Here is a 70,073-nt window from a genome sequence, read left to right on the forward strand (position 1 = left end):
AGCCAAGTGTGGCAGGTGAAAGCATCTCGACTAGACAGCTGTCAAAGCCACTCTGAATACAAGGGCAGCGCAGGAGAGCGCCATCACCAGCGGAGGCCTCACCGCTCTGACTGGTGAGGAGCAGGTACAGTCAGCGTATAGCAAACACACATTTGAGAAGCCATACTAACACACACACACACACCTGCATGGGTGGTTTCATCGCCATGGTAACCAGTGATTGATCCCCTGAGTTATGCTGTGAGAGAGGGAATATTAATGATGAAGAAGAAGAAGAAGAAGAAGAAGAAGAAGAAGGAGAAAGAGAAGAAGCAGCGGAGGATGGAAAGTGACAGTGTAGTGGGGGAGAAAACAGCTAATACACACAGAGAGGCTCACACTAATACACCGAGGGAAGGATCAAAGAAAACAGCATGTAGAATGATTTGTGTTGGGCCGAGTCTGCAAGGCGACACTGTCACACTGCAGCTTTTCATGCTCGATTTCAAACTGCTGCTCTCTGCTGATTGTGTGGATGACTGTTTGTACTGTATGTAACCCACAGAGGCATAATTTAAACAAAATCCATCCATCTTAAAATTCTGACTTTGACACAAAGCATTTTTACTATTAAAAAAGGGCCCCTCCATAAAGACTTTATTCTGGCTGCTTTGAAGGAGTCTGCAAATTTATTCTGCTGATGGCTGCTCTCTGTCACAGTCACTAGAAAGCACATCATGCCTTATTGAAAGAGTTGGCTACGTACCCTGAGAAGGTCCATGTTATGTAAATGTCATCACCAGGGTAAAGACTAGACTCTTGTATCTGTAAAATATAGTGGAAGAAAAAAAACATACAATTCAAACACAGCATTTCTAAAGCTAGCTAAGGCTACATAGAGTGTGAGGGTCAGAGTTGATATTTGATTTGACAGCCTCCGATGACCTTATATTAAACATACAAAAGATGTGTATGCTGTTATTTAATTGCTTCATTTCACACAGCAAACAAAGTAACAACAGTTAAGCATTCAGATGAACAGATGTGAACACACACATTTTCTGAATTTACAGCATTAATTTACAACATTCAGAAACTCTGTGACTGTGATAATTGAGTTATTGACACTACCGTGAAGGTGAGATCTGATCATATATGGCAGGTCTGGTTTAAGACCAGCAGTAGACGAAGACTGTTATAAGTGGGAGTCATTTAGTGCTGATCTCAAGCAGGTCTAAAGATCGGCACTGATCTCAGCCCTGTGCAAATATTTATGCAATGTTTGCACAGGTTTACAGTGCATGCGAACGAGACATAATGACATGCTTTACGACAGATGCGTATTGAAAGACAGCAGAGTGCTTTTAGGAGAAGTGCCTTGTCTCATACACTGTGTACAGTTGGCAGTTTAACAAAGATGGACGGGTCATTGCTACACCAATAAAAATTCTGCTCACATGAATGGAGCCAAACAAGTTCATGTTTTCTTTGCAAATGTTCCCATTTCTGGAAAGTTGCAGAGAACGTCACTTGTACAGAATAGACACTTTCTGATAGCAGGTTGTGTGAATATGCACATTTGGTCTCATGGTGAATTGTTGTCGAAGTGCTGAACCGGTGTTGTGCACCTTTAGAGCCCTCTGCGTTGCTGTAACTAATGTCCAAGCCCAGCTTTACTGGGTACAGGAGAAGTTTCTCAAACAAGCTTCACTGCCATTTTCCTGGCTTCCATGGTGTCCCACCATGACGGACGGATATCAGTCACTTTAAAATTTGAACTTGTTTTTTTTCTGGCATAGGGACATTGAAATCTACAAATATAGGTCATGTATAGTTAAAGGTTGACAGACCATATATAGGAAAACATATTGCATATTAAAATACATTTCATCAGGAGTCTACAGCTTACTTTCCATTTTTAATCTACCTTTATTCAGTTCAGTATGGAGCCTCTGAGCATGCATGGAAATGAAACAGAATACAATGATTACAGACTCAAATGCACAGAATCAAAGGTGCAGCCCTCCGGCCATCAAAAGTCATTACTGTAATGATGGTTATTGCACCAACATAATGGCTGGTTGCATGAGAATCATTACTATTGTACTATATGTCCTATACTACTTTTTTTATACTGTTATATTTATTGCAATCATTAAAATCATAATAGCATCATAAAGTTTCATGACAGTTTCCTACATCTACACTGTCTCTGCAGTCTCCTCCCACACATACACATTTACCAGTACAAGATATTTACAGTTACCAATTAACCCTTCTTTAGGAGAAAACTGTGAAAATGCAAAGTCACTTTAGACTAAAGAAGACAAGACAGAGAGAGTGACTGTGCTGCCCATGTTTTAAGACTTATTAAAATCAATTTGTTGATCACTTTGAACTGGTGCTTGGTTATTTTTCTGAAACAAAACAAATACCCCAAACCCACCAGCGCTCTTAGGTGAAGGAAGTATTTGAAAAGTGGAAAAGATGAAAGTATAATTTGTCTGTTAAATCAAACATCAGAAATCGTATTTGCAATGCCTGGCAGTGCAGCACACTTATAAGCAGAGAAGAAAGCTGCAGGTGAAATGTGAATACTGTTACCCACATTTGGGTAACAGTATTCACATTTGGATGTAAGAGAATATCAATACACCTGGATAATGTGCTTTTTTTCCTCCAACATGTCCTTAAACACACAAAAAAACATCACATTTAGTCATTTCTGCTAACGGAACACATGGGACATATGGGCGTATTTCCCAACATTCGACATTATGTTACACACGTCAGCAGAACATATGATTGTCATCTCATTGAAGGACCAATAAAACTGCAAAAGTCAAAGTCAGGTGGGTGTAGGGTAAGAATAGACACTTTTCAAATACATCCAACCATCTGTTACAGATCAATACGATCAATAAATCACTGCAAGCAAGCCACTGAGGATCAGTTAGCATGTCAGTAGACACATTTTGGCATCTTTGTATAGCATATGAGAGTTTGTGATCTCACAGAGAATCCAGCTTTCTTGCAATACCATACCTTGTTTTTTGTACTTTCTCAGCCTTTAGAGCTGACTACCTTGGTCATACTTCCACGTATATCTGTTTTGGATTCAATGAAAAACAACACCATTCTGTCCTTTCTGTGTAAGGGCTGATATGTTTTGGATCGCCAGACGCAGCCCTATAAAATGGTGCCACAGAGCAATAAGACACAGAGCCTGCAGATAAGATACGTATCAGCCAATGAAGAAGAAAGTGAGAAGTGTGGGTTGTTATTCCAATAGGGACTTGGGAGGATTGTCTCAAAGATCCACCAGGGAGCAGCTTATTATCAGAGAGGACTTATAAAGACTGAAGAATCTGTCAATCATCGGCTTGTGCAGGAACAAACACTCAGGTCTAATCACTCTGATCAAATGCTTGTGATGAAGATGCAGAAGATCATCCTCATATATAAAAATAACTCTGTGGCAACACGTGGTGATTCACTGTCACTCACATACTGATTTCCTACGTACGTTGCTAATAACAGAATGATTTCCACATTCTACATTCTGAAAGAAAAAACATGCACCTAGTTTTTTTCCTTTCTTACTTTCCTTCAGTGTGCTAACACCTTGATGTCTTTGACTCAGGGCCAAGCCGTCCTATAACCCCACAGTGCCAACCTGAAGACCCTACTGCCTGCAACTCATTTATTTTCCTTCTGCTGATGCACCTTACCGAGAAGGAGATTATTGTGCTCCTGATAAAGTGTTTAAGTTGCTGCAAGGTCAACATTTATTCCTGCTCCAGATAAAGCAACACATAGAGACCTGGCGCTCTGCTTTGGGGACTTTGAAGGCAGCTGATAAAACTGCACTGGGGGAAGGATTCCTAAAAAAGATAAAAAGAGAAAGGAGAAAGAGGAAGAAGAAGAAGAAGAAGAAGAAGAAGAGAGAGTTTGGGGGAGAAAGATGGATCGCCAGCTCCCACAGCCAAGAGGGCATCATCTGTGATTGCTGCAGGCCACCCACACAGAAACAGCAGCAGCGACAGGCCGTTTACTTATCTACCTTGGCCTACTGAGCTTCAGGGGTCAAGGATTATCAGAGATAAATGCTGCATTTTCCTTCCCTGTGCTATACTCTACATTGCTGTTTTGGTAATTGTCCAGATGCTCACTGCATAGTGTGTTGCAAGCAATATTAAGGCATTACAGTGTGTGTGTGTGTGTGTGAGCAGAGCAAATCTCCACAAGTGTAGTCAGAGGTGTTGTTTCTGCTGCAAACAGTTTTTCACCTCTCAGCTGATTAGACCCTCATAACAGTTAAATATTCAGTGGAAGTCTGTGTGAGTGTACAGCAAAACAACTCTGCCCTCTACAGGATAAAACCGGAACTGCACAGCTTGTGGTTGATTAATAATAAAGCCAGATAATAATAATACTTTTGTTGGCATGTTAAAATTTAAACAGAAAAGACTGAGGCCCTGCAATGGACTGGCAACCTGTCCAAGGAGTACCACACCTATTGCTCCTGTACAAGGACAAGCATGTTAAGAAAATGGATGGACTGATTAAAGGCTCAAAACCTCTTTATTTAACATAAAACCAAACTGCCAACATCCACCCGGACTAGTTCTTATTCATAAATCAATAAATATCCTTTATTTAAAGAATGCCAGGGATTTTTTTTACCACTATCATCTTCCAGATGGAAACCATCTGGAAAGTTGTCTCATGAATCTGGTGTGGTGTTGTTAAAATAACACTCACCAGGTGATTTGATGAACTATTTGCCAGTCACTTTTAAAAAGTTAACATCTATTATTTTGATAGATGAGAAGGGAATTATAGACATCAAGGCAGGCAGATGCTTCTCTTCTTTGGTGTGGGTATAAACACATAGATTGGAGCCTGGCAAGGTGGATTTGTGAGTTTGTGTCCGTTAAAAAAAAAAGAAATCCTGCCAGAATCCAGCAGCTGTGCAAAATAACTTGTTTACTGCAGCTGAACAGGATATAAGATGATGATACAGTTTGTTTATCTGATGGGTCAAATGAAATATATAGCTATATATCATCAGCATAGCTGTGGGAAGGATGCTTCTCCCTTGAGCAACACTGACAGTGAACTCATATTTTCCTGACAAACACAGAAGTGTGTTATTATTAAGTGTTATTTTTTTAAGTTGATTTATCAAATATACAGATCTAAACAGTTTGTAATTTTGACTTTTTATAATTATATATATATGAGATGGTGAAAAAATAGTATGAATGTTATTCTATTTTGACTCCTTTTTGATTAAAATGTCAATCAAATATAAAGAGGTGAAAAATAACAATATCACATTTAGCACCTTTAATTAATGTAGCATGCATTACCATGTTAATGTGATGCCTGAATGACAGTCTGATAAATGTATTTAATCCATTCAGAGAAAATAACATGGTGCAATGAGGTGTTGTTGACCTTATTTGTAGGGGACGAGAGCAGAGCGTTGCAAAGCGATACAGATCAGGGGAAGTAGGGTTCAGTAAGTGTTTTCGGTGTCTTCCAGGGGGCCGTTTTATTTGCCATCTTGTATCAAGAGCTCCAGGATTACTGTGCTCAAGGAGCTGTGAAATCTCTTCCGACACCTCGAGCCACTGAAACAACTGGTGTCTGCCTCTCCTATCACAGAAACACACACTGGCCAGCGTCCATCCTGAATAACAAGGAGACAACCTCTCCCCCTCCTCTGTTCTCCACACACACACACACACACACACAACCTCTATCTCTGTCCGCCACACACACACACATACACAGTCAAAAGAATTGGGACCTGTCCTTTTTAGACTCTTAAACACTAACCTGACATGCCACCAATCCAATTTGTGTCAACTGTGGTCCCTCCACTCATCCCCTCCACAACAATAAAAACAGCAATTCATGTTGACAGCAGTCAGGAGAATACTTACTTGACACATTTGTCGTGACCTTCCCTAAAACAAATGTCACTGTTGGTAGCACGGCCCAACTCAGCTGACACAAGCCATGTCCAGCACTTCAGTTAAAAAAAAAAAAAAAAAAAAAAAAAAAAAAACAGATGACACACAAACATGGAGAGGAGAGCCGAATTCATTTAAAGCCCACAAATAGAATTGTGGGTGTAATATTCTTCAGTGTAATCCTTTATATATATGACAACCTGCTGGGTTTTGTTCTTTTTTTCTGGGTTTTAGACTTCCTGATAATGTATAATTGAAAAACTAAGAAGCCCAGTGCCCAACCCCAGAAAATGCTCTGGATACATAACAACAATAAAAAAACAACATTCTGCTGTAAAGACTCATGTTTCCATTAAAGAGAGTCACAGAGAGCCTGGAAACATGCACACACACACACACACATGGTGTTTGCTGTGCCTGTGCAGTTTCACATATAGTTTTCCTCTGTGGTTTGGTGAATTGAAGTTTTAAGTCTTGTCTTGAAACTGTATTTTAATTATTCTTTTTTTATCCCTAAGAGTAGACCTGCTGTCAACTCATGATGCAAGCCAGAAATATTGACCATAATACTGAATAGTAGCCAAGGGCTACTTCTTCAAACCATTACAATGTTTTTTTTTTTTTTATGGTGCCTATGACGGCCACAGGCCCTACTGCTTGTTGTGTGTGTTTGTTCCACTCTGGTTGCAGGTTTCCATCAGGGTGGAGCTTCGTTGATTGCAGAGGCAGAACACCTGGCCAGTGTTCTGAATGATATTTAGCTCCACCTGATCCTGCACTGCAGTCTCTTCTCCTGCATTCATCACCTGCCTGTTGCGTCCTGTGTGCCAGTGTTCGTTTGGGTTGTTTTCATCACCATTTCTTGTTTGTTTTGCTTTAATACAATAAATTGATAATTGTTTTCTTTAACTTAGTAGTGTGTCTTCGACTAGTGTTGTGATCATAACGAGTGGGTCATAACAGTGCCATTAACCAAGAACGTTATAACCCGTAATCTTTGTTGATGTAATCATCTCTCACACCTATTCAGGACCACGGACAGCGTTTGCCTTAACCTTTGGTTTAAAGTGTATAATGTATGCATGGTGTAAGATAAAAACTATGTTTTCCTCTATATGACAGTATGAACTACACTCAACAAAAATATAAACGCAACACTTTTGTTTTTGCTCCCATGTTTCATGAGATGGACTTGAAGATCTAAACTTCATTCCAGATACACAATATTACCATTCCTCTCAAACATTGTTCACAAATCTGTCTAAATGTGTGATAGTGAGCACTTCTGCTTTGCTGAGATAATCCATCCCACCTCACAGGTGTGCCACATCAAGATGCTGATCTGACATCATGATTAGTGCACAGGTGTACCTCAAACTGCCCACAATAAAAGGCCACCCTGAAATGTGCAGTTTTGTCTCACAGCAAAATGCCACAGATGCCACAAGCATTGAGGGAGCGTGCAATTGGCATGCTGACAGGAATGTCAACCAGATCTGTTGCTCGTGCATTGAATGTTCATTTCTCCACCATAAGCCGTCTCCAAAGGCGTTTCAGAGAATATGGCAGTACATCCAACCGGCCTCACAACCGCAGACCACGAGTAACCACACCAGCCCAGGACCTCCACATCCAGCAGGTTCACCTCCGAGATCGTCTGAGACCAGCCACTCAGACAGCTGCTGAAACAACTGGTTTGCATAACCAAACAATTTCTGCACAAACTGTCAGAAACCGTCTCAGGGAAGCTCAACTGCACGCTCGTCGTCCTCATCGGGGTCTTAACCTGACTCCAGATCGTCACCGTAACAGACTTGAGTGGGCAAATGCTCACATTCGATGGCGTCTAGCACGTTGGAGAGGTGTTCTCTTCACGGATGAATCTCGGTTTACATTGTTCAGGGCAGATGGCAGACAGCGTGTGTGGCGTCGTGTGGGTGAGCGCTTTGCTGATGTCAATGTTGTGGATCGAGTGGCCCATGGTGGTGGTGGGGTCATGGTATGGGCAGGCATCTGTTATGGACGAAGAACACAGGTGCATTTTATTGATGGCATTTTGAATGCACAGAGATACCGTGATGAGATCCTGAGGCCCATTGTTGTGCCATACATCCATGAACATCACCTCATGTTTCAGCAAGATAATGCACGGCCCCATGTTGCAAGGATCTGTACACAATTCTTGGAAGCTGAAAATGTCCCAGTTCTTGCATGGCCAGCATACTCCGGCGTATACGACAGCGTGCACCAGTTCCCACTAATATCCAGCAACTTCGCACAGCCATTGAAGAGGAGTGGACCAACATTCCACAGGCCACAATAGACAATCTGATAAACTCTATGCGAAGAAGATGTGTTGCACTGCATGAGGCAAATGGTGGTCACACCAGATACTGACTGGTTCTGAGTCCCCAGACCGCCAATAAAGCAGAAACAAAATGCACATTTCAGGGTGGCCTTTTATTGTGGGCAGTTTGAGGTACACCTGTACAATCTGTCACACCTGTGACAGATTTGTGAACAATGTTTGAGAGGAATGGTAATATTGTGTATCTGGAATGAAGTTTAGATCTTCAAGTCCATCTCATGAAACATGGGAGCAAAAACAAAAGTGTTGCGTTTATATTTTTGTTGAGTGTAGTTACAGTTATAATGTAGCTAGTTCATACTGTCTCCCTTCCGGATGACCCTGTGTCTGCCTTCAGCTGGCACAGGGTGTGGATGCATTCCTGGGTAAAGCACAAAAAGCCCCTGTGTTGCAGCAGCTTGTTTGGAGAGGTGCATGTCTGCTTGAATAGATGTAGTTTAATACAAAGTATATAAAACACTGTGATGACTCTATGGTGAATGAACAGAACACGACGAAAAGCATGTGGCTCATCTTAAAACTAGTTTGTGCACTGACAGCTGAAAGACACCTGAAGGGCAGAGAGTAATAGAAGAAAGAGTGAAATATCACCTGCAGGAGATGAATTCTGTAGTCTCTGATCACATTATGAGTGTGTGTAATCTTCCAGTCTACATAGCAGTGAATACATCCGTGATGTGTGCATCCTTTTTTTGTTTAGTATCCTTGTCTCCTCTTTGCATCCCATCCACTGTATGTATTATTAATTGTTAACTGGTGAAGTAGGTGAAGCTTCATATAGGGGCCCTACTGTGTTTTCCTGTCTGCTGTAGTGATTGATTCGATTATGCTGGAGAGATACACCAAAGGGTTGAAAAACAGCTTTTAATTCTTCTTGAGTATGCCTTCGATGGACGTTTTTGGACATTTCATGTTGTAGTTTCAATTGTTTCTACCACCTGATCACAACAAATGTCATTATTTCAACATCCTTCCTCTCTCCCTTCTTTTTTGTATTTTATCTGCCTTTAGAAATACCATATTTTCTCACTAAAGAAACAGAAACAATGCAGCACTAAAGCATGAAAACACAAGACCAGAAAACAAACCGTATATTATGCGTGATTGCACCCTGACAGCCAATCGGGGCCCTAAGAATGTAATCAGGAATGACTGCTGGATCTGCCATGTGCTGCTGAAGAGTTGCTGATTGTCCACTGGAGGAGCTATATGGATTGGATTGGGGGAGGGGACTGGGCAACCAATGAGATTCATGACAGCCTCTTATAGAACCTTGTGGACTGATTACATGTCAAAGAAAATGCATGCGGCAAAACGGATATTAAATCAACACAGCTTATTGCCATGCCAGTGTAGGGCCGAGGCCAAGCGTGGGCAAAATGCATCTGCAGCTAACCCCAATAAACACTTGAGGCAGTGGGAGAATTACATTTCTGTGGGGGGCTCTGGATGAGTTAGGCAATCTTCCTTTGCTTGGCAATGATTAATAGTGATGGTATCGTAAATTGTTCCGTCTCAGAATCTGTTGTTTTGCACTGGAAAGCCTATCTGCTTTTGAGGGCAGCGGGTAGAAAAGCAGTTGGTGCTGGAATGCAGATCCAAACGTACGGGCAAACCGGAGCTGATCCATCAAAACCGATTGGGATTTGCCACATACAGATAAGTAAGTGCCTTTTGCTGTAAAAACTAGGCTCCCTGAGACCAATACAGACAAAAATCTGGCAGCATTATTTCATTTTATCTCTAACCCTGCATGCTCATACAGTGGATTTTCTGTCATCAGTAAAAAGGAGTCTCTATTTTTAGCTGACTGCAGGGCTGAGTCTGGTCCCCTGACCATTTTCTGATGTCTTTCACTTTTAACTGTGTTCTGTTTATTTGAGCATTACACGTCACAGTCAATGTCTGTTGAAAGTTGACCCCTTCCTTCCTTTGTTACTTTGCACAATTGCAAAAAATAACCTACTGCTCTGCTGGAACAATAAACATAGTGGGTCATCTCGGGAGAACTTTGTGCCACCAGATTTTATACAGTAAGACAGTTCAGCAGCTAGTCTGCTACAGTCTGTCCTAAGTGCCTGGTGAAGAACAGGATTAACAGCCGAGGTATTTGGACTTTAGCCTATGACATCCCCTCATCCAGTCTCATCAGTTGACACAGAACACTGAAGGCCTGGTTTGACATCACAGAACTTAACAAGCACATTATTGTGTAGGTTGTGTAGGCTGGTGATGGAAGACTCTCGAGTGAACGAACTTACCTCATGTATAACTTAACGTGTGCTTATTTTGTCCATTAATGACTTTGAATTAAGGTATTTTAATGTGTTGTTTTTGGCCTCTATTCATTTTTGACATATGTGGCATATACCATCCAAACTTCTGAAAGCTGCTCATATCAATTCTTGACCACTAGGGGGCAGAAAAACACAAAGACTTCAGTGGAGTTAGTCTACCTGATAAATGTTAATCCAATGCTGGCTTTTTTTAAAAAGTCTGTTAATGGGAGACTACATTCTGCTTGTTCAGTTCAGTTTACCAGCTAGCTGTTGACATTCCGTTCATATCATTGGATACAGGAAGAAATTTGTTTGACTATTTGTGAAATTGTATCCATAAGTGCACTAAAGATTTACCATATCATTAATTATTCTTGGTTCTTGGTTCTTAGTGGGCCTTAGTGTGACTTCTCTGTCAGTTCTATCAACACATAAAAATCAAGAATCTAACTGCAGTTAAGTGCACACAGTGAAAAATCACACACACACACAGACACGTCACTTATCTGCATGATAAGTGTTATAGATTTTAGTGTTAGCTTATTGATGAACTGACTAAAAATGAGTTATTATGCACTTTGCCAATTGCCTGTTAAGCAGAAACTCCACAGCACTCAATCAAGCTGTGGCTGAGAGCTATATATGCTTTGATCAATGGAGACTACAGTGGAGATTTTTTTCTCTAGCGTCAGGCTGCTTTGGCCTGAAGCAACTGCGAACTGTAGAGAAAGTATAATTGTGTGAAGAGAAGCTTACAAAGCAAGCATCTGAAAGCGCAGCGCTCAAACGCTGCAGTGACAGAAACAAAATGTTAAAAATAGAACTGAAGGCTGTTTGTTTGCACTTTTCTGTCTGTGTATGAACCGTAACGTTCAGTCTTTTACATCAAATTACACAAAATGTGATTAAAATACTTCTTCGGCATCAAAGAATCTGTGACTCCCTGAACCAAACATGTGACTTTTTATTTTGTCATATGGTGTGTGATTTGTGCACTCTTTCTATTTTCTCTTTTTTTTGTTGTTGTTCTCTACAGGAATGAAGAGGAGCAGCCGTCTGTGTCAGACAGTCTGACTCATCAATCTCACTTTTCACACATAAAATGTGTCCTTAAAGCTGCCGGTGTGTGTGCCTCTTCAGAAGTGTGTGTGTGTGTGTTGGATGATTGAAGCTGCTGAACGTCTCCCAGAGGACACTGTGTGAAAATGTGTGCTGTTATCCCTATATTTAAATGATAATGTGTCTCTTTCCTCTGTACGATGGCCAGCTTTTCACTCAAGTGTAGCTCTTTTGAACAATCATAAACCCTTTTGATTTCCGTCACGGTCACACAGCGCCGTGTGTAACTTATTTATATGGACATAACTCAGCCTTATACCTCTGTGTTTACCTACCTGTGCAGAATTCACCACACCTCCTCACACATAAATGACACGTTGGGTTGATTTTCAGATGGTTACATCATTGGCACGAGGACAGGTAGATATACCTTGTTGAGAGAGTTGATTTTATCTATAAAAGCCAAACATGAAGAAGAGGATGGTGCATACAACTTTGCCTCATATGTATCATCTATCAGATGAATATACATATTAATGTCTGGATCTATCTTTGCATGCAGGAATAGAGGCTCTAACCCTGCACAAACCCAACAGGGAGGAGGTGATAAATGAAAGTCCCCCACAGATTTGAAAAATCGCAAAAACCAGAAGCAGCCGTGTCAACAACTTGCCCCATGTTGACTCTAATTTGTCACAATGAAGTATCAAAGAACTAATGACAATGAGATGTGTGATACAGATCACACTAATGGTGGCTCGTTCTTTTTTCCAAAGACAAATCATCCACAGAGAACGGAGTCAATTTTCTGACTAATGTAGCAGATGTTTAAGCTTCTCCTCAAGCGATAATACTGACCATGTAGCCTATGCGATTGTGTGTTATTTACATATTTAATTTGCTGTATAAATAGACACCATGGTGGCCTTTCCATCACAAATTAGATGTTTATGGTGTCTGCCGGTGCGAGGACGTCTACCGTCGATTTGTCAACAAATGCCTGTTTCACATGTCAGCGTTTCATTGCAGTTTGAAATGTTTCTGCATGCCTCATTACCGAGCTGTCTCACATGATGAGGGGTGGGGTGCACACATTTTCCTCTCTGTGCCTGAAATAGTATACTTTTTGTTTACACTTAAACACAATCCAATTATATGACATGAATGCATTAGGAGCTATACGTGCTTCTTTTTTTAGTGGGTGTTGCCATGGCAACCATATAGGAATCAATGACAAACCTGAGGTGAAAATTATTTCAATTATTGACTTGATTTAGATCAAAGAAGGATGATTCTAAAATGGACTCACACACATACCCACACATGTATGATGACTTTTCCAACAGCGAGGACCCAGCTTGACCAATAATAGTGATGTTACAGATCTGTCGGTGCTCAGTTTATCCAATCCTGCTCGTCTTTCATCACTTGTATTGATGCTGTGAGCAGGTGTTTGAACCCTATAATGCTTTTGCAATGTTTTTACCTTTGTATCTGAATCTTACCCACTGAGGGGCAAAAGAATTTGATGGTGTAAATCCATTCATGCAATGATGCATTTTTTTTTCCTCTAGCTTTGAAAAAAAAGAAGAAAAAAATAAAAAGCTATTTGAAGTAAAAAACGTCTGCAATGCCTCATCAGATATCACATCTTTAGAGTTGTGATTGACTCCACAGACTGTGAGCGCTCTGTGAGCTAATGTGTTTAATATGAAACAGTTAATTCTGATCGAATGCATTTAATAAGGAAAAGGGAGAAATATACCACACAGACAGAAGCATTCTGTCCTTTCTTTCAGCTTTATTTGACCTCCACGCAGGGTTAATTTTAATTCAACTCAGTATTATTTATACTGTGCAATGCAGTTATTACAATTACCTACAACTCATGATAGTATAATATTCTCAGCTGCATTCGTATGCAAGTGTGCTTTGTTGTTTTTGGTTGTCAGTACAGTATCTTCTTTGAGCAAACTATCTATTGAACAACCAAGCTTAAAAGCAGACCTTAGGACATCAGAACAAAGACAATATGTTCTGTATATATGGAGCACTGTTCTGCCTGCTCCCATTGAGGCCCAAATATCTCACTGACAGATGCTGCCAGGTTGGAAAAGGATGCTATCTCGGAACAGGAATCTGTGCAGTAACAGGTCAAGGTTGTTCAGGTTGAAGCTGAATCATTGTGGTTACATTGTGGTAACACTCACCTACTTCCACTTGATGCGGAAGTGGGTTAAAAAGGTTAATGAAAAAAATACAAATATTGTAAAAATAAACACTTCACCAGAATCAGTAATAACACACTATCTCTGGGAACATTTTTTATCGATCAGTAGTTTAGTTTTTAGTTAGGTCCATAGCCCATTCACTAACACAGTGGAGGCGGGGTTGATTGCCTATTCTGAACCCAGCCACCAGGGGGCAACCAAGAGTTTTTGGATTCGTTTTTGGGGAGGTGTCATGTCGTCCATCTCAATGTATTAAAGAAAAAAGTAGGTCATATTTGGAAAGGAAGAACAGAATAAATTGTCAAAGGTCTAAGATTTGTTTAGTTTTATTTATTTATTTTATTGTTTTTAATACCAAATTACACAATCTTGTTTAGACTTATATTTATACCTGGATTCCAAATTGCACACCTTTGCTTCTGCACCTATGTTTATTTATTTTTTTATTTTTTTGCTGTAAATAATGTTTATTCTGTTTATTTTTCTACCATTAGAAGTACCTTTTTGGCATTCTTGAGTGCCTGTATTTTGCTGCTGCAATTTTTGAAATTTCCCAGCTTGGGATAAATAAAGTATTTCTATTCTATTCTATTCTATTCTATTCTATTCTATTCTATTCTATTCTATTCTATTCTATTCTATTCTATTCTAATAAATAAATATGTTTACTGTTTACAGGAAGGGCCAGAGTTGCCTCTACTTTCTGAGGCAGCTGAGGTCCTTCAACATCTGCAGGACGATGATGAGGATGTTTTATGAGTCTGTGGTGGCCAGTGCCATCATGTATGCTGTTGTCTGCTGGGGCAGCAGTCTGAGGGTGAGGGACATTAAATGTTGTGGGAGAGGACCTGGACTCTCTGACAGAGGTGTGTCAGAGGAGGACGTTGTCAAAAATAAAAACCATACTGGACTGTTCCTCCCACCCACTCCACACTGTGCTGACCAGCTACAGGAGCTCATTCAGCAACAGACTTCGACTCCCACGATGCACCACTGAGAGACACAGGAAGTCATTCCTGCCTGTCTCAATCAAACTACTGAACTCTGAACTGTAACAGTCACTACATGTCATGTCATGCTCTTTACTATGTAAAGGTTTATACAGTAGTATGTTCTTTAGATAAAACTCAGGGATTTAAATGCTGTCTAGGTATTTAGATATTTATTATATATTTCTATTTCATATTTCAATTATCTTTTCTTCTGTGTCTGTAACAAACAATAATTTTCCCTCAAGAATAAATAAAGTAATTTCTGATTCTGATATAGAATATGTATACAAGATGTGAGCTGAATTCGTTAAAATATCATTAAAGCATGGAAAAACTTTGTACATATACAATATCTCTACCTCGTTCCAAAGTGGATCGAACATGTAGCCAATCAGCTGGCACTGTTGTGGAGGGAGTCACGTGGGTGGAGTCACGTGTTTCGGACGTTACGTCCTGAGTCAGAAACTACTTCCGGTGGTCACGTAAGGTAGGCTGAACAGTGCGAATAAGGGGCAAAAAAAAACAAGCGTCGCTCTGCAGTCAGCGTGTTGTGTAGCTACAGAACAGCTTCGTCACAACCTGCATGTTTCATCCAGGGCAAAAGCTCGACTCTTTTCTGGCCGCTTGCTCCTTTCTCTCCATGTTTTTCCGAGCAGGATGTCTTCCTCGGGTGGCATGGACCGGCTGCCGAAGGTCACTCCCGCTAGCTTGACTAAAAATATAGCTAGCTAGCTCAATATATCAATCACAGGGATTTATTAAAATCATAATAATTATTAATGACGTTAAGGAATAAATACAACATCGCCGGCTAATCATTTTCGCCACTGAAATCCGAGTATGTTTGTCCATTCACTGCCGCATGCTTACTCCAGGGTGTCATATCAAAGTCAGTGTAATTAAAATAATTTAATCGCAAGGAGACTTGATGATTAACACATACTCATAGTTTGAAACGTTTTCGATTGATTAGACTTTTCTATCAAATTCGGCATAAATATCATGTGACAGTGATGCATTATTTTATGTGCAATATGAACTTTTATCCCTTGCATGCTTAGTCAACATTAGCTAACAGTACCGCTGTATGCAAATTAGTGTGGCGTTTAGAAACGTTTTATTTAATCAATAAGAATAAATGTCAGTCACGATACGTTTAACGTGCAGAAGCACCTTTTTCGAAGCGTTATTTATCGTGACACCCTTGGTGTGGCCACATCCCCATGGAGTGTGGCGTGCCGTATGCCTACATCAAATCTGAGCTAATTAAACAGCAGTGTGTGTAGTCCTAATCCCAGATTACCTTGTCCACAAGTACCGTAGTAGACACGGCATTCAAAGAATTGAAGGAGCGTCAACAGTGTCTAATCTAACTGTAACGATGGATATGGGTATATTCAGAGCAGCAGCTATTTTTAAATTACATGTTATTTTCCTGCAGATTTTATGCCTTCAGGTCGTCACTTCCTTTGATATCTGCACGTTTATGAGGTTATTTCACAGCCATGTGCTTAATCTGTGTGTCAGTCTGATTCTAATTTACAATTGCCCTTAAAGCCAGCACTCTCTAATATTATGTGTCTTTTTTCTTTTTTTTTTTAGAATGGGGAATTTTACATCCTCCACTGGTGGGGCTCTGTCCAGCACGGCCTGCGTACAATATGTTCAGGTAAGTACAAGCAGATTAGTCATTTTTGTTTACAGTAATGTGTGGTGCAGTTATCTAAAGCTGGTTTTATTTGTCTGTAATTAAGTTTCAGTTATTTCTGGTAACACAAATCCTAATTTAGATTTTAGTTTTGATTCTTAGTCTGGTGTTTTCTTGACATTGAATTGTGTTAGCAATCTGATAACTAAATATAGACAAGAATATACTAAATGTAGTAAGATTTAGTCTTTATTTGGATTATACTGAAAATTATTTGTAACTGTAACAAATTATTTATTACTGTAGGCTTTATCTGCTGGGGATAATCCTGTGTTGACTGTTGAAATAACTCATATTTTTCTTGGCCTTTCAGGAGGTGGTGTCACAGAACTGCATCGTGATCTTTTCAAAGACCACCTGTCCTTATTGTAAAATGGCCAAGAATGTGTTCAACGAAATCGGTGCGAACTACAAGGTGATTGAACTGGACGAGCACAACGATGGCAGGAGACTCCAAGAAGCCTTAGCCCAGGTGACAGGTGCCAGAACGGTAAGAACCTCGGGTCATATTTTTAAAGAATCAGATTTTCCAGTGACCTTACAGCTGGTTATCTTAGCATCTAATAGCATCTTTGACAGCGTGTTTTTTCTGGCAGTTTCTTCATTTCAGTTAAATTTAGAGTGACTTGCCTGCTGCTGTTTTTGTTGCGGCTGCGGCCAAAAATGAGGGCTTTATCAGGACTCAAAATAGCTGAGTGTGAGTGAATAGACAGAGCCCAGAGCAAGTCACATTTTTTCAGACCATAATGATTACAGTTCATTTCTAACTATAAACGGGAGAATGATCGCCTGTACCACTGTGTATTCAATAAAAGGAGTCTTAACTGAGTTTAAATTAGATTTCACATGAATAGAGACTGCTGATCAGCACACAGATTTCATTTTATTCCAATGGTGAGTGTCTGCATTTATGTAGGCAGCTGTGCAATGCATTGCCATAGACATACACTACCATTTAAAAGTTGTTCTATAGCTTCTCTGATCAGCATAACAGTTCAGCTCTGCTAACATCATTTCACAGGAGTTTTCTAATCATCAATTAGCCTTTTTAACACGATTAGCTAACACAATGTACCATTAGAACACAGGAGTGATGGTTGCTGGAAAAGGGCCTCTGTATACCTTTGTATATATTCCATTAAAAATCAGCCTTTTCTAACTAGAATAGTCATTTACCACATTAACAATATCTAGACTGTATGTCTGATTACTTTAATGTTATCTTCATTGAAAAAAACAACAACATTTTTTAAAAAATAAAGACATTTCCAAGTGACCCCAAACTTTTGATCGGTAGTGTACATTTGGAGATCCAAACAAGATGTAATGCCACAAGACGCAGTCCTAAAAACCACAGAATGTTACGCCGTAGAAAGAGCTTGTGCAGTTGTGGAATGGTCCCCCTCATTGGACTAGATAGTTTGAAACACAGAGAAAGGATGAAACCTCAACCATTAAGATTGCTTATCGTTGTTGTAGGTCCACAGACATATAGCTGGATGCCTGGAAAAATGGATTGACACCTATCAATCCAATTTTTAGTCATTTAAAATAGGAACAACCTCTTGTAGATGTCGGGTGATTCATAAAGGTTTTTTTTACCAGTCATTCCCACATGTCTTATGATTTATTTACTCAGGTGCCGAGAGTCTTCATCAATGGAAACTGCATCGGGGGTGGCTCCGACACCAAACAGCTCCACCAGCAAGGGAAGCTGGTGCCCCTCATCGAGCAGTGCGCTTCCTGCTGCAGCAACTCCGAAGGCTCGGGCAGCGGACAGTTCCAGTCGGCCAAATGACTAACCGTTCTTGTAGTGTTTTTAAATCCTGTATTTATTAAATGTCTCCTCGATCTCATGCTGCAGTGCTTGAACACGACTATGTTATTTATTTATCCAAGTGCAGGAGTTACCTGATGTTTCATCCAAGAATGTACAGCATTATTATTGTTATTAGTCATATTATTAAAGCCTGAATCTTTTAAACACAACCTGTGAACAGTGGAAATGCTTCTCCTCCTACACAGTGGTCTTACTGAGCAATATTACAGTCATAAAAAATGAATGCCATGACACACTGACTTGTTGAAGCATTTATGGTGAATTTTCATCTCTTGTAAATTCCCGCTTGTATAATTAGCACATTTTATTGTGCTGTAAAGGACACGTGAATGAATATAAGTCATTTTGTATTTTTTATACTTGCTGAAACATTTTCTATTAGATGTAAAAAGTAGTTGTGCAGTTTATCATTGAAAGTCGTTATTATGTAGGTTGTGAGAAAGTTTATAAGGAACCAGTTGCTGGTCATTGTTGAATAAATATGTATTGTGGACTCAAAAACACTCAAACTGTTTTGAAATGTATTGAATGTATATTTATAATGATAAATAAATATGAATGAAAGTGCGTTCGCAGCTTCCAGTGTGCGTCTTTGCATGGGTGTTCCATTTGTCACCACTTTTCTTGTAGACGGGCGGATATTATTTCTTTTTCAAAAGAAAGCTATTGATTAGATATTGTAAATTATTGATATTTATGCAGTGGTAGTCGCGCTTCTTTCTAGAAGATATATTTTACGCCGGTGTGTTGTTGATAAGTTATTATTTTGGACAGTAATTTGACCTCCTCCTTTACGGTGTACGCCGTGAAGTAAAACACGCGCACCCAGCTTGTCCACATTGCACCGCATCACAGTGAGGTCATTCCAGTGCTTCGGTTAAATTAGCTTGACTAGCGGCTGTATTGCTAAGCTATTAGCATCTCGTATATGTGTATAGTAGGTTAAATAAAAAAGCGTTTTGAAGAATGTCCGGAAGCGCAGGAGAATGGTGTCTGATGGAGAGTGACCCTGGGGTGTTTACGGAGCTTATTAAAGGTTTCGGTGAGTGGCTGCTAAGGCTAACGCTAGCTATTCATTCAATAATGTGGCTATGCGTCAGTGCTAGCTCGCAAGCTAGCCTATTCAAAGCTAACGGTGACTTCCAAATTAGCCTCTACTGATTCCCGTTGCTCAAAGGAAAAAATGCCCCCGACTGTACATTTTATCCCGCCTTGAATGTGATGTACTAATTAATTAATACAAACTGTATTGATTAATTTGGCATCCTGGCTTAAGGCAAGCTAAATGGCTAGCATTAGTCAGCGTTCAAAACAACGGCGCGTGAAAACAAACCCTCATGAATGGTGACATTTGTTTTGTTTTGCTGCTGCTGCTGCTGTCACATCGTCACCGGGAGACGTTTCTCTGTGTTACCGGTTAGCAGAATCTGAATCAGAACAGTTCTCATCACTCTGAATGAACATCGGATGTTGTATTTGTCATTTGTCAGGCTGCAAAGGAGCCCAGGTTGAAGAAATTTGGAGTTTGGAGCCAGAGATCTTTGACAACTTGAAGTATGTTAAGTCATTAAACTTCTAATATCTAGCATGCTTCTTCTAAAAACAAGCGTTTTTTAATGTAGCTGTTCTGTTACAGACCTGTTCATGGGCTGATTTTCCTGTTCAAGTGGCAGCCAGGTGAAGAGCCAGCAGGATCAATTGTCCAGGATTCAAGGCTTGACCACATTTTCTTCGCAAAACAGGTACATCTGTCAACTGCTACAGCATAGTTCCAGCGTAGTTGTAGTGTTTATTGTCAAGTAAAAAGGTTTAAATGTGTTGAGAGTGCAGAATAGTTCATCTAAATTGGATCATGAATAAGATAATGAACTGCTGGTGTGACTGGATGTGCACACAGCTTACGTGAATGCAAATAAGAGTCCTATGTTTATGGTAAATAAGAAGAATTTTGTGATGATGCTATTTTATAGCAGACCTCAATTAAGTGTTTTTAATCTGTCAAATGTTTTTTTTCCCTATTAATTAATTTATTTGTGTGTCCCTAGGTCATCAACAATGCTTGTGCCACCCAGGCCATAGTCAGCGTTCTGCTCAACTGCACCCATCCTGACATGCTGCTTGGAGACACGCTGACAGAGTTCAGGGAGTTTTCACAGAGTTTTGACGCCGCTGTACGTTGATGGTAGTTTTTTGTTGAATACAGAAAAGGAAAAACACTAAATACTTATTTACTTATTTGAACTGTTGATGTCACTTCATAATATTTCTTGTCAGTTCATTTGATAACTAGGTTTTTCTCTTTTGAATATTTACCCTCCTTTCCTTCATATTTGTGATTATTCGGTCATCTGCTCTGCAGATATTCCGATTTATGACTTCTATTTTTAGCTTGGAAAAACTCAATAATCATTTTTTAAAAGAATCAGTATATTCATAATTTTATTTTATATACGCCTGTACAAAGATATGTGCTTAAAGGTTAAACAGTCAGCATTGTAATCCTGCATCTTCTGCTTCACTCAGATGAAAGGCTTGGCTCTCAGCAACTCTGAAGTGATCCGACAGGTTCACAACAGCTTTGCCAGGTAAGCTCCTGCACATCTGCACATGTTACATCCAGCTGGAGAGACTGTTTGATTGGTTTCATGCTATTTTTAGCTTCTCATTCTACTTGTGTGAACAGTGATTGGCTCATTTTTTGCTAATCCACCAGACCGTGTTTTTATCAAACAGGCAAAGAGGGAGTTTATTTCTCCCTAACTGTCTTAATTAATGACAAAGAAAAACCTTCACGGTTTACTCTGCAAGTGACGCTTTTTCTTGAAGTAATTAGTTTTTGTGTGTGTGTGTGTTTGCAGACAGCAAATGTTTGAATTTGATGCAAAGTCATCAGCAAAAGATGAGGATGCTTTCCACTTTGTGAGTTACGTTCCTGTAAACGGCAGATTATATGAGCTGGACGGACTTCGAGAGGGACCAATCGACCTGGGTGAGCAGAAAACCGTAATTTATGTTTCCTTTATTGCTTAAAGGTCCCAGTACAAATTGTCAGTTTAATGTGTAAAGTCCCCTCAGTGTGAGGCCTTGCAGTGCTTTTTGTTTCTTCTTGGCTGCAGTTCATCCCCCATAAAACCTGACTGTTTTATGGTGATGTACAGCGTGTGTGCTTGCCTTTAATGCAGGTGTCCATATATACAGTTATTTATTCCTTTCTTTTTTTTTTTTGTTTGCCACCAGGTGCTTGTAACCTGGATGACTGGATCAGTGCTGTTCGCCCAGTGATTGAGAAAAGAATACAGAAGTAAATATGGTTTGTGCATTTACAATTGGCTGATCAAATGCTTCGTACTTACACTTCACTGCTTCCCCTTTAGGTACAGTGAAGGAGAGATCCGCTTCAACCTAATGGCCATCGTGTCAGATAGAAAGATGATATACGAGAGGAAAATCGCAGAGCTCCAGACTCAGCTTACTGAGGTGAGTGGCAGCAAAAGAGCTGAATACAGTGCAGACATAACAAAGAATAATTCATTCTTTTCCTTTTTCCCTCGGAGGCTGCATGTAAAATGCATCAGCTGGCAGCTTTCAAAAGTTCCAAGATCACAGCAGCGGTGTTCTTAAGTTGAAAATAAACACTGCAGTGTTTCGCAGCAATGTGTTTGTCAAATTCATCACATGTCACACATGAGGCGTCGGATACAAGCGCTCTGCTGAAATCGTGCAACCTTTGCAACATTTAGAAAATGACAAGATTTTGAGGGAAACTATTCTTTATGCAGTATCTCAACTGATTGCATCATGGCAACATGACAAAGCTGCCCCATTTCAAATGCAGCTAAAGAAGGCTGCTGCCTTTTTCTCTGTTCTGGATCATCCTCGCACCCAGATTCACTCGGTGCACAGCAGCTATGGTCAAGCAGGACCTTGTAAATTTTTTAAATGAACATGTCAACTGCGGCAGTCACGGTTGCTAGGCAACGCTATTGGCATCTAGGAAATCCAGCATAGGCAGTGCTTATTCTGACCTTCACCTGCTCATAATGCAGCCCCTGAACTGAGACACAGCTGTTAAGAAGTTAGCCTTGTGCATGCACCCTCACACTATCATTACTCTCTCCATATCCATGCACTACACAAGTAAACTGTTCAATCCAGAAATTAGATGGATTGAATCCCTCTTACATCCTCTCTTTTCTCATCAGCCTGATACGGACATGTGATTCATGTCATTAGCTGTGTTTGCTGTCTTCCTCGTAGTTTTGTCTCTCTCTCTCTCTCTCTCTCTCGCTCTATCTGCAGGTCTCTCTGCCTCCAGACCTGCATGCTAAACCTGTAGTCTGGCCCCTGATCATTCCAATGCGTATTGCTTGCACCAGTCTCTGTTGTTATTTATTAACTAATGATATATACATCCACTATAATATAAACAACAGATTTCAGCTTGCTTGACAACATAAACAACCTGTCATGTTTTTTCTCTGTAGTGTATGACGTTTGCTGCATGTTTCTGTCCTGTCTGCCTCTTCATCTCCTCCTCTACCCTGCCGGCTATCAGAGGAAAGGTTCACCCTTATGAGCCGGGTCCTGCTCAAGGTTTCTCCCTGTTAAAAGGGAATTGTACTGTGCAGAGTTAAAGATCAGTTTGTTTGTAGACAACTTAATTGTTGTTAAGGGAGCGGAACTAACCACTCCCTATAATACTTTCAGGGTGTTGTAGTGAACACACCCTGAGTGCATATTTGCATTAGTGTATAAAACAAAGCTCTAAGATAATGGAAGCTCTAAATCACCTTAAACTGACTTTATAAACCAAGTTGCTGAATGAAAACAATGTGTTGTCTAGGAAAATAACTAATTTATGTTTAGGGAGCAGATGAGTTAAAAATGGCAGGGTGACCTCATCTGACCAGACCAGGAAACGAGTGGAGACTTTCTTTGTTATATCCTTATTATAGGTATATTTTAGACCTCTCTTCACTGAACCTTTCACTCTAACCTTTCTCCTTCTCTTTTGTATTCAGGATGAACCAATGGACACAGACCAGAACAGCACATTTCTCAGCTCCATCCAGTCAGAGATTGCCAAGTACCAGCTCCTTATTGAAGAGGAAAATCAAAAACTTAAAAGATATAAGGTGGGTCTGTCCTTAAAAAAACTTGAAACACCATCTACTGAGATAAAATTACAGGCTTGGAGTTGCTGTACATTTTTTTTTCCTTTCCTCAGTTTGAATTTATGTCTCCTCCAGATTGAAAATATTCGAAGAAAGCACAACTACCTTCCCTTCATCATGGAGCTACTGAAGACACTGGCAGAGTACCAGCAGTTAATACCTTTGGTGGAGAAGGTAATCCCCCCCCCCCTTTACTTTTTCCTGTGGTTTTTTACAGCCCCATTTACCTCCAGTGCATGAGTGATTCAGAAGACATAAGTACTCTGACATTTTGAAACAGTGAACGTTTAACATGCATTATTACTTTAATGGGCTGTTAGAGGGCTGCTAAGAGGTTGCTCCTTTTTAAGGAATAGATAAGGTCTTTGTTGTGTGTGAACGGTCTCTATGAAGGAAAATGTGATGAGCTCTGCACATTTATTTTATTTTTATTTTAGTTTTTCTTCTGTCCACTAGAGGGCAAACTTACACTTAATTGCCTTGTTATTCAGAATTAATGCTTTGGATGTGTGCAGATGGTGCACCAGCAGTTACAGTTTACTCTCTGCAGCGCATGTGACCTTATTTTTTAGTTATTTATCCTGTATGTTTTTTTTTTCTTGTGTCAATAAGGGGCATTAATGGGGAATTGTTCCTAAGCATTCTGTTAGTTATATCCAGGTGAACCATAAAGCAAAAATGTTTCCATTAACCCTTAAAAAAGTAGCTTAAATCACTCTATTTCATTTTTGACATTTAAATGGACACTAAGAAGATGAAATATAACGACTACTTTTACAAATGAAAATACAAAATAATGCAAAAGTCATCATGGAAATGTGTCTGAATCTGTCTCACCAGGCAAAGGAGAAACAAAGCGCCAAAAAAGCCCAAGAAGCCAAGTGAACAACAAGAACAACAACACACATTTCACCAGAGAAGCCTCTGATTACACACAGACATCCATCCACAACCTCTACAGTTATGTTCTTTTCCATCAGTGAGCCACACACAGATACTGCACGTCACCTGTCATTAAACTCATATTAATGACCGTGGATGGTCTGCAGTGCCACTGTGAACCTTCCAGACATTAAGAACTGCACTGCAGGTGTAGCAGAGAGACTGTCTGGCTAAAAGCTCTCTCTATGTGTGTCCCATCAGCTGTAATGCATGATAGAAGGAAAGATGTGCTCAAATTATGTTCTGTCTTATTTTCATAATAAAATGTTCTAGATGTTCGTCAACTGTTTCCTTTCACGACAGAGCCCACCCTTTAGTAAGACTCAGTGGTGGAGCTTTGCTACCATCTGCTGGTGTAGAAAGGAAATGACTAGGGCTGGCTTTATTGTACATTTTACAATGTACCAAATGTACTTTACAATGAAGCTATAGGATCTTGTTGCATCTCTAAACCCTTCTGAAAATCACACATACACATTTTGTTTGCCTGTACATGTTAATAGTTAAGACTGTGGAGGAAGCGTGAGTCTCACATGCTAAAGACATTTGCATATTTTACAGCTACAAACCAGTTCTTCACACAAGTCTGCACGTCAGCTGTAGAAAGCCTGCAGATCAGCCATCATCCAGGCTGAGGTTAAGTCAGGTGACTGCTGGTCACAAGCCAATCCATTGTAGCTTCCTAGATGTATGGAGAGGTGCAAACTCCTTTATTTTGTTTTTTTAGAATCTTGTTAATGCAAATACTTTGTTGTGAGTGATTAAAAGCACCACTAAATTTATTTTTCTGAAGCTGGTGAATTTTGGGGTTCATCTCCTATTCACCATTTCAACATTCAGATCTGTGTGACCCAAGTCCTGCTGACAAATTCTCACAAGTGCTTCATGTATCATCATCTATTTAATGACGTGTGTGTGGGTTTTTTTAGGCTGGATTCCCACCACTGTTGTGTGGATGTTTTGAATTGAACATATTGTCCCCTTTTATCTGGATCTTGAAGGAAAAAGATCATACGCTCTGACTTTAGCAGAGTTTGCGTCTGAAAGCCTGTGCAGTCTGACGTATCTGCCCGTCTGCTGACCAAAGTAGGTTGTGGCCAGTTTCTAATTTTAGATCCAGTGTTTACATACGCACACCTTGAGTACTCCTTGGATCGGATCCCAGTTAGTCTGTTGCCAAGATCGTGCGTGGCAACAAATGGAACTACCTACAGGTTTTACTACCAGCTCATCAAGAGAGAGAACAGTGTGTGTCTGTTTTACTATCCTGCCTGTCCGGTTACGTGGATGAGCAAACAAAAAAAAAAAAGCATTCACAACTCCACTTCCAGTTCTGCAGGTTGACCTTTACCACTCAACTTGTTCTGTCATACAATGAGCCAATTGTCACTGCTATTGTATGCTTGATAGAGCATAGAATGTATGGTGTAGCAGGCGGATGCTACAAAAGAAAAAAAAAAAAGAAGAGGAGAGAATTAAGTTTTAAAAATAGCCAGACTGCTACGTAACGGAATGTAGGCCTACTTTAAAGGTCAAGGAAAGTTTATTTGTACAGCTCATTATCACATCACAATCCTCACAGGGGTTTTTAAGAGGCCTGTAGCAACAACAGTCCCATAACCAGACATGGAAAAAATAGCATTAACTTTTTTTAGGCCTGCAAATATGAAGTGTTTTCACTGTATCGCACCAAACACGGCCTTCAGCTGGTTGCTTTTTGTCTCGATATATTTTTTTGCAATTAACATTTAGAGATAAAAAAGGCTTTGGCGTGAAATGATGACATGAAAACTAGGCTAGACAAAAAGTTTGCCAATGTTATTGCAGTTTTTTATTTTTTTTTTTTTTTAGAGGCGTGTCGAATTGTCAAATATCATAGCAATCCAACCAATAAATTGTTCAGTCTGGATCAAAGCACTGACATCTCTGTAGCCCTGCTGCAAGCATGGCTAAAAATAGCATCATAATGAATCCAATACTGAGGAAGATTTATTAGAACGCTTAAGCCGCAGTTGCTTTTGAGCCTGTCAGGTTTAAAGTTGTCATGTGCAGATCACAAATTTACTGTTGTAGCCTGCAGGCCTGCCAGTAATGGGTTGTGAACCGTGCCCGACAGCAGGCCACAGGTCTGAAAGGACAGCTGTCAAGAGTGACGTCCTGCAGCCTGGACGCTGTTAGGAGCGACGTCCTGCAGCCTGGACGCTGTCAGGAGCGACGTCCTGCAGCCTGGACTCTGTCAGTTCACACAGAGCAAGATTCTCCCCCGCCGTCACTCAGGGAGGCCGCTCTTCTGCTGCGCTTTAAACACAGGGCTCATTGTTAGAGTACAGGAACTTAAAGAGGAATGTGTGTTCCAAAAGGACGAGGAATGGTGTTGTTGTTGTGCAACTGAAGCATCCAGCTTCAGCAATATGTCACTGTACAATGTGAGGATGTGTTTAACCTTTTTAAAGCTAAAAGTACACAAGGGGAGACTTTGTGCTGTGTCTATCTGTGTACGTATATTAAAAGCAGCAAAACGTTTACTAGCCATGAATGGGAGCTGTGTATTTATCTTTTCAGTGAGCTCACCCACATCGCCCCTTTAGATGCAAGCCTCAATGAAATCTTTCATGGAAGGTAAAACTTTTAACAACATTGGATCCTCCCCACAAAAGGTCACATAAACTCTGCTACAAAGTCAGTGATAGAATGCAATAGGGGTTGTAGGGACTACTCACACTGGAAACCAGATGCCATTTCCGTTTCTGCACTTAAGTTACTTTTGCTTAGTTATATACTGTTTGCTTAGTTATATGATGCTTTGACTCGTTTCCATGGTAGCAAGTCCCACAGTCCTGCCCCTATAGCACTTTACTTAAAGTTTACCGGACTACTGGACACAAAGGTAATGACATCCTGACAAATTCGGTGAATAGCTGGTAGAGATTGTGAACTATTTAGCAGCTGGAGTGACAGATACTCGGCCTTGGGAGATGGTGGAGACCAAAATTAGAGCTAAAAGGAGCTAAGTAGTGTCATCAAATGAACAAACTATTGACCGCTTTAGGAACTACATTGAGTAATATGTTTCTCCCCCTTGTGGCAGCAAGCGTAATTACAGAAAAGTGACGTCAGATGAACTCACCTCTGACTGCTCAAAGAATTGGTGTAACACCAGGACTGTCTGTTGCTAAGCTAATTGGGACCTAAGAGAGTGACTGGTTAGCTTCCTATAGCTCACTAACATGAAAAGATTCGTGAGGGAACACATTAGAGACTGTTCAGCATTGAAGAACTTTTTTTAATTTAAAAGCAGTCCAGCTGCTCCGGCTTTAAATTGACATACACATCATGTAGCAACACAACATTTACAGCTTATAACATTGTCACAGTAATTGCAGGCCAAACATGGCCATCAGTGAAACCGTGAAAAATGAACATTGTACTTTTTTGGTGCAAATGCAGCAAAGACATAAAAACTATAGTGTGTGTGAGTCCTGTAAAAAAAAAATTCAAGTGAAAATACATTCTGACCACGCTGTCATGTTTTTTGAATGCAGTGGTGCTATATCAGCATTTTCTTGAAGTGAAGTACATCATTGCTCAACAAAAGTGCAGGTAATGGCCCAGAGTTGAGTCTCAGTCTCGTCTGCAGCACCGCACAGCATTCACGGTCTGATTATCCTCGATGAAAGCTCTCAGCAGAACCGGCCTAAAAACGGCTTCAGTTTTACATTTTCCACACTTGCCGTTAATGTTTATGCTGAGAATTTGCATTCAGTCCTGCAATGACCATCGTCTGCAGTCTGTTCACAGTTCTGGCGGTAAACAAATGACTTCGGGGGAGTGGGTGTCTAGTTTGACTAGAACTTGATGTGCTTGCCCTCTCCCTTGGCAGCTGCACAGAGTTCCTTGTAGAGGTCGGAGAGTATAAACCTGGGGTAGGAGTTGTTTTCCATCAGGCTGTACACTTTCTTCTGAGCTGCCAGGAAGCTGTTTGCGGTGGGCTGGTGGAGGCTCTGGACGATGGCATTTTTAGTGTGGAAATCTAAATTAATCTGAGACACAGAAACACCCAAAAAAATGAGCTTTTGACGTCATGCAGAATATCTGGTGTATTTATCTGTAAATAGAGATTATAATCTCTGCTGTTACCTCTTTAGGAGCTTCACTTTTAATGAACTCCTCGTAAATGCTGTTGGCCTTGGACGTCAGATCCTTGTGGGACGTGAGCGTCTTAAAGTCCTCACACGCTGTCCAAAACTCGATGTTCTCTTCACAGAACTCAGACTTCAGGAAGATATAAAATGCAGCTTTCCCATCTGTTTAAGAGAGACAGAGAGAGAGAGAGAGGGAGAGAGAGAGAGTGTGTTAAAGTCCAGGCCGATGACATCCATTGGCTGTTTGCCCATCACTAAGTGCAAAGCTTTGTTTTATTGAGGACAATAAACGGCTTCCATTCAGCTCACATCCACCGTGTGACCTTTGAGACTCCCTTATGTAACAAAGTGCTAATAGATGGGTGAATGATACTCACATTTATGACTGAGCAGTTTGTCAAATGACTGTGCCCACTGGTTCACGTCTTCAGCACTCGGCCTGAGGGGCAGAGAAGAGAGGAGAGCTCACGTAAGAGAGGCAGCTTTAGTCACTGTGAAATCCTTTATTCACTGTCTTTAAAACAAAAACAAAAAATAAAAATGAAACCTTCTTACTTGTAAGGTCTGTTTTTCATCACATGTAATATGGAGTGGGACGAGCTTGCTTTCAGAAAAAAACCTATTCTGTTTCTCCAATTTCTCCTCCTGAAAAAAAAAGATAGAGTTAAATCATCATTGCCCCTGTGGACATTTTTAAAGGTTGTCATGCCCACTTAACTCCACAGTCACTTACTTTATCCCCTTCTTGTCTGCGGGCGGCTCGGCGGTTCCCATGCAGTCAGTAAACGCCATGTTTTGGGATGACACACCGGTGAGGTTCTCTCTCATGGTCTCACTTTCCTCTGCTTCTCCCTTTTTTGACTCGTCAGGCGACTTTATAGGCTGTGTCCCATTTCAGGGTCTGCATCCTTCGGAGGACGCAGCCTACGCGGTCTCAGGAGGCCGCGTCCTCCTGAGGATCCTCCGGAGGATCCTCCACCGTTGGTAAATGGGACGGTCTGGCCTTCAAAGCACTTCCTGATTGTGGCGCGACGTCATAAATTTTGCCCCGGGAAAAACAAAAGCAGTCACAGCGACACAACACGGACTACACAACAAGCGGGACAACAGTGTGGATTTAGAAATTTGGAATATTTTAATATATTTATTTGTTGTTGGAGGAAGAGGAGAGGCGGCTCCAGCGGCAGCAAAACCTGTGACGGCTCATTTTCTTCAGGCTGGGAGAGCGCAGTGGGGAGGTGACGGTAAGCTGCTGTTTAACCATATTATTGATCATAATTAATATACCAGTTACTGAGCAAACGCTAGATATATAACCAGTAGATAGACAAATATGATTAAATGTAATTTATATTTTATTCAATTGTAAGACTTGATACAGGGTCTGTTTGTAATTTTAATACTTTAAATAAATAGCTAAATGTGTACGAACCCTGCAAATAACCCTGAAACCACTGCTTTAATGTGTCATTAAGCATCAGGTCTGTCACTGCACCAGAGAATTACTGCTGGGTGGAGGAGAGTGGGGCTCCCTGCAGGACCAGCTGTCTGTCCTGGAGGAGGTGTACTGACCATCATCACCTTTGGAGGGTGAGGATACATATTTTATAGCTTTTCATATTTTAAGCTGCTTTGGAAGCCGCTCTGTGGAAGTTATTATTTTTATTTTTGCCCTTTTTAAAAACATCTTTAGTAACATGGCAGCCGCCGATCGTCCGCTCTGCAAACCCTGATGGACGATGTGGTGGACAGAGGAGACAGGCACCCCCCTCCCCCAGATGATGTCCCACTCACAGCCAGAGGACTCCAAGGTCTTCACCGTGGCACCATCCAGTCCAGCAGCACCAAGGACTCCTGCTCAGCCAAACATTTATATATATGTTCTTTGTGAATAGTATTTTCTGCTGATCTTTTATAAATAATAAACTGTACATTTTCATAATGCCCACTGGTAAATAGTTAGAAATGTTCAAACTGTGTCTTTGTAAATATTGTACATAACAGAACAATAAATGATTTACTGTGTCACTGAGAAGTTGTTCAAAAGTTTATTAAATTATAAATAGGTAATGAAACACATAATGTAACAAGGTTAGAAGAGTTTAAGAACACAGAGACAAGAACGATTTAATATACAATTTAATAAGTAACATTTAAATAACACAGAACATAAAATCACTGCTGTCCACCATCCTCTCAATGAGCTGAGGTCTGTCCGTTCTTTCTCTCCTCTCTCTCCCTCTCTCTCTCTCCCTCTCTCTCTCTCTCTCTCTCTCTCTCTCCCTCTCCAGTCTCATCTCCTCCGTTATCAGTTGTCAGGTTTCTTCTGTTTCTCTCTGCTCCTCCTACAACATAATGCCAACAGGCAGAATGACCGTTTGATATAATAACGATAATATTGCTCCTCACGTGAACTATACTTTATACTATACTACAGTAAACAACAAAAAACAACATTCAATCAAAACGTTTAGTTTACAGCGCCTCGTATCAACAGGACGTCATGTTTGTAAATACAAAACTCATTTTTTTAATGCCGCTGTCACTACTAGCATTTTAAAACTCTCCAACTACTGCTCTTTACTTACATTTAAATGTGAATTCGGCACTCCTGCCGCTGCCGCTCGCTTGGTCCGTCATCGTACTATTGGACAAAAAGTAGGCCCGCAAAGCATTGTGGGATATTTAAGGCCACGAAGGATGGTAGCGATGCGTCCTCCAAATTCAGGCAAAAGGAGGACGCATTTGGAGGACGCATTTGAAGGACCCTTCGACTTTTGGCGAATTGGGACAGCCTTCGCGCAGCTTTGTGACGTAAGCGGCCTTAAAATGCGCACTCCGAAGGATGCAGACCCTGAAATGAGACACAGCCATAGTTTCTCCAGAGTGTGGCAGTAAAGAGAGGCGGGCCCAGAACGACAAGTCTTTAATGTGATTGGCTCTTTGCTGTGTAAACAGCGACTTGCCCTGGTATGACTCTCAGGACCTGAGGCAATGATAGGCTGTCATTGCATAAACATTACCTCCCTGAGGGCTTCCATTTTTGTCTGGGGTCAAGACGGTGACGTGCATGGCACACTCACAGCCCTTGTTCTTAAAATAAAGTTGTTTTGGGGAGTAGTAAGACTTCTCTCTTGACTTTCCTCATGTGTTTTTCTTCTTTTGTTTCCAGCATGTTATGGTGCAGTTTGCATTCATATGAATAAATGCAACACAAAAGAATGTGCAGACATTTTTTTGCCTGTTTCTTATGTACAAGTGACTCATTGTTACTTCAAAACACTACCTGCAGTCAATTACTCACTCAGGGTGTGGCGGATCAGTGAAGCGTCATGGCTCCTGTCGCGATGGCATGCAGAGATATGACAGGTCAAAGCGATGATGTAATATTCTCTTACCTGTGTAGGTACCAGTGCACTCTATGAGAACTGTGTGAAATTCCTTTCATATTATGTACAAAATGTACAGATGGAAATCAGCTGAGTCATCTTTAGTGACTCTCCTTTTGCCTTACAGTTCAAAAAGAGCATTAGATAACCATATTTTACATAGTTAGGACCCGGTTCACTTGACAGACAGAGATTGAGGCATTGACCATTTATAGCAAAGGGTGATACAGTGAGATTTAGCCCCGATAAGGCTCTGCCCTGTAATGGAGCCCTTCAGAAGAATCAAAGCAGCAGTGAGGTGCTACTGGGAGAACTGATCCTCCGTCAACAAACGCAAAGTTTTATTAAACTCAGCCACCACCTGTAAGGGAGGTTGGAGGAGAGCAGCAGCAGCAGCACGAGTGGCACAGTTATAAATTGTCCTGTGAACCTCTAGGAATGGCTGTCACCGATCAGCTGATTGATAATAATGAATGAATGAATGAAGCGGCTGATCAGCAGGTGCCGTCTCAACTTCACTTTACTGTCGTCATCAACATCCTGTTGCAAGTGATCAAATGATGAACTGGTGTAACCTCAACAAGTATGCATTTTGATCAATGGAGCTGAAGATCATGGTAACTAAGAGGAGGCATTCTTTTCAGCATTATTTTGAGTGTTATGATTGTTTTAGTCTTTTCCATCTTAAAATAAACTTTGACATTACATTTACTAGCTAGCTGAAACACTGTTAGGCTACACTAACCAGCTTCAGCAAGCTAATAAATCTGACTTTGCATGCTAGTTTTGTTTTTTTTTAACACTTAGCTTGTTCTCATGTTTGAATTTCTTTTGACCAATGAGATCGGACTAGACTATGCTAACTAGCTTTAATTAATTCTGACTTTTCTGTTACTTTAACCAGGGCAGATGCTGGAGCTTACAGTTAGCTTGTTCTTTGGTTCTTATTTCTAAAAGCAGTGGAAACCATGTTTACACCAAATACAGACTAGGCTAACAAGCTTCAGGAGTTTATAATCTGTCTATAATCCTGTCCTGTTTGATTTTGCCGAGTTAATAATCTCTGTCATTGTTAACTGTTTTCTGATCTGAGTAGAACTAATTTAATCTCATTTTTTAACTCTGTAGCTCGATCATTGTGTTTCTACTTTGTTGTTTTTCTAAAAACAGCTCATAAGAAGCAGAATCCAGTGCTATAGAAGATGCAGAATTAGATGAACTTTAAAGATTCATTGCTACTCTGCCAGCAAAGTACTTCCTGTCCCAGGTAATTCAATCACACATTGTGTTCTTGGATTCCTCACAAACATGTTCACACATTCACAGAAGCACAGGGATTCATTTACATACCGGATGTTGTGCACAGACCCGCCTATCCTTATATGCACAAAACACAGGTTGATGTTTGTGTTTCATTCAGATGAATCTGATGCGTAATGCTGTTCAGCTAAACCTGCAGGTCCGGTTTGTACAACACAGATGATGACTAAGTTGCTCCACCTTCACTTGGCACCTGTGCCATCTTTCCATTAGCTTGTTCCTTGCATTCATGATAATGTTTCTAATTGTCACACAAAATATTAAAATGATAGTACAGAACCCACAGCAGTGTGTCTTGAAAATCACATCACATCCCAGAAGGAGCATTTCTAGTATTTCTAGTACAGGACACACACGTTATATTCACACTTTGTTCTACATTATCAGTGCACTAACGCGTCACCTTCTGTGTGGTGTGTTTTGTTGCAGCAGTTTGGAGTTGTGCTGGGTGAAAACACGGTGTGTTTATTATGGTGTGCAGACTGTGTGTAAGCAGCCGTCTGTTTGGAAGTGGATGAAGAGCAGAGCCAAGTTTCCACTGAGGCACGAGTTCTGACCAGAGAGCCTTACGCAGGAGGTGATTCCCAGCACAGACTTTGTTCTTTCTGTGTTTGGACGTTGCAGTGTTCAGAGAGTCCAGCTGCACTCTTAATCCCCTTTTTGGCTGTTTGCACCAAAAGCAAAAAAAAAAAAAAACCCAGAAGTTAGTGTGAGTTGGCACACTAGCATCTGCACATGCATTTACTAAAGAGGAGTAAAATGATAGTAGCTACTCTGAGGCCAACTACAGCAAAGCAAGTTAATCATGGTTAATGTTTAACTAATAAATGTGGGATTACATCCTAGAGCTGTCCTGTACCTGACAAAGTCCTGTTCAAAAGTTAGTTATCCCATGTTTTGTGTGTAAAAACAGAATTTTAATGGGTCTTTTAAACTTCACATGGACAATAAAAAAGTGAAAAAATATTTATTCAACAAAAATGAAGCCAAAGAGAGAAAAAAGTGGGCGATACTAAGAACCCCCTTACTGCTTCCATAGGATTTATATAGGTGAGCATCAGCAGGTGCCATTGATGAACTGATCATCAACAGGTGTGCAGACCTCTATCAAAGCAGGCGCAAAGCATGCTCCAGAGCATCCAGGTGTGTGTTAACACAGTGCAGAGATGAGTTTCAAACAGCTTGGAAGTTCTACCGTGAGAAATATTCATCACAAGTGGAAAGCATTCGAGACAGTTGTCGGTCTTCTCAGGGAAGGACGTCTCAAGGAGTTTACCACAAGATCAGATCGTGCAAAACCCAAGAGGTACATCTCAGAGCCTCACTGTTTTTACACAGAGTTTAAACTCATCTATCAGGGTGAGATTACTGAAAATGTATAATATTAAATGAACTGATTGATATATAGATCCTGTGGGCCAAGCAATCAACATATACATGTGTGACCATTTTTATTTTTTTAAAGCAAAAACTAATAAATAGGTGTGTAAATGAGCTTTTTAAGAGTCAGTATCATTGAGGCCGGCTCTGAACTTTGCAGCAGAAATGAACATGTTCACCGCGTGGTCATGGTTAATTTGCTTGTTCATCACAAATGTACAGGAAGTGATGTTTTTATGTACTTCACCTAGTGACAATGATGACTTCTTAAGGGCGCGGTACTTTGAGTGACAGGAAGATGCTGTCACAGATACTTAGCTGTATGTATGTTTGCCAAAGTATCACTTGCCCACCTCACCTGCAAACATGCTCCACCTGTTTCCTCATGTTTGCATTAGTCAGAAATCGGGTGGCGCCAGCATCTTTAAAAAACTGGACATGGGAAGTGGTTGCTGAGGGTTCATTCTTCCTGATTTCTTTATCGTCTCAATTCCTTTGTACAATTCCAAGCTTGTTTAAGCAGGTTATCTACACACAATCTGATCATTCCATCCTGCAGGGCACAGTAAACTGTACAAAAACAATAGAAGTTAAAGACTGCAGGGAACAACCCACAATATTCTGCCAATAGATACATTAAAATTAAGTTCTTGTACTGAAATAACCTGTAGGGTCAAAAACAATCTGTCTCATCACTTGACTTGTGGTGTGTGCAACCCGCTGATTATCCTCAAAGTGACATATGAAGGTGTCTTGTGTGTATTTACTGTACATACCTGAGGGGTGGGGGTGGGGTGGATGGGCTGTGACTTGCCGCTGACCTCTTTTTTCTATATTTTACAGACAGGCTAAGACAAGAACACCTACTTTCTGTCTCCATGGTGACGGATTCTGTTGTGTCGGGTTGGTGCGGCAACAGGAAGTAGAGGTATCTGCTTTTCTCTTTCACATAAGCCTACATGCTGTGACACCCTATTAGCACCCTATTTTTTTTGCATGAAGATTGACTATGGAGGGGATAAAAGAGAAGTTTTCCAGAAATTCTAGCAAGTAGCCACTGCACATTATTTGATTGTCATATCTTTTCATTCAGTCATTTTGCATCTCACAGTCACTCTGTGCCACTGGTGGTGGTGGAAGTTAAACTTCACTGGCCCACAGAGAGTCAGGCAGTCGGTTACATAAAGAACAGCTCATAAAAAAACACACAGAAAAAGAGATTATGACACTCAGGAGGCTTGTAGAGCCAGTAAAAAAATCACTGCAGCACCAATAAAAGGCACCAACAACATTAAAAGTGACAAAAATCCATTGTGTGTGCACATCCTGCCATCTCAGCCAAAGTTCTACCTGTCAAAAGTTCAATGTTAGCAGCACTTTGCCTTCACTGTTGCTTTTCAAGGGTGAAAAAACCCTTGTGGATTGATACCTGATTTATACATTAGGAAAGACATGCCTATAGACTGCCTCTTAGCTATGTTACTCACTTTTACTCTCTGACCATCTAACTGCTTCATGGCTCATCACTGCCTTTGCTGATGTAACATCATTATAATCCTCTGGGAATTCAGACAACAGGTGGAACCATAGACTGGATATAGCTTCACTGATAGGCTACTGGAGAGTGTCTGTGGAAGCCTGAGTGAAGCTAAGTTGGGTGGGCAGTCCTTTTGGACCAGGCTCTAACCATGTTTACTTCTCCTGTAAAGTTGGACATTATAACTTTGAGGTCTATGGAAAATGATTCACTGTTGGAGGCAGCCCCCAGAGGCTGCAGAGGGAACTGCGGTTTTTTGACACTTCTGCTTGGACATGACCTTACAGCACTTTATTATCAACTTTTTTACACAGGTTGACAAGAAAAACAACAGGACCAGCAGGTCAAGGGACCAGTAATTTCATCAAATTGATTGTTTAGTGTCACTCACCAGAGCTACTTGTACTTGTGCTTGTGTTGAAGATGTTTAATCATTTGACAGAGCTGCCACAATTACATTACATGACCGGCGTGTTGAGAAGACTTGACTGTTTGGTAGGTTGATTTCCTGGCATTGACATGTGTCCGTAGACCATCTGGTCCTAATTTATAAAAAAAAAAAAAAAAAAAAGGGTTTGTTTAACAGCCAAGTTTGGCTTGGTATCCCGACACCTGACAGAAGCAACTTAACTATCAAATTACCTATTACATTCTTTGCATAGTGGCCGCTTTTAGAATGTGTGCTGCAGGGTTTTACGGGTGTAAAGCAGCTTCGCCACTGAATTACAGTAATTGACACCTTGATGCAGGTGATTTGTTTGACATTAGCATTTGGCTGAGAGCAAACAAAGGATTATTTTTCAGGAGTTTCCATTGATTGAGGAAGTGCGCAGAGAGGAACGTGATCATGCTGCACCATCATCTTTTGCAACAATTTAAAGGTCCAGTTTAACGGATGTTCCGAACTGTTGGCTTCTGTGGAGTCAATCATGGCTTTGTAGTTCTGTAGAATTGTTGATTTATTTATTTTTAATTATTTCTAGCAAACCTAAAATTGAATTGAATCTCTTGTCAGTGGATGCTCTCATTCATCCAGGTCATGTTTCGCCACTCCCCCTGAGCGGCTTCCTCAGTTCTGCTGCTGTTGTGGTGGGGACGCCGTGTTTAGCTTATTAATAATAATAATAATAAACATTGTAAAGAGCTGCACCTCGACCTTCTGTGTAATTTGTCACAGAGGTATCTGATGTTAATCCACTGTGAACTAACTAGTTCCTAATATTTGCATATCTCAGTAGTGAATGGAAATGGAAGTAATTTGAATTTGAGGTTCTATTTTGTGTCTATGTTTAGTCAATGTGTTTTCATATCTCATTCATTGTGTTTGTATGAAACCTGTTCTCACTAGTGGTGGTTTGGAGATGAAATTTCTGATGTGGCTAAAATTGCACAATGATAAATTCCAACATGCATACTGTACGTGAATGATGGCACGAAACAGTCATGATCCTCCCCTTGAACAAAAGCTGACATCAAGAAACTGAAATTAGAACGATTTAAGACATATTAGAACTTGTTTATATCTGTCGAGCTTCTCTTCACTCCCCCACCACTTTGTGCATTGTCACAAATCTAGACCAAACAAATTTTTTCACTCTTATGTTTAGACCAAAAGTTTCCACTCACATGTGAGGCGCGTCGTGTTTGATGTCCACATGAAGTTGCCAGCCGAGCCGACGGTGTATTTATAAAACAAACACATAATTAAGCTGACACCCTGAGGGCAGTTTAATCAATCACAGACTGTACCACAAGTGCAAATCACCTGGTGAGGTCCTGACGAAGTGCCACTCCACCGGCTCTCAGTCCACACAAACGCATGTAGACACGTTCCACGGGAGAAAAAAACATTAAAAATGGTTAGCGTTGATGTGATGGCTACACCTGCACGTTCACCTGCAATATAAAGAAATGCAATACATACCAGAAGCAATGTTACATTTTAGTGGTAAGAATAATTCAACCTCTGTGCTCTACTGGAAAATGTCAGCCCCCCTCTCACAGATAGATAGATAGATAGATAGATAGATAGATAGATAGATAGATAGATAGATAGATAGATAGATAGATAGATAGATAGATAGCTCTAATAATCTCATAAAGGCTCAGAAAGTGTGTGATGCCTTTGACTTTTGATGGCAGAACCCTGGAAACATTAAAAAAAGGACTTTGGATTGGACTACAGCGACTAGAAGTGAAGAAAATTTAACTGTAAAAACAAAAAGGAAAGCACGGATCATCGTCTTTAACCTGGACCAGATTATAAAATAAAATTCACACTGACATCTCTGTCGTTTTAAATGACGGCTCACATCTCGGGTTATTGTTGTATATTTTGTGGGATTTTGCGCGCACGCAGAGAGACCTTTGATAATCTTCTCAGATGAAGCTTGTTCAGCTGGACTGCATTCCATTAAGGAACAGAGAAAGCACAGTCAGGCAGAGAAATCTCATTTCTCACAAGAAACTGGAAGTGCGGGCCTTCCTGTTTCGAAAACGTCACGCACTGGGCTTCATTTTTTACGCTGACAGATTCATTTCAAGGAAAAAATATTATAATAGGGGAAAAAAGCATCAATTCCAAGTACTCTAAACTCAAATCCCAAAACACACATGCTGATCTTTTCAAATATTTTTACAGATTACTGTATATCTGTCCTTATTTGTACTGTGAGCATTTCTCAAAATGCTAAATATGAGAGAAGCACATATAATGTTTTTACTGTCTCAAATCAGTGGACTGAAAGCCAGAGAAACCACAGTGTGTATGTGTGACTGACAAACAAATTTCAATTAGTTGCAATAAAGAGGCAATTTAAATAATTTAATGTCATTCTAATCACTAAGCACTTCAACACTGCAGCAAACTTTGTACTCAGAGGGTGACAACGGATAATAAATAATACAATGTTTAACTTAACTCCCTACATTCACACACACACAATGTGCTTTTGGAAAGCAGTAATAAGGCTTTATACTATAGGAAGTTTCAACATCCCATCATGCAATGTGAAAACAGCCTATTCCTATATAAAGATTGTTTCACAAGTCAACAACTCGACTAGTGCAGGAAGAATCTGGCCACACATTGTGCGCTGAGGAATTAAAATTTAAAAGTCTGGTTCAACGCAAAAATGTGCATGATTTACAAAAACAAAAAAAAAAACATCCTGGATTTTTATTAGAAGAAACTACTTTTTGCAGCTTAAAGATATTAAATATTAGCACAAAATATCTGCCTAAATCTAGAAATATTCATATATTTGTATATATGAATATTTCTGCATCAGTTTTTAAACCCCCAATCTAGATTAGAAAGAAAGAAAGAAAAGTGTCCTAGAATTCCTCTGGCAGGACTAGGGATGGTACATCCTTCGCCTGCTATGGATTTGTTGTCTTGTGTTATCATTATCGGGCAGCTCTTGTGCGACAGCTTATTCTGAGTCAGTGGAAGTTACAACTACATTCACACTCTTTCTCTCTCATGGATTAAATCAAGTGTGCATCTTACATCCTCCGTCTGTAAAGAAGGCCAGAGGGCGTCTGTTGCTCTGCTGCTTACGCAGACCAGAGCGGGAGAGTCAGTCACCCCGCTGATTCATTCTCTGTCAGAGACTCGTCCAGTGCAAACACTCACTACGGGGTCGTTGTCATGAAGGTTTCTTCTCACACAGGTGTGTGTGTGTGTGGGTGGGTGTGTGTCTGTGGTGCTCAGTGTAGGGGATCCTTAGACTAAGGCCTCTGTATGTCCCTCCTCAGTCCTTCTTCTTCCTTCTGGAAGGAGCTCAAACATTCCAGTTATGGGTGTTTCTTTTTTTTGTTGTTGTTGTTGTTGTTGATGTTGTCGTTGTTATGTCCTTCCTGATTTCGCCTTTCATCCCTTCGCGGTGTCAGCGGCGAGGTTTTCCAGGAGAGTTCTATAAATGTCCGAGCGTAGAAAGCGTGGGTACGAGTCTCTTTCCATCAGCCCGTAAACTATTTTCTGAGCGTCGTCAAAGCAGTGCATGGTGGGAGTCTTGACGTTCCTTTTGATCTGCTCTCGGGTGTGATAGTCGATGTTGATCTGGAAGGAGGCACACAGATGGGGAATAAGCTGATTCAAGCATATGGGCTGGCATTTTCTAATACTACATGAATATGTTACCTCTTTAGGCGACTCTGCTTTAATGAACTGCTCATAAATCTTCTTGGCTTTCGAGGACATTCGGAATGAAGACTTGATCTTCTTGTAGTCCTCGCAGGTGAGCCAGAACTCAATATTCTCATCGCTGTATTCAGATTTAAGAAAGCTGCGAAAAGTAGCAAGTCCATCTGGAGGAACAAAAAAAACACCATCACCTTTTCAATTATTCTCACAAATATAATTTACTGTCCTAGCAACATTTTCACTCTTGTGAAGAACCTACATTTAGACTCGAGAAGCCTTTCCAGTGACTGTGACCATTGTTGGGTATCTTCTAAACTTAGCCTGCTTGGGAGAGAATGCAAGTTGGATGACTTAACCGGAATCAAATTTGGGTTCAAATAAAGCAGTGAGCAAACAGAAGCAGGCTATAATCAAAGACAGCACAGCAGATGTGCTTATCAAATTCATATTAAAAAAAAAAAAAAAAAAAAAAAGCTGAGAGCCTGGGATATGTTGGCGTGTGCGCGGCGTGCCAAAGCAAACATGCTGTCCTGAGATCATTTGAATCCTTTCATGATGCCATAGATGGAAATGATAGGAGCAGGCTGGCTATTTTAGAACTGAAATGTATGCAAAACACTCCATAAGTCTCCTTACCTCTCAGAGCTTGACGAGTGTGAGAACATGCACTGGAGTCGGCACATGAAGTTCTTTCCACTGTGCACAAATAAGAAATACATGAATGGATTTTCTGCTGTTTAAAATTAGTTTCCAGTGAAGTTGTCAAAGCATGCTGGGTATGTGAGTAATTAGGAAAGAGAGCATGTGATGGATAAAGGATTGTCATGATATTTTCGTTGTGAGAAAATATTTAAAAAAACTAAAAGAAATACCTCGTCCTAAATGAATTTTAAAAAGAGATTTTTTTTACAGGAAGCAGATGTTTGACTCACATGTTCTTGTTTCTCTTCCTGTCATCTCTGTCCATGATGAAGTGCTGTGTGTTGAGTGGTTCGATGATTAGGCTGGGCATTGTTTTGTTAAGTCCACACTCTCAGGCTCTCGGTCCTGGTCATGCTGTGGCTGAGAGACACTTGTGAGGGTTCCCCCCTTCGATGCAGCTTTTTATACTGAGGCTTTCTATGTGCTGCTGGGATACATCAGCAGCTCAGCCCCAGACTAAAGAGGAAGCACCCCTTCTTCCTCCTCCTCCTCCTGTTCCTCCTCTCCTCCTACTTCACAGTTCGAAACAACTCATACTCACACTGTACCGCATGTGTGCCTCCCTCCTCTCCGATGCCTTACTCCCTATTATGTCTCTCTGCTTCTTCTCCTCCTGACTGGACCGGCCGAACAGACAGCACACTCTCTGTGGCTGAAAGCATGCTGTGTGTTCCCATTATTTTAAGTCTGGCAGCACAGATGCAAATGACAGTAACGGTGAGCGTGATAGGCAAATCATGACCTTCGCTCGTTGCATGCTTAGGTCGTCCTTGTGGAGGACAGATGGAAAAGATCGTTCTTCTGTTTTTGCAAAGTGAATGAGTTAAACATTTATTGATCCCGCAAAAGGGGGAAAATCATCATCAAAATCTGACGGAAATTCATGCAACACAAGACCATGTGTGAGAAAGAGGAAATGTATTGCAACACAGAGGCTGAGCAAGACGAGAGGAAGTCAGAAAGAACCATATATCATGGCCATTCTGTTTTTAATAATTTATTGTTTCGTTGTGGTCAACCTGAAATCTCCTAAAAAAAAGAAAAGAAAAAAAAAAGTCTGTGGTCCATCTCATATCCTCAGCCAGCAGCGCCTTAAATGTTGAATTAAATCCCACAAGTGAGAGATAACCACAAGATTGAGTGGATGTCTTTTCCTTTTACATCTGTTAGCCGTTGGAGGCACTGGAAGCAGACAGAGGTGAGGCCAGAAATCCAGTTATGTTGTGTGAGAACTTGCAGTGAACTGGACAGTGTCTTGGCGAGAGTCTACCGCAAGCTGAAATTAGTAGCGCTGACCCTTGACGTTTCATGTTTCTGTCAGATCGGCAGTGATCTGAAACAGATATGTTGGCTGCCTTTTCTCTGCTGGAGCAGTAGGAAAAAAGAGGATTTATAGGCTTAAATATCCAATCCTAACCTCATATCTTATCTTTAAAAATGGTGGTATGTATGAAGTCAAATAGTTTGTGTATGTGCTGTCCAGGGCCGGCCCAAGCCTTTATGGGGCCCTAAGCAAAATTTCATACCACCACCTCAGCATCAGATGCTTCATCATCCTATAGGCTGCACTGTGTGTAATACACGCTACTGAATGTGTAATATCATCTCATTTCTATTAATCAATGTTATTTTTTAAAATATAAAATATATACTTTATCATGGACTTTTGGGGGCCCTAAGCGACCGCATATTTCGCATATGCCTTGGGCCGGCCCTGGTGCTGTCCCACCGTGTCTATGCTTCAAAGTGTTGCAGCAGTTTGTGCACACAAATAGTGAAGAAATATATTTCACATTTTCACAATAGAAATGTGACTTGAAACATCCAAGAAGTAGTCACTTCTAAACAATTATGTCCAAACACAGACCCACCTGTGAGGCTGCCCTACATCACAGTTTGGACCAGCCCATTCTCACCAGGAAAACCTAGCATGAGGTCCCATATATATGTGTGAGCATATTTCTCTGTTTGCATCGCTACATCTTCACAGGGACAGGGAATCGTCTAGCTGAAAACGGAAAATGAAAATGTTTGAATGACTAACCTTAACCTGTCATTTATTAAGCCAAATCCAGCTCCGATAAAAAAACAAACCAGTTCACAGTGCTGGAGGACTCAAACTTTGAACTCTTGATTGAAAAGCCCAACACATTAAACACATCTCGCTTCCAGCTTCCCCTCACCCATCTTTAACCTCATTACTCAGATCTGTGTGGCTTTATCAATGCCTTGTTCAGATGACGCCGCACTATACGATCATATGTTCCATTTCCAGTAACCATTATGTGTATCTGGTGGGCGAGAATGTAGAGTATAGGCAACACAACAAGCTGCTGAGTATCTAACAGGTGTTTGCATGAGTGAAAAATCTAGTCATGAAAGAGTTAGTTTTCAATGTTATCATACTGGACTGAGGGGCAGACTATGCACTACATTGACCTTGTGGCTAGCTAGTTAGCATGCTACATCTGTCGAATAGCTGTTATTTATTTACATTCAGACACTTGTAAACTTACAAACATGCAATTGTTTTTTTAGGATTTTGCATCCTAGCATAGCAAAATAAGCTTATCCATGATTAATTAACCAGCTTTAAGTGGCTCTTGTGCTTAGATTATAATACACTGCCCTCACAGCAGTGCATAAAGCAAAGTTATATGTAATAATAGTCCAAAAACATACCAAACACGAGGGTCAAAGAATCTGTTTTTATGTGTTTGTTTTGACCCATTTTGCTTCTGAACACGCATTAAACTCTGAGATCCAAGACTACTCTGGATTACATCCACATGCTACTCCAACAGAAGTACTGCCAATAGGCGTAAACATCTCTCATAAGACTGCTAAGTTTAGAAAGAAAGAGATTAGATTCTTGCAAATGTGACCAAATTTCCTCACTCCAAATTAGACTCTGGCTCAACGTGTGGCAGGAGAGAGTCACACCATCTGACTTCACACTGGTCAGATGCGTTTCAACACATTTTACTTTAAGATAGGAGTCTTTATTCTGCTCATTCTCAGCCACACATTTTCACCTTTCTGCCGGTAAAGGCAGCTTAATATTATCATGGGAATGAAACATACATGTGCACAAGAATAGTGTCTGTCAGTCATCTTTGGTGCTGTGAATAAATTTGAACGTTGGAGGTGTGAATGTCCAATGCAAATGTGTTTCACACTCTGCAGTGGATCTGATATATAAATTTTGTTTAGTGGAGTGGTGATAAAACGAGATGCGAGAACAGGACAGAAGAGGGAGAGTGAAGGAGATTCAGAGCTATACCAGCTTCAGATCTGTTATCATTAATTAAAAGTTTTCAAAGATACCAATGCTGAGAACCCGAGGCTGCCCTGTAACCGTCTGCCCATTAACTTCCCTCATGCTGCTTTCACTCTTTTGCCCAAACACGGTTATAAGAACTGAAGCGTTACGAAGAGTCACCAAAACACTGAGAGCTTATTCTGTGTCTTCAAGTTACAATATGGAAGGGGACACACACACAGCAGTGCAGCACACACCTCCAGCATTCAGATCGGGGAGTAAAGTTCCGTCAACTGTGACTGTCTCAACTAACAATGTGCCGTCGACAGTACTCACTTCCTTTTCGCTTCCATGGTAACAGCGCCAGGGCCATGAGAAAGCAGTGACAGATTGTGTGTGAGAAATAGTCCGACATGTGATGGAAGAGATGTGAGACCTTTGTCATTTATCAGGAACAACCCCTGACACGCCGGCATTCTCACAGTTACTGACGTATGACAAAAACCTGTAAACAAAAGGTCAATTTTAGGCTGAGGATTAAAAACGTATTCAGAGACTTTTTAACATTATTTCATTACATGCAACACATGTTTAGTTAATTAAAGGAAAAAATCAGTTCAGTACTCAGTAGTTTTGCTATTAGCCCATATGTTCCGTCCTAGCCATCCAGCATCAGTGTAACCACGTGTCTCCTGTAATTAATAACCGATTGTGTCGTCTATTTGTGAGGATGTGTCTCCTCCCAGGATGCTTTGCTGCATGCTCAATAATCCTTTCAAACTTGGCATCAGTTTTCCTCTTGCTCAGTTTGTCTGAGCATCACCATACTGTGTGTGTCTTTTGTTTCTATTTCAACAGCAAGTCTTCAAAGTTTAGGTTCTCCACAGCCTCTCCTCCATATTTTTTGGTTGCCACAGTAATCAAGAAGTTCCCCACTTATGATTGGTTGTAATACAATTACACTCAAGAGCTGTATTTTGAGCAACATGTAGAGCATGCACTCATAGATTCTCTGTCATGATCCACAGGTTGTCTAGTGTTCATTTAAATCTGTGATTTTCCTACATTATTTCGTTTTCTGGTGTTGTTGGACTTCCTGTTTTATTTTGAAAGTCTTGTTAACATCCGGTGTTCGGTGGTTATTGTTGTCCTTTGTTTCCTGGTTATTTTGGTGTTTTTGTATTTTTATGGTTGGTTTTCATTGTTTCCTGTTTTATTTTGCAAGTCTCTAATAATAATAATACATCCGCCAGATACAACAGAATATATGAGTGCATTACCCATAATACACAACACAACATGACGTCATCCACCATTTTCTCCTACCATTGTCAGCGGTTTAGAGTAAAAATCAGTGTTTTTTATAACATTTAATAGAAACCACAGCAGCAAATCCAAATCACTGAGTCTGATGTCAAAGTCTATTAATTACAATCAGTCCTAAACATAACTGACAAATCAAATTACTACCAATTTGTAGGAGTCATTGTTGTGTAATCGGTGGCTTGTTACTATTCAAAGTGCTCTGCAATTACATCCACATGAGTGGATGCATTAAGAATCAATTGTTTAATTAGATACAAACGAGGCAGCGCAGGAAAAGTTTCCTGATTTATTTCCTCTAATTAAAAAATGCAAGCTACATTGTTAACAGTTGGTTCAAATGCCAAATGTTGTTTTTAACAGATAAGTATTCATATGTTGTGTTTATTTTGCTTAAAATATATCATTTTTTAAACATATCCTGAGGTAATGTACTATTTTTTTCCCGAGTTTTTTTATTTTATTGTTTTTTTTATGCACCATGATGTTTATTTTGCTTGGAACAGGCCATGACTGGATCAACCACCAACATCACATAAATCTGTATTTACAACAAAAGAAAAAAAGCAAACCTCCACTTTCAAAACTGTTCCCTCTTCCAGGCTTTTTTTAAAGTAACACACTTGTGTGTGTCTCTCCCATTATTTTCTGTGGGGTGATGAGATTATTCCCCTAACAAGGCAGCACATTCAGGCTGATCTGTTACGCATCAGGTTGTCTGATGACTCCAGTGTTGTCGTTTAAGCCTCTGAGTTATTATTAGCTGCCTCAGTACTCCTTTTTAAGGCACAATTTTTAGGAATAAGGCCATTTACAGAATGGAAAGGGATCAAGGGTTATAGCTGGGTTACTTTTTTCCAGTTTGGTAAACCCTATTGCTGGTGTATGGAGTCATACCTGCGCCTAATTAGAGGATAGATCAGACATGTGACCGAAAACAGAATCTCCTTGCCAGCTGAGCGGTGGAAACTCTTCTTCTTCTTCTTCTTGACTCACATCCATTTCCTTGTCTCCACTTAGTCAGTCAGTCAGATAAATATAAATTCTGACTGTATGGAAAAAGTCTGAATAATAAGAATAGATGATGAGTGTGAATGACCACAGACAATGCTGGTCCTTTCTGTAATTCTGGATTTAATGTGTACTTATAAAAGTAGGTCATGTCAGAAACCATTTATTTATCATTTATTACGGCACATTAACATACTTAGACTTTCAGTTAACACATACAGCATATGTGAACAAAAGTATGTGGACACCCATTCACCTTATGGCTTTAGTGGCCTAGAAACAGAGGTTTCCTGTCCAGCACATTAAGCATTTGTAAAGAGGTCAGGCGTCAGGTGGTCTGTGAGGATTGGCAGATTCTTCCACGCCAAACTGGGAAGATAGCTTTTTTGAGCTGTTATGTTGAAACAGAAAGCTCAAGGTGATCATCTAAGTTATTGTTATAGCAGAAGCTGGAGAGGTGTCCATTTACTTTTGGCCACATACAACCCCAAACTCAAAATATTGACACATACGAACAGTTCTCTCCACCCACATGACTTTTCTCATCCTGCTTTATTCTAATACTTTCATCAACGCGCAGCAGTGTTTCATAGAGACCTGCTGCGATTTCAGCTTCACCTCTCATACGGCGCAAACTGGCTTTTCAATTCAGAGAAGCTTTCTTTAGGATTTAAATGTACCACATAGTCCTAGATTTGCGTTTCAGGCTCAGGTAGGCGTCTGAGTGCAGGAATCTGGGGCAGGAGTCTCTTTCCATCAGCAGGTAAACGTGTTTCTGGGCCTCGTCGAAGCAGGAATGGCTCGGTTTGTCCAACGACTTCTTGATCTTTTCTCTGATATGATGGTCGACGTTGACCTGGAGAAGAAATAATGTAGAATTATTTCTATTTCTAAAGGGCCTTATCAATGCTGAAGAAAATGCCTCAGAACCTGATCACATCAACAGAATGTCTGATTAAGGGTTATGACAGGCTAAAGAGGGGCAGGTCTGTCCACCAGCTGATGGGTGTCCTAAAACAGAATGTTTCCTCCACCTCCCTGCTGTTCAGTAAAAGGGTCTTCCCCCTAAAGGGAGTTTCTTTCTTGCTGCTGCTTCTTTAGAGGGAGGGGAGGCAGTGTTCCTGTTTTCTGGGGACCGTCCCCATTTTGGTGTCCTGTCCCTGTTTTTACAGCCTTAAAATAGACCTTAGAATAACATGTCATTTGCCAAGACAGACTGGGCAGAAAAGTCTACCGTTTGCTCCTTATAGCAGCTACACATGTTTCTGCTAACTAGCCATGCTAGTTTTAAAGGAAAGCTGCAAGCATTAAGTGATTCCACATTGTGTACAATTACGTGTGATGTCACGGAACATAGTTTATCCATACGGACGGCTTGAGATATTTGACCCTCAAATGTAGGGAATTTGGCTACACACAGTACATAGTACACAAGTTCTTTGTGTACCAAATGTCATACTTTTTCTATTTTTTTCCATCTGTAGGTTAGCTAGAGCTCCTGCAAATAAACCACGCCTCAGACTCAGAGGATGCTTCTCCACCTAACAGCATTATAGTCAGTGGCTCTTGTGACATTCAGTAGTCCTCCATATTGCTTCAGTCTTTTACTCATTCCTCTTCCTGTAATGATGCAACAGTACTTTCTCACATTCTATGATGTCTGTCTGTGACATTGAGATTTAGTTCTACGTATGTAATTCCTTTTTTTTTTCTTTGACCCATTAACCCTTGCCATCAAACCGACCTCTCTGCAGGCTTTTGGCTGGATGAACCGCTTGTACATCTCCTCTGCTCTCCAGTGGAGGTTATCTGGACACGCAGTGGATCTGAACTCTTCACACGCCAGCCAGAAGTCAACGTTTTCCTCGCTGAACTCAGACTTAAGAAAAGAGCGGAATGCTGCTAAATATTCTGAAGAAACAAGAGAAAGAGTTTATCGTTATTGAGTTGTTACACAGGTTAAATCCTGTGAGAAATGATTTCTTACTTTTGTCTCGTAGAAGTCTTTCCAGAGTCAGGTGGACTTTATGGTCCGTCTCCCAACTGTAATGGAAAAAATGGGTATTAATTCCAGTCTAATAAACAGAGGGCAGATTAAAATAACTTTAAATGCGGCATACACTACCTGAGGTTGGATGGATTGACATCATTGTTCAGTTTTTGCACCGTGAGGCCCTGGACATCCTTCTTATGCCTTTTTCGACAAAGTATAATATCAATCCTGCAGTTAAAACAAACAAACAAAATCTATGTAAAGCTGTCCACTCTTCTTGAATCGCTCCTGTATGTCGTTACTCTGTGGGGCTTACCTCCTGGGCCTCTTCATGTTTGGCATCAAATCCTTAAGTTCATGAAAGCGGATTTTTGAAAACAAAAGTTTTGGCATTTTAACATCCCTGTCGTCGTCCTCTGAGGAGAAACACCGTTTTGTGTGTCAGTATCTCTTCTCAGGTCTATTTTAACCTGGCAGGTATGATACCTGCAGTATGACGTGGAGGGCCTGCTGCTACAGGTAGCTAAATGCCATTTGGATAAGCTTACAGGCAGCGGATTGTGGACTCAGCTAGTGTCGTCATTGACTCACAGCTGTAGAATTCCTCAGTGAAAAGACCTCTGGGGAAAAAAATGTCATTTGTCAAGACTATATTGACTACTGTAAATAACATAAACACTTTATTGAATTGTACTATTGCACCATTTCTACAGATTAATGTCCGTGGATTTGTCTGGCATAGGGACTTTTGGATCAGGAGTCTTGATCTTTTAGGGTATTTTACATGGTTGGTTTTAGCTGAATTTGCTAAAACATACTTCTGCTTTTTAATAGTTTTGAATAATGTTATGTAATCATTTCTTTGATTTGTTACGTATTTAACAGAAACAAAAAGCAAGACTAGGAATGTAAAGAGAGTAACAAAACAACACGCAATGATACAACTGAGATGATTCAAGAGGTGGAGGAGATGTGTTCTGGGTTGACATGACAGTTAAGAAAATGTAGAAAAAGTTCGTTTTAAAATGTTATAAGTTTAAAAAAAACTTCTAGTTAACTCAGGATATACAAGCCCATTAATAACCATTAAAAGCAAACAAAGCAATATCGATATACCTAACATGGATGCCAAAATCCTTGTTGTCGACTGCAAAGTGCATACGCCTACAATTAAGATATAATAAGATTAAAGAATGTTATTACACAAGTCACCTGTATTGGAACCACCTAAAACCTTGGTGACCTAAACAGAATTTAACAAATGAAAAAAAAGTGGGAAAAAAAATGAAAAGTCTGACCCTACAGGTGAAAAGCTGCACTTTACCAACACCATTTAAAATATTTATCAGTTGTCAAACCATAGATTATTTATTTTAGAATTTGCAGCGGTTTTGGGCAGACTCCATTAAATTGGATAACACCTAACCCAGGTGTGTAGCTGTGTAGCCACTTCAAAGACTTTCAGATTTAGGTCATTTTCATATAACTGCGACGACAACTTAATTTTGAGCAACTGAAAAACAATAAACCAGCGCACACACGAAGTGAGATGCACACTAAGGATGGTGTCACAGCGTTAAAAATGGAAGCATGAAGTTTCTGTATGAGTACTGCAAAGTAGTCCTCTATCAGTGCCGTCATTCATTTGTGATTTCTGTACAAGCACCTTTATTTGCAGATGAGTTCCTCTTCTCTGGTTACACACCGGGATGGGAATTTTTACAGTACACAACCAGTGTGTGTGTGTTTGTTAATGTGGGTGTGCATGTGTGTGGTGGTTTTTAGGATCCCCTTAGGGGTCTCACTTTTGGGTGTGTTTGTGGTTAGGGGAATGTAGTGGGTTTATTTAAAACTTTCCGCTTCAGCACTGCTGTGGCTGCAGCAGATGCACGTGTGAGGTAATTTACTCAACTTCTCGGCGGCCAACACCCTTAATATGGCATGCTTGATGGAGCTGAACTTTCATACGAGGACATGAGAAAGTTGAGTAAATGCAAAACAGTGTCATCACCATCAGTCCACTGAGCTTGAGAAAAGGCAGCGTTGCATTGTGTACTTGTCTTCTTTTAGCATAACTACTGTTGAGATAGACGGTTTGGCAGGAATCGACAGTTTGAAGGTGTTCATCTTCAATGGGTTCAAAGGGATGATGCGAGGATGTGGACTTGTAGAGTTTTCTTGAAGATGTTTCGCTGCTCCTCCAAGCAGCTTCATCAATTCTAACTGTTAGGTGGGGAAACATGGTTTATATGTGGTGGAGGACCTCAGTGGTTGGGTCTGTGTGACAGTTACAAACAAAAGTTCTAAATGACTCCATACTGTGTTGGTCCAACTGACTGCAGCATAGAAGGGCAGGTTGGGGGTCGTATCACTCCGACTGCGAGATGATTTGTTTGTATTTATAAACTACTCACTACATACACAGGGTAAGGGTTTCGGCGGAGGTCATGGTTTGTCTTAACAGATTTTACAAGGATGAGCTGAAATACAAAGATCGTCCTCCATAGTTGTTCTTCTTGTGAAGTCACAGTTGATCACACGAGTTCCTGTGAGATCTCGAGCCTTCGATCTAAAATTGCTGAAATCATTCAGAATGTTTTCTTTATTTTAAACACAAATCACAATTGTTAACATGTCAATAAACCTTTTCACACATTTTATGGTAATTGATGAGACTTGATGTTGTTTCTCATCGAAAATGAATGCCAGCACAGATCGGAAAAGAGCCTTCTTATCTGTGATCTATATCTGCTCAGTGAAACTGCCAGATGCTGTATACAGGATGTTACCTTTCTTCAGACTGTAAGTCATAATATGTATTATATGTGGGCTAAATGTTGACCTTTTCTGCTGGTCTGATTTTAGATGCATTTCAATGGTGCAGAAAAAGAAGAAATATTCGACACAATCTCCAGCCACAGTTCATAGCCAAATGTACTCAATCAGTTAAAATCAAATCAGCCATTGATTGTAGGGGTTACTTTTGGTTGTGAAACACACACACCCTGGTTGCTGCCAATTAATGTCAGGCCTTAATGCAACATCACAACAAAGGTAAGCTAAGAGCTAATGTGTTTGATGATGAGGAAGTAGCGGTAGTACTGACCCTAAAAAGCAACTGCTTTTAGTTCATTGCACTGTGCTGATTGTTCCAAACCATTTTTTGTTTGTGTGCAAGCACATAACTTGAAGCGTGGAAGGTTTCCACCATTGCTAGTAAAAAATACGGATGAATCTTCCGTGATGACACCCAGCTGTTTTGAGGCTCAGTGGGATCGGATCATGATGGGCAATAACAATTAAAGCACTAAGTTCACTTTATTCTGTCATCACAAGCTGTTCTTCAAAGGATTATCTTATCTTATCTTATGTTTAAGACACTGTAAATAAGCTTAAATCATGAATGCTATATAAACAGATTACAAATTACCCAAGAAATTGGTAAGTTTTATTTTTAATTCCTTTTCTAACACAAAAGTCAAAGTAAACTGAGCTTCACTTTGTGCCAGATTTCTGAGGTGACTGCATGATGTAGACAAAACAAGAATGACTCACATCAGCAAGTTTAAGAAAAACATAACGATAGTAATCTGACACGAGTAAACTGATCCACACAAAATGACAATCGTCCTATTCACATTAGGGTGTGTGGGCAGTTATTTTTAGATCCATGTGTACTGATAGCTGTTTTAGATTGTTCCATTGAACTCCAGTCACCCTCTTCCGCTGTGCTGTATAATCTAATTTACCACATACTTAGTTTTGGTTATAATTTTGACCTAATTAAACCCCCAGTTTTCAATTTGGGGGGTATTTAGGGAAGACTCATATGCCCTAAATACATTCTCCAGAAAAAATTGTTGGTTTAAAGTTGTTGTAAGCGACAGTCCAGGTACGTTAAACAGATTAAACAGATCAAATTAGTACCAGGGATATTTTGGCCGACTTAAACTATGCTCGGCTACATGTAACAACATCAGCTTAAGTGTACAATATACTTAAAAATATTAACACTATGTTGCCTTGCTTTCAGACAGCCATTTCTGACAGGGAATGGAGGCTGTTATTTCACCACTCAATTGACAAAAATGCAAATTTTACCTCATACAATACAGAAGCTGGTGGCGTACTGCTCACATTGTACAATCCTAAATGCGATCTGAGCTAATTGCTGCTGAGCTGTTGACATATGTGTAACACAATGGGTCACACAATAGCAACTCCCCTCTTCCAGTAAGGTAACATTACTATTTTAATCAATGAAGTCTGGCAGCTTTGAGGAGAGCGTGTATCACTATTTAGCATGTATTTTTTTGTAGAATGCTAACAATCCTAGTTGGCTTTCTCAACAAAACTACATTTGTGTTTTCACATTGCCTTGTCTGGATATTTTACCATATCACATTGTCTTCACTACCAAGTAAAGTATCTTAGAGTCAAACTCAACTCTAATACAACTTCCATGTTCCACTGAAATAAAGAAGGCCAAACACTGAGCACCGTCTCACTATCAGACATTTACAATTCAGTGCTTCGCTTTCTATTTGACCCAGTATTTGTGTTTTCATAGTATGCAGTGCATAACAGCAGAATTTCCCCCTGACAATCAGCAATATCCTGCTTTCATCAGTCCGCTGTATCACACAGACTTTTGGATGTTTTCAGAGCTGATATTGGGACATTAGAGTTACATAATAGTGGAAAATCATGAAACATTTCAACAGACGCAGGCGAGCGCATCGACAGGAAGTGTGCTGTGTGAGATACGAATGCTCACAGCAGCAATAATACAAGACCAGGGGAGACCATAGAGAAGTATGTCTGAGACTTTCACTTTTGTTTGCACTTACTGGATTAAAGACAGTGGTGCAGCTGCAGCGATAGTATCTTAAGCAGATCTTTTAGGTTTAGGTTAAGAAAGTAAGTACTCATTATTAGTCACTGTTTTAAAGGTGGGAGACTGTAGGGATTGTGTAAGTGAATAGTTTGTACTTTCTGAAGGTCCTTGACCATAGCTGTAAAAAGAATTCTCTCCCCATTGGTCTATGCAGTAGACTGTATATAAATATAGATGAAATGTCCATGTTCTGTGTCCTTGTGTGATGCTCCGAGTGTCACCATGTGGGCAGCATCACAATCCACCTAAACTCCCGATAGTGTCTAAGTCTCACCCCTGAAAGTGCTTTATGAACTACACCTTTGGTTTGTACAATTCATTTGACTTAGGCCCTCTATACAGACAAAGCAATTGATCGCAGGTGGAGCTGAGGCAGGTGAGCAGTCACAGAAGCACAAAGTTTAGGGGATTAACTTACATTTGGAGACAGCCCCCAGAGGCCGCAGTGGGAACAGCAGTTTTTCACACTTCCACGTGGGTTTTTATTGTGTACATAACGCCCAATGTGCAGCTCAAAAGATTGAGAGGACTGATTCCTCTTAGACTGTACAGGTCTGCTGGGTAGTTTAAAACTTCCTCCCGTACCTTCTCAGTACCTAAACCCAGCAGATTGTGTTAAATTTTGAGATAACAGAAGACAAAAAATATCACAACGGACATGTACTGTGTCCCTGTCTAAGTGGTTAGACAAGTTCAATGTTCAACATTTCTCTAACTCTGGCATGGCAGTGACTTTAGCTACATCTGTGTTTGTACATGTGAACACCGGTTAATTATCTAACCATCAAACCCAACACATGAACATTAACGCTCATTTTTGTATGTATGAGTCAGCTAACCCCACAATCTCATCATCTGGAAGAGGCTTTTTGAAACGCCACATGATGATGATGCTGGTAGTAGTAGCAGTGTTGCCAATTCCTGTCATCATGCTTGGGGTCATTCATGGTGACAAGTAAGAAGTGGGTGGCATACAACTGAATAACTGGAATCCAACAGCAAAACCATCAATCTAACATACTGTCAGTCATACTTGTGGTTGGTTAAATGTTGTATTGACAAATTGTCTAATAAGTATTTCTCTAAAAACAGACACCACAATGAGCCATTTGTTCCTTAAATTAATCGACAGTTTAGATCAGTTTTGTTTGTATGTTGCCTCTTATTATTATTATTATTATTATTATTATATGTGGGTGCTAACAATAGATGTATGAAACATATATATTTCCTGTAAAGATGGAAATAATTAGTATTCCTTAACATTGTGTTTGTTTAGGAAAAAAAAGAGCATTGTTTCCCTACGCACAGACTACATGCCATCTTCACTTAGGTTTTCAGCCGTCAGGCATTGCTTTGTGTATGTTTCCAGTGTTTATAGTAAGTACATATAAATGTCAGGAAACCAGATTCCTGACCACATGTCAGTGTTAATGGACCACTGCTTCTTTAATACGCTTTAAGGATCACTGACGAGTGCCTATAATTTAAGCTGATGAATTGTTTTACTTCAGTTTTGCCACAAGGTAGGCGAGAACGTTCCTGTGGGGAAGTGACGTCATATCCTGTGTATAATTCATATTCATGTGGCATTATTAAAAACCTCATAGTATTACATGGTGCAGCAATATCTTGTCTAGATTAAAAGTTTTTTCACATATGGAAACATACATGGCCTAGGTAAACTTGTCAGTATATGTAATTGTTACCATTTCTTTATGTGAAAACATGTATTTTATAGCTGACGGGGAGGAAGTCAGGACCTGAGTACAACAATGGAAATATCCACAAAAAACCTACAGAAAGTAGTTTTGGTTGTTTGTCTGGTTGTTTGTCTGATGAATCATATGCCAGAGGAAGTCCTCATATAGCTTTTTGTTTGTCACAGTAGGGCAGAGTTATCGGTGGTGGTGCACATCTTTTCGTTTCTTCTCTCTGAAGTGGCTCACCGCCCTCCAGTTTGGTCATCCCCATTGCTGCAGTTTCAGAGAATCACTCGCTGCATGTTCTGGCGGGGGGGGGGGGGGGGGGGGGGATCTGTGTGTTGCAAGTGTTTCACCAGAAGACAGAGTGGAAGTGAAACAGCTTTTCAGAAAGGCCAGGCCCAATGGGCTCAGGGGAAGTCAGACTGGCAGGTTCCTATTGTGCTGTCCTCCAGACAAGAAGTCCCTGATTCAAGCATCACACTTCGATTCCTGCTTTGTCTGCAGGAATCTTTAACACACGACTGTTCCTATCAATTTCTATTTTTACTGTGTAGTGATCTTACCAACTGTAAAACACTACTAAAATGAACCGCATTTAAGTAGCAGACCCATTTCCTGCAATTACATCAATTACAGTGCATCTTAATAGGATTGCTTCTCTATTTTTTACTTCACTTATCCAGATTCACTGTAGAGTCTGACACCTGCAGTTTAACCTCAAAGGCTGCTCCTGTACTCTGATCAGACTGGGCATTTGTCTCCATCTAGTGGTGAGAGTTACACACTGCAGTATTTTACATTGTACTGAGAAAGTAAGGCTGCTGTGCATTTTATTCAAATAAACATGTTTTTTTCCCTATTTAAACTACAACTCTGCACATAAAGTGCCCTTTTACACTGAAACCAGCTAATATTTGGCACATTAGCTCATACCATTCTTTTAATTTACCTTAAAATAACATATTACTACTCGAACATTTAAGTTTCCAACTTAAAGTAGTAACAAAAGTACAATAATTAGTAGACTAATAATTACTCAGTTGTGTAACCTTTGATAACAGCCTGGATTATGTAGGTTGAGGCCCACTCTTCACTCCAGTTCTTCACTTCGTACACTCCACAGTGTTTTAATCAGATTTATGTCAGGTCTTTGTGCTGGCTTTGCTCTCCTGGAGGTGGCTCCTCTCTAGAAGAGACGTATGTTCAGGTTGTTGTCATGTTGGAGGAGAAAACCACAACCAGACCCAGTTTTGCTGTGACTGCATTAGGATTTTGTTTTTAGATATATAAATATATATATATTTATGATCCCTTCGATCCTGACAAGATTCCCAGCTCCTTGGAGGTGTCTTTGCTGCAGCAGTGATGTTTTTCTTGGTTTGTAACTTGGCAGTGCATTCCTGTGCAGGACTCTAGTGACTGTCTTCTCTGACAGTTTAATTCCAGATCTGGCTAAATCTGTCACTGGTGTCTTGGCAGTTGTTTTAGGCTCTTTAATAATTCAGGCCCCCAGTTAGTAAACATAATGTATCAGTTAGGCGTGATTAAATGTCTCATTGAGTTTGATGTGTGTTATTGTATTGTGAATCTTCAAAGGGAGGAGTGGTATTAGTCTGATGGCTGCAGGCAGGTTATGACGTCCTGTGCCGTTCTGTGCTGCATCTGCTTGAATGAATCTGTCACTGAATGGATGCTGCAGATATGCAGATGCTGACAAAACCTGCAGGACCTAAGCCTCCGCAACCTAGAGCTAATACTGACCCTTTTTGTGTCTGCTCTAAAGTTGGATGTTTTAACATGAAGGTCTATGGGATTGTCTTTCTTATGGAGGGGGAGCCTCCAGTGGCAACTGGAGGAACTGCAGTGTTCTTCAGTTTATTTTAATCCTCTATCGCTGTCCACGTCCTAAAACACTGACAAATCGCAGTCAGAGCAGCGTGAACTATCAAACAATGCAACACAACACCGGTTGAGTATCAGCACTACATACATAATAGAAGCAAAGATCACCAATAAACAGAGCGAACACATGTCAGACTCAACAGAAAAGGTCAGCAGGTCACCTGTCTTCTATGGTCACGTGCTGGATTATTAACAAGCTTCAACTGAGCTGTAAGTATTGATCAGTCTAACATGCACAGAAAAAAATGTCAATATTTTACAGAGAATGCTGGCTGGTTGAATACACAAACATTTACGTTAAAGGTATAAATGATAAAAACAACGTAAATAATGCATCGACCGTGCAGGGTCACATTTTTTGTTGTGTTGTAGAGAATCGCTGTCGGGCCCTTTGATTGTAAGATAGTCGAGAGAGAGAAAAAAACGCTCTTTCATCACTTCTGTTCTATCTTTGAGGCCTCTGTATTAAAGCACTGCCACGGGAGGAGTTAATCTTTAGCTGTTTGCCGTGGTGTAAAGTCCCCCTGCCACTGCCCCCCCTCCCAAGTTAGGAAAAGAAACCAGTTTGTGACAGTCAGCAGAGACGCCATTGCCTTATCTCCCACCTGCTGTGAAAACTCCGCCACTCGCATCTCCCCAAGCCCACAGTCCCGGGGCATTATCTCTGCCTCTGCTGCCTCCTTTCTATCATTCATCCTGCAAGCTCCTTCCTTCAATAACTTCCTACTTCCAGCGTCCTTTTTCAATCTTTCCTTCCAATGTTTGTACTTCGGCTTAATTTCCTTCTTGTCTCTCCTTTTTTACCTTCACCCTTCATTTCATTGTAAACTCCCCACAAATCCTTCTCATTACTAACTCCCACCTGTCCTTCTGCTTGTCATTCCTAACCCACCTCTGCACTCTATTTTCTAATTAGATCCCTTACTTTTCCTGCTTCTTCTCCCATTTTTTTGACCTTACTCTATCCTTCCCTATCCGCAGTATTAAGCCCCCATGCTGACTTCCACCACGGTCAGAAACACGATCAGATAAAACCGGACCAATCAGACTGGCAGACATCAGTTCCCTGCTGCAGCACGGAGTCCTTTACACACATAAACTCGCTGAGGTCTGCACGCATCCCACAGAAACAGGAAATAATTCCACCATCATATCCACCTGGTATCATTTACTGCCACGAAACTACATCAGAGCACGTTCACAATGTAACAAAGGAGTCATGGTTCTGTTTTGCATTGTTACATCTCATGGTTGAATACATTTCTTCTTGTATTTGCACATTCCCGCATCACCTGTAGCAGTCAGGGAGGTTTTAATGCAAATTAGAGGTCCAAGAAAGGGAACTAGATGAGGGTCAAATGAATTCATCATATTGCTGCCATTTATAACCTTTCACAGTGAGGACAAAGGCAAGATGTTAGTGACAGTTGTTAGTCAGTAAAGTTTGAAAAAATCTGAACAGGAAGATGGTGGTTGATCTTAATCTCGTCATTCTGCTTCCTGACCTTAGATTATTTCATTCACACTTCATAACTGTAAAAATAGATTCTCACCTTCATACTGTTGTTGGGTTACTGATGGGTCTTTACTCTTTACTTCAACTTGTGTTTCACCGTTATCTAGTGTTTTGCTTAGTGTAGCCATGGCGATACACGTCAAAACACTCACACATTTTGTTATATGGAGTCTGATCCTGTGTGTCTTGGCACATCCTCCATAAAAGCATCAGTTCCCTTAAATAAGGTCTTGAGACACTTTCTCCAGCTTCTTATATAAAAAAAAATATTAATCTTCTGTGTGGAATTAAAACTTAAATCACTCCTAAGCCGGGACTCCTTTCTGGAACTCTTATTTTTAGTCTGTTTGTAAAAAACAGGGCCTGGAGTCTTAACCTCTATTGTTAAATGTCCTCAGTTCTTCCCTGGCAGTCTGAGGTGCTGCGATTAGGAGAGGCGTTCACAGCTGAATCAATAACCTTAAAGAGCACCTTAGCATATGCTTTTCTTTCCCTTTGAACTGCTCCAAGTTTCATCTCAATACTTCAGCTTTAAGCCTTTCATGACACGTGGAATTCATCGGCTTTCCATTTATGGTTACTTTGGTTTCTCTCCTCTGCAGTGCTAAACTCAGTTCCTCGCTTACTGTAAGCAGTGGAAGCTGTCTCGATCTTTTTTTGTCCTAAATGGAATCAAGAACATATGAGTGGATTTTGTTGCCTTCTCAGTGTGTGAAGAAGAGTTTTTTTTATGTATAAAAACCCAATAAGGACCAATTATGTATCATCAAAGCCGAAACATGACCTACTGAATCAATTACAGCAACAAAAAGTCTGATTAAAGTGGGGCTTGTTAGACAAATACAGCTTCAGACAAACAACATAAATGTTGTTACTGTGCATTTATGTATTTATCAAAAATGAAGCAAAAAAAAAATCTGCTGCTAATCATCGATTATTGATGCGTTAGGTGTGTGTTAAGACAACACCAATAGGGAAGGGCATTAACAATGGGCTTTAGAGCAGCAAGTGTTGCACACACAGGTTATAAAACTATTTCCAAACAATTTGGAGTTCAATGTTTGACAGTGAGAAAGATTATTCACAAATGGAAATCCTGTAGGATGTGGATGCAAATTCACTCCAAGGTCAGAAAACTACTGAAAAACTAAGAGCTAGATCTTAGTAGCATGCTCACAGAGCATGTTAAATGTTAATGCCATTGACAGCACAATTAGGAGAAGACTGAACAAGTACAGTTTGTTTGAAGGGCCGAGAGGAGAAAGACTGTTCTGTCTAAAAAGCTCGACTGAGGTTCACAAAACTGCATCTGAATAAACCTCAACACTTGTGGACAGATGAGACCAAAATGGAGTTCATGCTCACCACCATGTCTGCTTAAAACCAAACACAGCATTTCAGCAGAAACACCTGATGGGTTTTAGTGGCTCTTTAGATTATCTTAAAAATTAAGAGTTTTATGTCTAAAAATATGATTCTCCTGCTTTAATGTGGTCAGACTTTCTAAAAAACTTTGCTTTATAGCAGTCCTAATTCTGCACCCTAGCTGCAGAGACAGATTTAAACCCAGAAGCGTCATAATTAGTTCCAACTTCTTATTTTCTGTTGTTGAATGGGCAACACAGTACAGTGTGGAAATTTTGACTAAAAGCTGATCATTTTATTGCAGAAAATCACATGATGGATCCCGACAATGAACAAAAACAGACAAATTACACAATATTCACAAGCCATGTTTGAAAAGTTTTAATGGCTGTAAAAGGGAGCGCACTGTTATAAAAATGTACTATTACAAAACTATATGAATCATATTTTGAATCATTTAAAGGTACAGTGTGTAACTTCTGTCTCCCTCTTCTGGCAGGAGGAGTTATTACAGGTTTATTTGCCTCTGGATTTGAAGCAGTCCACATCTTCATCACGTGTTAGAGCGCAGAGACGTGGTAGCTAATTTTTTGCATTATACTTTTGTATGTGATTTTTCCTGATAGGAGTCCGTCCTGATTATTGTCCTAGAATTGTAAAATTAAAAAAAAAATCGTTATGCATTATTTGTCTTCACTATCAATTGCTTTACTATACTAAAAAGTATAAAAAATTATTTTATGTATAGATTCAGAAACTTTCCTAGATTTTTAATTGTAAATTAAATTTGTCTTTTTTTTTCTTTTTACATTATATTTATTTTATTTTTTCTTTTATTATATTGTATTTTATTTTTAACTTTTTTTAATTTTATTTTTCTTGTTTTTTTTCTTTTCTCTTGTCGTAATTTTTTTTTTTTAAATGTTATTCTATTTTATTTTTACTTCTTTTTGGCGAGGCTTTACAGTACAGCTACTGGCTGCCCACCTCTATAACTATACTTGCATCAGTACTGTATCAGGGTTCATTAACCTGCTGCTATGAAATCATTTAGTGATGGAAGTTTATATGTATAATATACAAGCAAATGTCCCATACAGTAGCTTCAAATGTGTGCATTACCTATTTAAAGGCACACATCATAATATATATGTAACATCTTATCCTGATTGATTCTTGTCTAAAACCTTTTTCAGAATCACTGCAATACAAAGCAATCCAAACAAAAACCGACTTCAAAAAGAACTGAATACATTATTTAGATCATGTCAGGCTTTTAGGTCCCGTCAGTCTCCACACCAGCAGGCGCTGTGTCTCCTTTCTTTTGACAGGCAGGGTGTTTTGTTGAAACCGAGTCTTCTGAAGTGCAGAATCAATCATTCAGAGTGGCACTGGACAAACTTTTTCTTCTTCATGTTGCTTTCATTGCTGTTCCGTCTGTTCCAGGAGAGCCTGGTAGATTTCTGATTTCAGAAATCGCGGATAACAGTCATTCTCCATCAGACTGTAGATCAGTCTCTGAGCCCTGTCGAAGCAACTTGGTTCTGGTCTGGAGATGTTTTTGCTGATTTCTTCTCTCGTCACACAGTCGATGTTTATCTATATTGAGAAAACAGCAGCTCTTATTTCACTCATGAGTTCTTTCTGTTCAGATTATTGAACTTCACTGTGTTCAGAATCTAGAAATAGTAAAAGGAAAAGCAACACGGAAAAGGGGAATGTTTTTAAAGTAAATGCGTGCAGGATTGACAGAGACAGTAAGGAGGTAGGCAGGCTGAGGCTGATTTGAAGCTACACAAGTCTGACTTCATTTACGTCTCACTTTACAGAAGCTGTACCTGTCTTGGCGCATCAACTTGCACAAACTCAGCGTAAATCCTTTTGGCAGCAGTCATCATTTCTCTCATGCGGGTGAGTTTTTTGTAGTCCTCGCAGGCCAGCCAGAACAGAAGGTTCTCCTCGCTGTATTCTGTCCTCAAGAAGTCCTCAAACACCAGCTGGCCTGCTGCACAGAAGGAGAACAAACACCTTGAAAACCAGGACAGTTTAATTTCAAACCCTGGACAGTTTGTACTGTGTCTTTAGTCTACATACAATTAAAGTTTGATTCATAAAGAGCACAGGTTGAGACATGTTCTCACAATCATCATAATTTCCACACACAGTGGAGCATTTATATCCACTTTTTCATAAAGTAAAGTAGTATAACTTTTTCCAATACAAATGTCCCAATGCCAACATTTTATTCTTTTCTTTCTTTTTTCTTTCAATGCCAGAATGAATGTTTATTTTCATTATCAAACTCTACAGTTACAGTTTTAGCTTTATATGAGAGTTTTGGCCATGTTGGCAGCATCATTGGAGTAGAGCTGAGGCGGATGTTAATATAATTAAAATGAGTGAGTTATATAAAAATACAACCACCCCACCATGAAATTAGCCATCTTAACATGAGTCTTTAGGAATTGACTTACTTTTGTTTGGATTCTGCCCCTAGAGGCCATGTTGGGAACTGCAGGTTTAAACAGACTTTGTAATCATCCACTGATGTCTGACCTCACATACAGCTACTGAAATAAGTAGGCATGTCCAAATCCCAAATCCGATCACATGATCGGAAATCGGGCCCTATTACATGGTTTTAGAATCGGACGTTACCTCCCAATCAGTACTCAGATATATATGTATTAAGGCTATCAATGACTCTCTGGCGCGTTGTCTAGGGGTATGATTGTTGCTTTGGGTGTGAGAAGTTTGGGGATGGATGAAGTATTTATAGTCTGCGGCAATGCGTTCTGAGCAGTTTGAAGTATTGTGCTTTTGTGGAAATGGGTAGGTAGTGGGGCGAGTGCTCCTCTTGAGACACACACACAGAGTTTTGCTTATGCATAAAGAAACGCGAGCAGTAACAGGTAATAGGTTTGAAGAGAGGAGAAAAAAATGCCCTGTGACAGCACGAAGGCGCAGGACAGGAAGGCCAAGATAGCACAAATCATCGCAATGAGTGATCTGCCATTTTCCTTTTTAGAGAACCCTAAACGTATCAGATCAGGACTCGGTATCTGCAGATACTCTACTACAAATGACTTGGACTCGAGGGCAAAAAGAAAAAAACCTGATCGGGACATCCTTAGAAATAAGCTGCATAAATCCTTTCTGATGTTCCTTCCTGTCCGTCATCATCTTCTAGCATTTCACAAGGTGCCTCTTTATTGTAATGTGCTGTTATGAGTTGCAACAGAAATCTACTTTTGAGGCCACTGGGATGCACACTTTCAACCTTTTTAGCATTTTTAAAGGGTATCATGAAAGCAACAAGCCCTCACTAAAGGTTAAGCAAGCCTGTTATCTTTCACTCACATTCCCCTTTCCTAGTAAGAGCGCTCGTGAGCTCAAAGAAGTCGTGAACAAAGAGACGGCACAGTAAACTGCCAGGTATTGTTGAAGATGTCTGGAGGCCTTTTTTTTTAACCTTCAAACCCAGAATCCTGCATCCTGACGCAGCGTCGTATAATTGCTCTCACATCTACATCTGCACCTCGCACCCTTTTATTACCTTTTTGTTTTGGGTGCTGTGTTAAATACTTAGCACGTCTTCTGGGAGCACAAACAAACAGCTAACTGCGAGCACCGGTGTTATTCACACAAATTGCTTTACATAAATCACAGCCGGTGCTCTGACAGTAATTGACAGCTAACAAAATACATCCAGAGGCTGCTTGTTCCTCATCTACAAATCACCGCGTATCCAAGCCTTCAATCATAACTGAGTCAACTCTTTAAAAGCAGAACACATACACAGCTATTTATTTTTGCTACCTATTTGTCATTGCATTTCTTTGGTAAATGGGACAACTGTGACGCAGGGGAGAATTTATCTGTCCGCAGGCAGTTAATCTTCACGTATACGCGATAACAAGGTAAAATATTACAGATCAGTTGGATTCATTTCGGTGCAGTAATGAGACAGGAAAGACAGAGAGGAAGAACTTATCTGCCCTCTTTCTGTCATTTTCAAATGGAGGCTATAGGCATATGGTCAGGTGACAGCCACGAGTGGGCCCCGGCTGTATAAATGAATAAGAGCGAGTTGGAATTGCCATATCTGCACAGGCAGCTCAGATTACAGCTCCTATCTCCGCCAGTGTCTTCCTCCCTTAAATATATCTCTAAATGGGTTTGATGAACTTGAGGGAAGGATATATCCTCGATTCTTCTAAAGAAGCCTGAGGGGGAAACTGAAGCCAAGTGCCAGAGAGGAAGTAAAAGAAGAGGAGCATATTGACAGGAGAGTGAGAGGAGTGAGTCCCTGACTGAGCTTACTTTTACACTCCAAAAGATGGTCGAACGACTCTCCCCAGGCCACGACGTCGTATACTGGAGCCCTGCGGAGCAAAAAGTAAAAATACATTAATACACAACAACTATGGTGCGTCTTTGTCGGTGATCATTTGCTAATTGCGAGGGTAATAATTAAAAAAATTAAAATTCCAAAACCTTATCTTCATATTAACTAATTAATCGTGTCTTATCTTTTAAATTAAACTGATATGAATCATTCATATGTGAATTTATGAAAAAAAATGATAGCCACATTATTTCTTTTTGTCAGATTCCCAAGTCTAGAAGATGATGAAATTAAACAACAGTGACTCACATCTTAGCTGATATTGGCTCCTAATTAAATACCAGATATCAGATCGGTCAATGTTATCCACCGGATCGGAGCTCCTTCCCAACCGCAGCTGCATGAGAAAAGACAGAAGACAAGAAACATTTGAGCTGTTTTTGTTTAGCATTTTATTAATGCCATGCAGATTGACAGTTTGGTACAAGCTAAGCTCAAAAGATCAAGATCATCAAGACGTTAAAAATATTGGTGTCTGGATTTACATAAACTACCGTTGAAAAGTTTGGGGTCACCAGGCCAGTTCTATAGCTTCTCTGATCAGCATAACAGTTCAGCTGTGCTAACATAATTTCACAGGAGTTTTCTAATCATCCATTAGCTTTTTCAACATGATTAGCTAACACAATGTACCATTAGAACGCAGGAGTGAAAAGGGCCTCTGTATGCCTTTGCATATATTCCATTAAAAATCAGCCTTTTCTAACTAGAAGCCATTTAACACATTAACAATGTCTAGACTGTATGTCTGTTTACTAAAAAAAAAAAAAATTTTTTGTTTTAATTATTTGTTTTACATACTGGCTTAATGATTGGTGTAGATTGAAGCATATTTATAAAAAAAAATACTGACATAATTTTACATGACACACAAGTCCACATTCAAAATTCAAAATACTTTATCTGAGTAAAAATGTACTATGGTCAAGTTTGCTAATGATCTTGCTGCAAGGTAGGTGCTTAGCAGTGTAAGAGGTACTGTTTTTCTAAGGGTAGAGGTAAAGGTTAAAAAAAAATGACACAAATGCTTTGTGTATATTGTTTTTCTCCGACCTGTGGTCTACTAGCAGGGTGTAACTCTGTTATTTTTGTACAGTAGCCAACACAACCCTTTGATGTTCCTCTCAGCTCTAGTTTCGGTACTCATATTGTGAGGGACTCCCTGAGTTGAATAGCTCACATTTTACTACATGAGTCAATGCACTTTCCTTTCCATAATTGCACAAAAGGTTCTAATTAAACATTTGTCAAAGAAGCCCCTGAAGGTGATGTTTTAATAAGATTAATATTCTACGGGAATCGCTTGAACGCTGTGGGGATTAAGTTCATTAGCACTTACTGGAAATATCGTTTCTGTAAGTTTAATTGCAACTTGTCTGCACTGATACTAAATTCTCTATTTATGCAAGACTAGCAGCGTCCTCCTGTCATTAGTTTACTTGTTCTAAAATCCTAAATTAGATAAAAGTGACATGATCCCTGCTGGGAAACTGGGGTGTTGTGGCAGCAGAGAATTTACACAAGAATAGGATGAGCAGTGGATGTTATAAAAGGAGGTGAACATGGTGAAAAGTAGAGCAAATAACTGAAGAACTCTGCAGACTTAATGCGTAGAAGTCAAATATCTGCAGCGCAGTTGGTTGTGTAGAGAAGTGTGTAATTTTCGTCTATAAGTTATGACAACTATTTTGACTTATGTACTCCCACAAGGAGCCAAATCAGCAGCTGAAGCCGAGCAGTCTTTGGAACGAGGAGCTCCAGAAAAGAGAGCTTCGCATTCTTTGATATTCATATTGTCAATGTGTGGCTGTTCACTGGGTTCAGTGACACTGTTCCGGCCCGTCAGGTGAACAGAATGTCTTCCAAATAACAGTACTCAAACTCAAACTGGCTGACTATGAAGAATTGTGAAGGGCCAGTTTCTTCATTTACAGACTATTTTCAGTGTCTTGAGAAATATTAAAAAGTCAACAGTAGGATAATGAAGTTCAATATTTTTTTACCATAACAGAAAATATAAAAATCATATTTCCCCTTGTACTGGAGAAAGATTATTAGTAATGTATTCTTACTAGAAGCAATTTAAACTTCCTCATTTGCTCTGTCCTCTGCGTCTCCCTCGAACGCAGCACAAACTGTGTGGGTGAGGGCTCAGGGCGCTGTCAAATTGTTGAGCGCATAAAGGCTCTGATGTGGATTTATCAAGTCTGCATATCTGCAGACTTTCCTCGGGGACTTTCATAGCTAAATTGGTGACATATAAATGAGGTTCTCCAGCTCCCCTACAAGATGCGTAAAACACAGGGGGTGATAAAAATGTTGTTGTGCTGTCATGACAAAGTGTCACACGTGTTAAATCATGCACCTGGGCTCACAAGTGATGTCGATTAGTGCTTAGGCTACATTCAAGCTACAAGGATAAAGTCAAGAATCTTCCCAGATAATTAACATATTATCATATTGCCCAACGTCATCTGATCATGGGGCCGATACAGGAAGATCAATAGAGTACAGGCTGTGTGGTGGACCTTTGCTCAGGAGTCCAAGGTTCATGTCCCCTCACACCACAAGTTGTTTTGTTTTCACTTGCTGTTATTTGGTTTATGTTATATTTAATGGACAGTCCCTCCCACCCTCTCCACAACACCGTGGACCAACTGAGAAGCAGCTTTAGCAACAGACTCCTGCTGGAAGGAGGAAGTCATTCCTGCTGTCTGCCACCAGAATCTAAAACTCATCTGTGACTGTCAGAGCTCACAAACTTGGACTAAAGCATCATCACAGGTGCATTTCAAATTCTCAGTTACATTAACTGTGTTTTTATCTTCTCTTTGATCTGCTTTTATGTGTGTGCATATATTCTGCTACCATGTGCGTGTATGTGTATATAAGTGTTTATATTGTGTATATAGTATTTATTGTTCTTTGACATGCTGCTACTACAACTAAATTTCCCCATGGGGATTAATAAAATAAATCTTATCCTGGGGAGGACAGGATGCTATTTCCGGTCTGGATCATTGATGGTATAGACCAGGGGTGGGCAATTATTTTTTTTGCAAGGGCCAGATAGACTTCCATAAGAAAGCAAAGGGCCACATTTTCTTTTCATAAATAATACAGCAATATAAATTGGAGACCACTGGCACAGTATCTACCATTTTATGAATATGCTCTTGTTACATTACTCTGGTTACACAAGTCTTTTGCTGTCATTTACTGCTTTCTCCTCTGTCCTCGCTGTGTGTGTCCATGTCTACTCTGAGTGTGTGCTGGTTGTATGTTAAAACACACTCCCGCACAGCAGCACAGATAATGTGAAGATATTTTTACAGAAGAAACCCATTAGAAACTTAAACTGAAGTTCTGAAAGTTGGGCAAGAAGTGTGCTATTTAAGAGCAGATGACAATGAAATACGCCAGCTGCAGCACTGCGGACCATGCACTCAAATATTAAACAAATATTTGTGTGCATGGTCCGCGTGCCACATTGAAGATGCAAGTGGGCCGGGTCTGGCCCGGGGGCCCTACTTTGCCCAGGTCTGGTATAGATGAATCTGTTACGTCATCTGTGGATTTCTGAAGTGCTGTTTTGGGTTCCTGATTGTTGCCATGTTGGCAGCATCAGTCTGCCTGATAAGATCTGACAAAGATCATGCAGGATGCTTGTCGGGGGTGTGATATGGCACGCTGTCACTCAAAGCACTGCGTGAACTGCAATTTTGGATGTGGTCATGCACCATGACTGAAAACCATCAAGACATTCACATCTGTGAAGAATCAGGTTAACAAGGTGGTTTAAAATGTGACAGTAGCCTCAGCCATTATAACTTGCTGATATCGGCACTGGACTGCATTTTTTTCCCCTCCTTGTCATTAAGCCGTCAGTGGCAGCAGCCTGACTCTTGTCAGCCAGGCATCAATACCTGAAGCAGGACTGCTCCAGGCAGCACAGTCCAGCAGCCGGCACCGCTGAGCGAGCGTCACACAGTTCTTTTTCTGCTTTGACAGCTGCCCAACTGACTGAGAGCAACAGACAGCTGCTAGAGACTCGTGTCACTTCAAAGCAGCAACTTTCCAGTTACTCTGCAGGTGAACAGAATCCCATTAATTTTTCATCTGATTTTGAGGTTTAGTCAGTGGGAACTTATGTGTGACAGGGTGGCTTAAAAAGACAAAGATACCGACTCAACCTTAAATAATTTACCTGACTACAAATTACAGAGTTACAGTCACAACTAGTGGTTGCCACTAATGGTAGTAGAACACTGCAGTTACTCGGTGTTTATTAATGAGAATGGAGTGGCTGTTAAACTACACAGATTTACACAGATATCCTGTCTTCTTTCACAAAAGAGCCATGCCGGTTTTGTTTCAGGCACATGTGCAGCAGGTCCCGCAACAAAAATGGCAGGTGTGCACCAAGAACATGTGCACAAAGGCTTCCTTTTCTCTAAAAGCACTGCTCTCCCAGGGAACTACACACTGCTTATAGGAAGGTGGACAGTCTTTTCCAGTTGTTGACTCTAAATAGATGCATTCCTGACTACATACAGTGGCAACACAAACATTCTGTCAAAGCTGTCACTGCTGATTAGCTACCACACCAACCAATCCAGTAAAGTCATTGTCCCCGCTAGAGTGATAAGGTGCTACACATGTTAGGCAGGGTTGCACAAAACTCAAACCTGAATTGAGAATGACCCCTAAATTCCATTTCAGTTTTTAAATTTGAGTTAAGATTGCAAACAAGAAGCAGAATTCAAATTTAAATTGCAGGAAGTAGAATGGGAATTCCATGAAATTCAAATAAATTCATCATACATAATTAAGGCATATTTAACAATGAAGCTTTACAGTTTATATTATATATGATTACAGCATGGATTTCATACAGATATTATTGTATGGAATTTATGTACATAGTAAATAGACCTATTTTTAAACTATACTCTATGAAACAGATAGTTAAAACTGTAATAACTTTCAAATTGTGGAAAATGAAAGGACAGCACTTCATTTCCCAGAATACCTTGCTGTATCCAAGTCTTCAAAATGGCCTTCCAAACATTTAGGCCATTTTGTTTGGAGTGCACTCTCATGAAATAAGCTACTGAGGGTCAGAGCTGGTTTGTACTTTTGATTTTTGTGATCACAGCAACAGGCAACATGATAACACACCTAACAGGACGTCTGTGCTCGGTCATTTCGGTGAGATGATTCCCACAACACATGGAAAGCACAGAGAGATCTGCAGAAACTGCACTGCTCCAGTCTGCGGTTCCTTAAAGGCTTCCTCAAACTTCAAACAGCACCTCCAGGTAAATCTACAGATTAGTAATCTGCCTTGTATTTTGATGACCATGGCATGTGTTTGCATTGGGAACTGTGAATGAATGACACTTGAAACATGTAATGTATTACCTTATACCTCTACTCTCTTTGAAACACTATCTGATCACACTGTTTCTCATTTGCTTGTTCAAATAATGAATCTTGGTCTATCATGTGAAAGCA

At 40.2% G+C, this 70,073-nt stretch overlaps 6 protein-coding genes across 10 annotated transcripts in view; 2 read left to right on the top strand and 4 right to left on the bottom strand.

The window, feature by feature from the left end:
• The first annotated feature begins 15,355 nt into the window (after positions 1-15,355).
• glrx2 (glutaredoxin 2) lies at positions 15,356-18,589 on the top strand. Of its 3 annotated transcripts, none has more exons than XM_028404068.1 (4): positions 15,356-15,379; positions 16,495-16,561; positions 16,914-17,090; positions 18,240-18,589. In XM_028404068.1, the coding sequence occupies exons 2-4, from the start codon at positions 16,496-16,498 to the stop codon at positions 18,396-18,398; spliced, it is 402 nt and encodes a 133-aa protein (XP_028259869.1). In that variant the 5' UTR covers positions 15,356-15,379; position 16,495; the 3' UTR covers positions 18,399-18,589. The 3 variants fall into 3 exon arrangements, with proteins under 3 accessions (XP_028259869.1, XP_028259867.1, XP_028259868.1); XM_028404066.1 differs by lacking the exon at positions 15,356-15,379 and adding an exon at positions 15,386-15,585; XM_028404067.1 differs by lacking the exon at positions 15,356-15,379 and adding an exon at positions 16,009-16,383.
• Positions 18,590-19,274: 685 nt separating this feature from the next.
• On the top strand, positions 19,275-24,835 carry uchl5 (ubiquitin carboxyl-terminal hydrolase L5). The gene is made up of 11 exons (XM_028403680.1): positions 19,275-19,482; positions 19,931-19,994; positions 20,077-20,182; positions 20,486-20,611; positions 20,964-21,025; positions 21,299-21,429; positions 21,678-21,741; positions 21,815-21,917; positions 23,462-23,575; positions 23,690-23,788; positions 24,455-24,835. The coding sequence occupies exons 1-11, from the start codon at positions 19,407-19,409 to the stop codon at positions 24,497-24,499; spliced, it is 990 nt and encodes a 329-aa protein (XP_028259481.1). The 5' UTR covers positions 19,275-19,406; the 3' UTR covers positions 24,500-24,835.
• Positions 24,836-27,870: 3,035 nt separating this feature from the next.
• Positions 27,871-29,642, bottom strand: rgs2 (regulator of G protein signaling 2). The gene is made up of 5 exons (XM_028403699.1): positions 29,432-29,642; positions 29,254-29,343; positions 29,076-29,137; positions 28,694-28,860; positions 27,871-28,596 (listed from the first exon to the last, which is right to left on the bottom strand). Exons 1-5 carry the CDS (start codon positions 29,524-29,526, stop codon positions 28,402-28,404), a joined length of 609 nt encoding a protein of 202 aa, XP_028259500.1. The 5' UTR covers positions 29,527-29,642; the 3' UTR covers positions 27,871-28,401.
• Positions 29,643-39,133: 9,491 nt separating this feature from the next.
• On the bottom strand, positions 39,134-41,624 carry LOC114434280 (regulator of G-protein signaling 21-like). 2 transcript variants are annotated; one of them, XM_028403367.1, is made up of 5 exons: positions 41,404-41,624; positions 41,108-41,167; positions 40,731-40,792; positions 40,469-40,635; positions 39,134-40,387 (listed from the first exon to the last, which is right to left on the bottom strand). In XM_028403367.1, exons 1-5 carry the CDS (start codon positions 41,481-41,483, stop codon positions 40,199-40,201), a joined length of 558 nt encoding a protein of 185 aa, XP_028259168.1. In that variant the 5' UTR covers positions 41,484-41,624; the 3' UTR covers positions 39,134-40,198. The 2 variants fall into 2 exon arrangements, with proteins under 2 accessions (XP_028259168.1, XP_028259167.1); XM_028403366.1 differs by having other exon boundaries at positions 39,135-40,387; positions 40,731-40,795; positions 41,404-41,621.
• Positions 41,625-46,916: 5,292 nt separating this feature from the next.
• LOC114434279 (regulator of G-protein signaling 21-like) lies at positions 46,917-49,218 on the bottom strand. 2 transcript variants are annotated; one of them, XM_028403364.1, is made up of 5 exons: positions 49,079-49,218; positions 48,895-48,990; positions 48,757-48,812; positions 48,514-48,680; positions 46,917-47,625 (listed from the first exon to the last, which is right to left on the bottom strand). In XM_028403364.1, exons 1-5 carry the CDS (start codon positions 49,153-49,155, stop codon positions 47,440-47,442), a joined length of 582 nt encoding a protein of 193 aa, XP_028259165.1. In that variant the 5' UTR covers positions 49,156-49,218; the 3' UTR covers positions 46,917-47,439. The 2 variants fall into 2 exon arrangements, with proteins under 2 accessions (XP_028259165.1, XP_028259166.1); XM_028403365.1 differs by having other exon boundaries at positions 48,895-48,963; positions 49,079-49,201.
• Positions 49,219-60,203: 10,985 nt separating this feature from the next.
• Positions 60,204-70,073, bottom strand: part of LOC114434281 (regulator of G-protein signaling 21-like) — an 11,135-nt gene continuing 1,265 nt past the window's right edge. Inside the window, exons 2-5 of the mRNA XM_028403368.1 lie at positions 64,806-64,893; positions 64,472-64,533; positions 61,987-62,153; positions 60,204-61,747 (exon numbers count right to left, since the gene is read on the bottom strand). Of these exons, the coding sequence (XP_028259169.1) occupies positions 61,571-61,747; positions 61,987-62,153; positions 64,472-64,533; positions 64,806-64,807 (408 nt within the window). The 5' untranslated portion in view covers positions 64,808-64,893 and the 3' untranslated portion in view covers positions 60,204-61,570. The remainder of the gene's footprint in view (positions 61,748-61,986; positions 62,154-64,471; positions 64,534-64,805; positions 64,894-70,073) is intronic.

The sequence above is a fragment of the Parambassis ranga genome, chromosome 4, assembly GCF_900634625.1.
Source record: "Parambassis ranga chromosome 4, fParRan2.1, whole genome shotgun sequence".
Classification (NCBI taxonomy): Eukaryota; Metazoa; Chordata; class Actinopteri; family Ambassidae; genus Parambassis; species Parambassis ranga.

What these genes read in the sequence shown, in the direction of transcription:
- glrx2 (XM_028404066.1), top strand. Translation starts at nt 15,476, where the DNA reads ATGTTTCATCCAGGGCAAAAGCTCGACTCTTTTCTGGCCGCTTGCTCC. An exon ending in GCATGGACCGGCTGCCGAAG is followed by an intron (nt 15,586 to 16,494) that starts GTCACTCCCGCT and finishes TTTTTTTTTTAG; the next exon opens with AATGGGGAATTTTACATCCT. An exon ending in CCTGCGTACAATATGTTCAG is followed by an intron (nt 16,562 to 16,913) that starts GTAAGTACAAGC and finishes TTGGCCTTTCAG; the next exon opens with GAGGTGGTGTCACAGAACTG.
- uchl5 (XM_028403680.1), top strand. Translation starts at nt 19,407, where the DNA reads ATGTCCGGAAGCGCAGGAGAATGGTGTCTGATGGAGAGTGACCCTGGG. An exon ending in GAGATCTTTGACAACTTGAA is followed by an intron (nt 19,995 to 20,076) that starts GTATGTTAAGTC and finishes GTTCTGTTACAG; the next exon opens with ACCTGTTCATGGGCTGATTT. An exon ending in AAAAACTTAAAAGATATAAG is followed by an intron (nt 23,576 to 23,689) that starts GTGGGTCTGTCC and finishes TGTCTCCTCCAG; the next exon opens with ATTGAAAATATTCGAAGAAA.
- rgs2 (XM_028403699.1), bottom strand. Translation starts at nt 29,526, where the DNA reads ATGAGAGAGAACCTCACCGGTGTGTCATCCCAAAACATGGCGTTTACT. An exon ending in GCAGACAAGAAGGGGATAAA is followed by an intron (nt 29,344 to 29,431) that starts GTAAGTGACTGT and finishes TTTTTTTTTCAG; the next exon opens with GAGGAGAAATTGGAGAAACA. An exon ending in ATGAAAAACAGACCTTACAA is followed by an intron (nt 29,138 to 29,253) that starts GTAAGAAGGTTT and finishes TCTGCCCCTCAG; the next exon opens with GCCGAGTGCTGAAGACGTGA.
- LOC114434280 (XM_028403366.1), bottom strand. Translation starts at nt 41,483, where the DNA reads ATGCCCAGCCTAATCATCGAACCACTCAACACACAGCACTTCATCATG. An exon ending in AGGAAGAGAAACAAGAACAT is followed by an intron (nt 41,168 to 41,403) that starts GTGAGTCAAACA and finishes ATTTGTGCACAG; the next exon opens with TGGAAAGAACTTCATGTGCC. An exon ending in AAGCAGAGTCGCCTAAAGAG is followed by an intron (nt 40,388 to 40,468) that starts GTAACATATTCA and finishes GCCTCCTTCCAG; the next exon opens with ATCAACATCGACTATCACAC.
- LOC114434279 (XM_028403364.1), bottom strand. Translation starts at nt 49,155, where the DNA reads ATGCCAAAACTTTTGTTTTCAAAAATCCGCTTTCATGAACTTAAGGAT. An exon ending in GTCAATCCATCCAACCTCAG is followed by an intron (nt 48,813 to 48,894) that starts GTAGTGTATGCC and finishes TTTCCATTACAG; the next exon opens with TTGGGAGACGGACCATAAAG. An exon ending in AAGACTTCTACGAGACAAAA is followed by an intron (nt 48,681 to 48,756) that starts GTAAGAAATCAT and finishes TTGTTTCTTCAG; the next exon opens with AATATTTAGCAGCATTCCGC.